Here is a 72,089-nt window from a genome sequence, read left to right on the forward strand (position 1 = left end):
CACTGCTGTAGGTTATAATGCTTAGCATACTCCTGCCATCGAGTGTGGGAATCGGTCACTTGCAAGCTGTGGGAATCGATCACTTGCAAGCTGTGGGAATCGGTCACTTGCAAGCTGTGTGAATCGGTCACTTGCACTCTGTGGGAATCAGTCACTTGCAAGCTGTGGGAAACGGTCACTTGCACTTTGTGGGAAACGGTCACTTGCAAGCTGTGGGAATCGGTCACTTGCAAGCCATGGGAATCGGTCACTTGCACTCTGTGGGAATCTGTCACTTGCACTCTGTAGGAATCGGTCACTTGCACTCTGTGGGACTCGGACACTTGCACTCTGTGGGATTCGGTCACTTGCACTCTGTGGGAATCGGTCCCTTGCAAGCTGTGGGAATCGGTCACTTGCAAGCTGTGGGAATCGGTCACTTGCACTTTGTGGGAATCGGTCACTTGCAAGCTGTGGGAATCGGTCACTTGCACCCTTTGGGAATCGGACACTTGCAAGCTGTGGGAATCGGACACTTGCAAGCTGTGGGAATCGGTCACTTGCACTCTGTGGGAATCGGTCACTTGCAAGCCGTGGGAATCGGTCACTTGCACTCTGTGGGAATCGGACACTTGCAAGCTGTGGGAAATCGGACACTTGCAAGCTGTGGGGATCGGACACTTGCAAGCTGTGGGAATCGGTCACTAGCACTCTGTGGAAATCGGTCACTTCCAAGCCGTGGTAATCGGTCACTTGCAAGCCGTGGGAATCGGTCACTTGCAAGCCGTGGGAACTGGTCACTTGCAAGCTGTGGTAATCGGACACTTGCACTCTGTGGGAATCTGTCACTTGCACTCAGTGGGAATTGGTCACTTGCACTCTGTGGGACTCTGACACTTGCACTTTGTGGGATTCGGTCACTAGCACTCTGTGGGAATCGGTCACTTGCACTCTGTGGGAATCGGTCACTTGCACTCTGTGGGACTCGGACACTTGCACTCTGTGGGATTCGGTCACTTGCACTCTGTGTGAATCGGTCACTTGCAAGCTGTGGGAATCAGACACTTGCAAGCTGTGGGAATCGGTCACTTGCACTCTGTGGGAATCGGTCACTTGCAAGCTGTGGGAATCAGACACTTGCACTCTGTGGGAATCTGTCACTTGCACTCAGTGGGAATTGGTCACTTGCACTCTGTGGGACTCGGACACTTGCACTCTGTGTGAATCGGTCACTTGCAAGCTGTGGGAATCAGTCACTTGCAAGCTGTGGAAATCGGACACTTGCATGCTGTGGGAATCAGTCACTTGCAAGCTGGGGAATCGGTCACTTGCACTCTGTGGGAATCTGTCACTTGCACTCTCTGGGAATCGGTCACTTGCAAGCCGTGGGAATCGGTCACTTGCACTCTGTGGGAATCGGTCACTTGCACTCTGTGGGAATCGGTCACTTGCAAGCTGTGGGAATCGGTCACTTGCACTCTGTGGGAATCGGTCACTTGCAAGCCGTGGTAATCGGTCACTTGCACTCTGTGGGAATCGGTCACTTGCACTTTGTGGGAATCGGTCACTTGCACTCTGTGGGAATCGATCACTTGCAAGCTGTGGGCATCGATCACTTGCAAGCTGTGGGAATTGGTCACTTGCACTCTGTGGGAATTGGTAACTTGCAGTCTGTGGGAATCGGTCACTTGCAAGCTGTGGGAATCGGTCACTTGCACCCTGTGGGAATCGGTCACTTGCAAGCTGTGGGAATCGGTCACTTGCAAGCTGTGAGAATCGGTCACTTGCCCTCTGTGGGAATCGGTCACTTGCAAGCCGTGGGAATCGGTCACTTGCAAGCGGTGGGAATCGGTCACTTGCAAGCTGTGGGAATCGGTCACTTGCAAGCTGTGGGAATCGGTCACTTGCACTCTGTGGGAATCGGTCACTTGCAAGCCGTGGGAATCGGTCACTTGCAAGCCGTGGGAATCTGTCACTTGCAAGCCGTGGGAATCGGTCACTTGCAAGCTGTGGGAATCGGTCACTTGCAAGCTGTGGGAATCGGTCACTTGCACTCTGTGGGAATCGGTCACTTGCAGGCCGTGGGAATCGGTCACTTGCAAGCCATGGGAATCCGTCACTTGCAAGCTGCGGGAATCGGTCACTGGCAAGCCGTGGGAATCCGTCACTTGCAAGCTGTGGGAATCGGTCACTTGCACTCTGTGGGAATCGGTCACTTGCAAGCTGCGGGAATCGGTCACTTGCAAGCCGTGGGAATCGGTCACTTGCACTCTGTGGGATTCGGTCACTTGCAAGCTGCGGGAATCGGTCACTTGCAAGCCGTGGGAATCGGTCACTTGCACTCTGTGGGATTCGGTCACTTGCAAGCTGTGGGAATCGGTCACTTGCAAGCCGCGGGAATCGGTCACTTGCAAGCTGTGGGAATCGGTCACTTGCACTTTGTGGGAATCGGTCACTTGCAAGCCGTGGGAATCGGTCACTTGCACTCTGTGGGATTTGGTCACTTGCAAGCTGCGGGAATCGGTCACTTGCAAGCCGTGGGAATCGGTCACTTGCACTCTGTGGGATTCGGTCACTTGCAAGCTGTGGGAATCGGTCACTTGCAAGCCGCGGGAATCTGTCACTTGCAAGCTGTGGGAATCGGTCAATTGCAAGCCGTGGCAATCGGTCACTTGCAAGCTGTGGGAATCGGTCACTTGCACTTTGTGGGAATCGGTCACTTGCAAGCTGTGGGAATCGGTCACTTGCAAGCCTCGGGAATCGGTCACTTGCAAGCCGTGGGAATCGGTCACTTGCAAGCCGTGGCAATCGGTCACTTGCAAGCTGTGGGAATCGGTCACTTGCACTTTGTGGGAATCGGTCACTTGCAAGCTGTGGGAATCGGTCACTTGCAAGCCTCGGGAATCGGTCACTTGCAAGCCGTGGGAATCGGTCACTTGCACTTTGTGGGAATCAGTCACTTGCAAGCTGTGGGAATCGGTCACTTGCAAGCCTCGGGAATCGGTCACTTGCAAGCCGTGGGAATCGGTCACTTGCAAGCCGTGGCAATCGGTCACTTGCACTCTGTGGGACTCGGACACTTGCACTCTGTGGGATTCGGTCACTTGCACTCTGTGGGAATCGGTCCCTTGCAAGCTGTGGGAATCGGTCACTTGCAAGCTGTGGGAATCGGTCACTTGCACTTTGTGGGAATCGGTCACTTGCAAGCTGTGGGAATCGGTCACTTGCACTCTTTGGGAATCGGACACTTGCAAGCTGTGGGAATCGGACACTAGCAAGCTGTGGGAATCGGACACTTGCAAGCTGTGGGAATCGGTCACTTGCACTCTGTGGGAATCGGTCACTTGCAAGCCGTGGGAATCGGTCACTTGCACTCTGTGGGAATCGGACACTTGCAAGCTGTGGGAAATCGGACACTTGCAAGCTGTGGGGATCGGACACTTGCAAGCTGTGGGAATCGGTCACTTGCACTCTGTGGAAATCGGTCACTTCCAAGCCGTGGTAATCGGTCACTTGCAAGCCGTGGGAATCGGTCACTTGCAAGCCGTGGGAACTGGTCACTTGCAAGCTGTGGTAATCAGACACTTGCACTCTGTGGGAATCTGTCACTTGCACTCAGTGGGAATTGGTCACTTGCACTCTGTGGGACTCTGACACTTGCACTTTGTGGGATTCGGTCACTAGCACTCTGTGGGAATCGGTCACTTGCACTCTGTGGGAATCGGTCACTTCCACTCTGTGGGACTCGGACACTTGCACTCTGTGGGATTCGGTCACTTGCACTCTGTGTGAATCGGTCACTTGCAAGCTGTGGGAATCAGTCACTTGCAAGCTGTGGGAATCGGACACTTGCAAGCTGTGGGAATCAGTCACTTGCAAGCTGTGGGAATCGGACACTTGCAAGCTGTGGGAATCGGTCACTTGCACTCTGTGGGAATCTGTCACTTGCACTCTCTGGGAATCGGTCACTTGCAAGCCGTGGGAATCGGTCACTTGCACTCTGTGGGAATCGGTCACTTGCACTCTGTGGGAATCGGTCACTTGCAAGCTGTGGGAATCGGTCACTTGCACTCTGTGGGAATCGGTCACTTGCAAGCCGTGGTAATCGGTCACTTGCACTCTGTGGGAATCGGTCACTTGCACTTTGTGGGAATCGGTCACTTGCACTCTGTGGGAATCGGTCACTTGCACTCTGTGGGAATCGATCACTTGCAAGCTGTGGGTATCGATCACTTGCAAGCTGTGGGAATTGGTCACTTGCACTCTGTGGGAATTGGTCACTTGCAGTCTGTGGGAATCGGTCACTTGCAAGCTGTGGGAATCGGTCACTTGCACCCTGTGGGAATCGGTCACTTGCAAGCTGTGGGAATCGATCACTTGCAAGCTGTGAGAATCGGTCACTTGCCCTCTGTGGGAATCGGTCACTTGCAAGCTGTGGGAATCGGTCACTTGCAAGCTGTGGGAATCGGTCACTTGCAAGCCGTGGGAATCGGTCACTTGCAAGCTGTGGGAATCGGTCACTTGCAAGCTGTGGGAATCGGTCACTTGCCCTCTGTGGGAATCGGTCACTTGCAAGCTGTGGGAATCGGTCACTTGCAAGCTGTGGGAATCGGTCACTTGCAAGCCGTGGGAATCGGTCACTTGCAAGCTGTGGGAATCGGTCACTTGCAAGCTGTGGGAATCGGTCACTTGCACTCAGTGGGAATCGGTCACTTGCAGGCCGTGGGAATCGGTCACTTGCAAGCCGTGGGAATCCGTCACTTGCAAGCTGCGGGAATCGGTCACTGGCAAGCCGTGGGTATCCGTCACTTGCAAGCTGTGGGAATCGGTCACTTGCACTCTGTGGGAATCGGTCACTTGCAAGCTGTGGGAATCGGTCACTTGCAAGCCATGGGAATCGGTCACTTGCACTCTGTGGGATTCGGTCACTTGCAAGCTGCGGGAATCGGTCACTTGCAAGCCGTGGGAATCGGTCACTTGCACTCTGTGGGATTCGGTCACTTGCAAGCTGTGGGAATCGGTCACTTGCAAGCCGCGGGAATCGGTCACTTGCAAGCTGTGGGAATCGGTCACTTGCAAGCCGTGGCAATCGGTCACTTGCAAGCTGTGGGAATCGGTCACTTGCACTTTGTGGGAATCGGTCACTTGCAAGCTGTGGGAATCGGTCACTTGCAAGCCTCGGGAATCGGTCACTTGCAAGCCGTGGGAATCGGTCACTTGCAAGCCGTGGCAATCGGTCACTTGCAAGCTGTGGGAATCGGTCACTTGCACTTTGTGGGAATCGGTCACTTGCAAGCTGTGGGAATCGGTCACTTGCAAGCCTCGGGAATCGGTCACTTGCAAGCCGTGGGAATCGGTCACTTGCACTTTGTGGGAATCGGTCACTTGCAAGCTGTGGGAATCGGTCACTTGCAAGCCTCGGGAATCGGTCACTTGCAAGCCGTGGGAATCGGTCACTTGCAAGCCGTGGCAATCGGTCACTTGCAAGCTGTGGGAATCGGTCACTTGCACTTTGTGGGAATCGGTCACTTGCAAGCTGTGGGAATCGGTCACTTGCAAGCCGTGGCAATCGGTCACTTGCAAGCCGTGGGAATCGGTCACTTGCACTCTGTGGGATTCGGTCACTAGCAAGCTGTGGGAATCGGTCACTTGCAAGCCGTGGGAATCGGTCATTGCAAGCCGTGGGAATCGGTCACTTGCACTCTGTGGGATTCGGTCACTAGCAAGCTGTGGGAATCGGTCACTTGCAAGCCGTGGGAATCGGTCACTTGCACTCTGTGGGATTCGGTCACTAGCAAGCTGTGGGAATCGGTCACTTGCAAGCTGCGGGAATCGGTCACTTGCAAGCTGTGGGAATCGGTCACTTGCAAGCCGTGTCAATCGGTCACTTGCAAGCTGCGGGAATCGGTCACTTGCACTTTGTGGGAATCGGTCACTTGCAAGCTGTAGGAATCGGTCACTTGCAAGCCTCGGGAATCGGTCACTTGCAAGCCGTGGGAATCGGTCACTTGCAAGCCGTGGGAATCGGTCACTTGCACTTTGTGGGAATCGGTCACTTGCAAGCTGTGGGAATCGGTCACTTGCAAGCCTCGGGAATCGGTCACTTGCAAGCCGTGGGAATCGGTCACTTGCAAGCTGCGGGAATCGGTCACTTGCAAGCTGTGGGAATCGGTCACTTGCAAGCCGTGGAAATCGGTCACTTGCAAGCTGTGGGAATCGGTCACTTGCACGTTGTGGGAATCGGTCACTTGCAAGCTGTGGGAATCGGTCACTTGCAAGCCTCGGGAATCGGTCACTTGCAAGCCGTGGGAATCGGTCACTTGCACTCTGTGGGAATCAGACACTTGCAAGCTGTGGGAATCGGTCACTTGCAAGCCGTGGGAATCGGTCACTTGCAAGCTGTGGGAATCGGTCACTTGCAAGCCGTGGGAATTGGTCACTTGCACTTTGTGGGAATCGGTCACTTGCAAGCTGTGGGAATCGGTCACTTGCAAGCCTCGGGAATCGGTCACTTGCAAGCCGTGGGAATCGGTCACTTGCACTTTGTGGGAATCGGTCACTTGCAAGCTGTGGGAATCGGTCACTTGCAAGCTGTGGGAATCGGTCACTTGCACTCTGTGGGAATCGGACACTTGCAAGCTGTGGGAATCGGTCACTTGCAAGCCATGGGAATCGGTCACTTGCACTCTGTGGGAATCGGACACTTGCAAGCTGTGGGAATCGGTCACTTGCACTCTGTGGGAATCGGTCACTTGCACTCTGTGGGAATCGATCACTTGCAAGCTGTGGGCATCGATCACTTGCAAGCTGTGGGAATTTGTCACTTGCACTCTGTGGGAATTGGTCACTTGCAGTCTGTGGGAATCGGTCACTTGCAAGCTGTGGGAATCGGTCACTTGCACCCTGTGGGAATCGGTCACTTGCAAGCTGTGGGAATCGGTCACTTGCAAGCTGTGAGAATCGGTCACTTGCCCTTTGTGGGAATCGGTCACTTGCAAGCCGTGGGAATCGGTCACTTGCAAGCTGTGGGAATCGGTCACTTGCAAGCCGTGGGAATCGGTCACTTGCAAGCTGTGGGAATCGGTCACTTGCAAGCTGTGGGAATCGGTCACTTGCACTCAGTGGGAATCGGTCACTTGCAGGCCGTGGGAATCGGTCACTTGCAAGCCGTGGGAATCCGTCACTTGCAAGCTGCAGGAATCGGTCACTGGCAAGCCGTGGGAATCCGTCACTTGCAAGCTGTGGGAATCGGTCACTTGCACTCTGTGGGAATCGGTCACTTGCAAGCTGCGGGAATCGGTCACTTGCAAGCCGCGGGAATCGGTCACTTGCAAGCTGTGGGAATCGGTCACTTGCACTCTGTGGGATTCGGTCACTTGCAAGCTGCGGGAATCGGTCACTTGCAAGCCGTGGGAATCGGTCACTTGCACTCTGTGGGATTCGGTCACTTGCAAGCTGTGGGAATCGGTCACTTGCAAGCCGCGGGAATCGGTCACTTGCAAGCTGTGGGAATCGGTCACCTGCACTTTGTGGGAATTGGTCACTTGCAAGCCGTGGGAATCGGTCACTTGCACTCTGTGGGATTCGGTCACTTGCAAGCTGCGGGAATCGGTCACTTGCAAGCCGTGGGAATCGGTCACTTGCACTCTGTGGGATTCGGTCACTTGCAAGCTGTGGGAATCGGTCACTTGCAAGCCGCGGGAATCGGTCACTTGCAAGCTGTGGGAATCGGTCACTTGCAAGCCGTGGCAATCGGTCACTTGCAAGCTGTGGGAATCGGTCACTTGCACTTTGTGGGAATCGGTCACTTGCAAGCTGTGGGAATCGGTCACTTGCAAGCCTCGGGAATCGGTCACTTGCAAGCCGTGGGAATCGGTCACTTGCAAGCCGTGGCAATCGGTCACTTGCAAGCTGTGGGAATCGGTCACTTGCACTTTGTGGGAATCGGTCACTTGCAAGCTGTGGGAATCGGTCACTTGCAAGCCTCGGGAATCGGTCACTTGCAAGCCGTGGGAATCGGTCACTTGCACTTTGTGGGAATCGGTCACTTGCAAGCTGTGGGAATCGGTCACTTGCAAGCCTCGGGAATCGGTCACTTGCAAGCCGTGGGAATCGGTCACTTGCAAGCCGTGGGAATCGGTCACTTGCAAGCCGTGGCAATCGGTCACTTGCAAGCCGTGGGAATCGGTCACTTGCACTCTGTGGGATTCGGTCACTAGCAAGCTGTGGGAATCGGTCACTTGCAAGCCGTGGGAATCGGTCACTTGCAAGCCGTGGCAATCGGTCACTTGCAAGCCGTGGGAATCGGTCACTTGCACTCTGTGGGATTCGGTCACTAGCAAGCTGTGGGAATCGGTCACTTGCAAGCCGTGGGAATCGGTCACTTGCAAGCCGTGGCAATCGGTCACTTGCAAGCCGTGGGAATCGGTCACTTGCACTCTGTGGGATTCGGTCACTAGCAAGCTGTGGGAATCGGTCACTTGCAAGCTGTGGGAATCGGTCACTTGCAAGCTGTGTGAATCGGTCACTTGCAAGCTGTGGGAATCGGTCACTTGCAAGCTGAGGGAATCGGTCACTTGCAAGCTGTGGGAATCGGTCACTTGCAAGCTGTGGGAATCGGTCACTTGCAAGCCGTGGGAATCGGTCACTTGCACTCTGTGGGAATCGGTCACTTGCAAGCTGTGGGAATCGGTCACTTGCAAGCCTCGGGAATCGGTCACTTGCAAGCCGTGGGAATCGGTCACTTGCAAGCTGTGGGAATCGGTCACTTGCACTTTGTGGGAATCGGTCACTTGCAAGCTGTGGGAATCGGTCACTTGCAAGCCTCGGGAATCGGTCACTTGCAAGCCGTGGGAATCGGTCACTTGCAAGCTGCGGGAATCGGTCACTTGCAAGCTGTGGGAATCGGTCACTTGCAAGCCGTGGCAATCGGTCACTTGCAAGCTGTGGGAATCGGTCACTTGCACTTTGTGGGAATCGGTCACTTGCAAGCTGTGGGAATCGGTCACTTGCAAGCCTCGGGAATCGGTCACTTGCAAGCCGTGGGAATCGGTCACTTGCACTCTGTGGGAATCAGACACTTGCAAGCTGTGGGAATCGGTCACTTGCAAGCCGTGGGAATCGGTCACTTGCAAGCTGTGGGAATCGGTCACTTGCAAGCCGTGGGAATCGGTCACTTGCACTTTGTGGGAATCGGTCACTTGCAAGCTGTGGGAATCGGTCACTTGCAAGCCTCGGGAATCGGTCACTTGCAAGCCGTGGGAATCGGTCACTTGCACTTTGTGGGAATCGGTCACTTGCAAGCTGTGGGAATCGGTCACTTGCAAGCTGTGGGAATCGGTCACTTGCACTCTGTGGGAATCGGACACTTGCAAGCTGTGGGAATCGGTCACTTGCAAGCCATGGGAATCGGTCACTTGCACTCTGTGGGAATCGGACACTTGCAAGCTGTGGGAATCGGTCACTTGCACTCTGTGGGAATCGGTCACTTGCAAGCCGTGGGAATCGGTCACTTGCACTCTGTGGGAATCGGTCACTTGCAAGCCGTGGGAATCGGTCACTTGCACTCTGTGGGAATCGGTCACTTGCAAGCTGTGGGAATCGGTCACTTGCAAGCTGTTCAAAGTCATCTCCGGGGTCACAAGGGGTGGTGGGACCCCTCCCTGTGTACACTGTGCATGGGCGTTGAGATAGCAGGTCTGCATACATTCAGCTTTCCACCTAGCTATGCTTGTCTTGGAGATGCGTTGAAGTCGGAGGCTTTGCAAAGGAGACAAGAGCTGATCAGGTTTATCGAAGGGCTCGGTCCCATCAATATCCATGGGAAAAAAACCATATCAACAAACAAAAGCGGGACTGACATGCAAGGGCTGATGGCTCTACGGGTCAGTAAACTATGTTTAGAACTCGAAGAAAGAATCGTGACAGGCACACATTAGGATAGTCAAATATTGAAAAACGTGCTGCCTCGGCACTTCAGGGCGCGTTGTTATCGCACTGATGAACAAAGCACCTGTAATACCTGTAAGTAGTTCCTCGACAAGGAATTAACAGAACATTTTTCAACAGCCAGACAGTTTAGGAACACACCCAAAGTCTTCCGCTGCTCCATCGCACGGCAAACATTCTAAAGCTTTGCAAAGAACGAAAAAGCCATGACTGGCGCGTTTTTTTTCCAAACATGTCTGTGGCGTCACTGCAACCGAGGACTCCATTGCTCAGCATTCTTCCAGGGACCCTCTCACTGTGCCCGGATGCGGGGCGGGTTCATAGCCTCGATAGAGGAGCCCCATCTCCCGCTGCCAGGTCTGCCTGCAGGGCCGGCTCTAGGGCGGTGCGACCGGTGCCACCGCACCGGGTGCTGACTCTTTGAGGGGGCGCCGTGTTTGGAAGGATGTTATGGTTTAAAAAGCACCTGGTGCCGCATTGCTGGCCTCCTGCAATTTTCATACAACAATAAAAATATCAGGGTAACTCCGGTGATTAATGTTCTTCCTGGAGAGAGGAGGAGTTTTGTCTTGTGGAAGTTTTAACTCATTTTATGGTAGCACAGAGTGTTAATGTGCGTGCCTGCTGCAAAGAATGTGTACCATGCCAATCACAACGTGGAGATAGTTTAAATAGGTCGGTGCTTCTGTCAGAGAGATCCTTTGGTTACTAGCAGTGTAGATGTTAAAATCCTAACATGGAACAGTGAGCTAATAGCGGTCATTCAAGAGCTGCATGCAAACAGTCAAGGTATAGATTAGAGCATTTTGATGTTTTCCTGCGTCTTTCATTATTCAAAAAGGGTTCATTTCGGTAAAAAAAAATCCTAATTATTAATTGTAACCTCCAACCCTGGGGTTATGTTTTAAATTCTGAGTCTGTGCCTCTCCAGACCAAGCACTCTTAAACTATACTGCCTACCAGTATGGATGACATGTGAGACCCCCTGTAGTCTTCTGGCTTATTTCACATTTCCTATAGACTGATTTACACACATATGATTGATTGTCTCTATGTAATGTATGTGTGTGTGTGATGTTAAGTGCCCTGACACCCTGCACTGGTATAGGTGGCACTCCAAAACTAATTAAATATATCTGAGAGAGAGTGGTTATGGAGACTTGAGGGGGCACTATTAAAGGGTGGTAGTGAGGGAAACATTGTCGCACAGGACGCCACCAGTGCTAAAGCCGGCCCTGCCTGCCTGCCTTCCGCCTGGACCATAAGAGGATGGGACGGGCCTGCTGTCCTCCTTAGCCCAGCAGTTCTGTCCAATAGGGATTGAGCAAGAAAACAAGCTTTATTCCTGGTGAACAGGAAGTGAATAACTTAAAGACGGGCATGGTTAAGGCTGGGGTGACAGCAACATCTATTGCCACATATCTCACTAGTGCCATGCGAGCTTCTCACTTTAAGGCTGAGCATGTTGAGGAGAGACTCTCAGCTTACATCAAGAACTGACACACAACCCAAAGGAAGCCAATGCAATGGCTATAACATCGGACAGCTCGGTGCCCAAAAAAAATAAACAAAAGACAGCCCGGTACCCTCAAGAAAACAGATTCTTAAGTCCAGTCACAATCAAGGGGTTCACTCAATTTTAAATCAGTGTGATCTCAATTACTCCTTAACTGTTGCGCCTGTTAATGATGCAGTTACAGTGTCAACAAATTCCCCTCTGGCAAAAGAGGGGGGAAAAGGTACAATCCAGAGTGACGACAGAAAAATGCGGAACTAGATAATATTGTTAATAACCCGGCCTTGAGATTTTCCAAGGTTTTAACAGCATGTCCACTGACAGAATGGTCCAAGAACTGAAAAGATCTGAAGAGAAACATATCTAGTTATTTTTCTAACTCTCTGTCTTAATTAGAGGGCTTGATGAGGGTTTTTGTACTTCCGTTCTTGATAAATGAAAAGGGTTTAGAACATAAATTGTTAAGATATTCCAGCATCAATAGGCACAAAAATACATAGGTCCCCCTTAATAAAAGTACAGTGTGTTTCAGCAGTGTAAATCACAATGTGGGACAGGGTGTTCAACAAAGTTTGCTCTTCGAATTTTTGGGTCCCACAAGAGCCCAGTCAAGGGGCAAAATTGGGGCAAGTGTGAAGCAAATTGCAGACAATCGCGGCATGGATCGAGTTGCTCTCAGTACCCTGCCCAGCCATTCGTCTCCTTTATGCGCAGCCCCTCAGAGGAGTACCGTAGTCGAATCATATTTGCCACCTGAGTGCACCCCATATGTTATTATTCTGGGGAATGTGCTAGTCTTAAAGGAAATACAAAGAGAAGATTGGCACAACTTAAGGAATAAAGTGGCTCATTAATCAGGAGGAATTCTGGTGCATTATTTATGTAATTATATGATTATGGTTAGAAGGATTACATGGATTGGCAATGGCCCCAAAAGCAGCCCGGGGGACTATGTGGGCATATATTTAAATAATCCCAAATTGACAGAGAAACTATTATATGGAATGCAACTTTGGGACCAACTGATAGGTGGATCACGGCCATGCCCTTAGGTTATATTTACAAATCACCGTACAATCATAGTAAGGAACAGCCAACTTTGGGAATGAGTGCCCCCGCACAGTGTGACTCCTCTGGACCTTATAGTGTTACCAGCAATAATGTATTGGGGCCCCTTCAGGGTTTAGATCGAATTGACTGGCTCTCACTAGGTGGAGTTACAAAGGTCAAGTCCCTAATACAGAAAGAATGGGTTGAGGTGTAAACAAAGAAGTCATTAAATTGTAAGGTCAACCAAGACAAGTATTCAATATATATAGAGGAGAACATAGGGAGAGTAACTCACACAATATCAACCTGCTATCTTGAAACATAGAAGGAATTTGATCCAAAAGGGAAAACCAAGATTGGATGCCTTGTAAAAATAACTTTGACATCATATGCAGTCAAGGATCGTGGGCCAGAGAGCATTTTCATATTAATGGTTAGCATAATGTGTGTAGTCCCGCTTTGCAATCGAATGAGCTAAGAGCGATGTGGGTCTGGATTCCTTGGGCCCTGTAAACCTCTCCGATCTCATCGAGCAGCCTGTAAGCAATTCCCTTGTTATCAATCAATCAATAATTATTTTTATTGATTTAGACCTCCTCAGAGATCGACAATATAAAATAATGTACATATTATCTGCAATAAATATACCAATTCATGAACTTGACTTCTTTAAAACAATGGTAAAAAAGTTTTAAAACATTTAAACAGGTTATAGCATGCAAATTGGGGAGAGGAGTTGGTCTACCGGCTAGGGGGTCAACCTCGAATCTGGGGAACCGGGTTCGAGTCTCGGCACTGACGCCGAACATTCTGTGATTGTGGGCAAATCACTTAATCTCCCCCGTGCCTAACAAAAAAAACATGAATGTGTCCTCATGTAATGCAACTGGTGCTATGTAAAGCGCTCTGACACCTGATTCGGGTCAAGTTCGCGCTATGTGAAACTGTAAAAATAAAAATAATATAAGTAGATCAAACAGATCATTAGTTCTAAGTAGATCATATCTAAAACATATAGGTTTTATAAAACGGCGTCGAGCTTTGACCAAGACTTTATTTGGGTAGAGGTATAAAATGTGCACAATGTCTTGAGCACCTCCTCTACATAGATCACAAGATCCTGACTCATCAGTTGTGTCGCCCCAATGTTTGGTATAGGCTTTTAATGGCAGGATCCCTAAGCAACGCATAACTATGCATCGTCTGACACTGTGTTCTAGTGTGAATCTCAGATATTTTTTACTAAATTTGAACTCTAGATTGATTATGAAGAACCTATAGTGTGATAGCTGAGAACAGTATGTCATACCGAGTTCAACCCTCAATCTTGGTATCGTTTTTTACAGAAAAAACTTCCAATATGCAGGTCACCAGGATTGCAAAATAAACATGGAACATTGAAAGAGCTCTTAAGCTATCTCGAGATATTAATAAAAAATGTACTGTCTTGCTCCAACCTTAAAAGTTTTGTCCTTTAAGAGAGCTCTCAAGGAGCCTTCTGTCGCATTAAGTAAGTTATATGCCCATCTGATTATATTTGCCAAAGCTCTTGTATAGGTGCTGTGAGAGGATGGTCTGGTATATGATGTCCACTAATGTAAGTGGGCACCTTGCCCCAGTCCAGACAACCCTTATGGTGATTTAAGAGGTCTCAGACAACCTTAGAAAGCTCTCTATATGGTAGCTGTGGAGAGCAGCCTTCAGGCTTAGTCCAGAAGGAGTGTAAAGCAGCTTGTTTTATAGTAATCTTATAGGATAGAATTAAGTGAAAAGAACCACACCAAGTATTTATAAAATTATGTATTTATTATATAATACTCTCTAGAATGTTCAACATCTCCAACACAGAGATAAACACAATACACACAATACTTTAGCACAGAAACACAGTAAATAGCACAAAATACACAGTGGCCCCAGGGGGGGACCAAACCATATACTAAGAAAGGGGTATAAGAACTACGACTCGACTCAAGACAGTTTCGAGAGGACGTAGAATTGGTGGGACCCCAAGGAACCACCCAAGGTCAGTTGATAGGTACCCCACTGAGAGTGTGTGCAGCGTGGGAACACGACGGCGTGCTCTGTACAAGTCTATGTGCAAGTCGCAGTTGGATTTTTAAAGATTAAGGACCCTTCCCAGTGGACCCTGAAGAAATCCAGTGGAAGACAGAAGGTTAGAGAGCCACCACATCCGTGGATACCCTATAACCCACGTTACTTACACCAGGGAAGCCGGGTACATACGTGTTAAGTGGTGTCGGAAACTGCCGTTGAACCCAATGGAGGACTTCAGGAAAGTGCCACTGCTGGAAGAGGAGAAAGTGTCCTTGGGAATCCAAAAATCGATTCCTAAAGAGGAGTACCTGAAAGCAGAGGGGACAGAGTCTATGTCACTTAGGGGTGACCGGGAGACTTGGAAGATGAATGCCCTCCAATGTCGGGTGCGTCAGGATGGATGACGAGGACTTTGACTCTGCAGCTGTGAGGACCAGGCGACACTGAGGAAGACCAGGACCTGGATACGAGCTGTTCCACAAAGGATGTCAAGTGCTGAGGGGTCGGTGTCAGTTGGGAGCACCAACAAGCCTTGGCAAAGGCAAGCCATGCAGGAATCAAAGAAGGAGCAACGGCAGGACCAGCAAGGTCCAGGGGACTCACCAAAGGCAGGGGAGTCAGGGCAGAACCCAATCAATTAGGGGGGCCCAAAAGAAACAAGTGTGACCCTTAAGTGGACCCACAGGCCAGAGGCATTGGAGTCGCAAGAGGACCTCAAGCAGCTCACCAAAAGGTGCAGGCCACGGTGCACACAATGCGGTGTGGCGGAAGACTCTGGTCACAGGAGATGCTCGAGGGTGGGGCCAATTGCAGCCCAAAGATCTTCTTGCAAAGTAGCCAACATGCCTTTGCAACTGCAATTAGGACACAGTACACAGGGGTTTGGTTATTGCAACCCCCTGAGGAATACTGGCGTCAAACTTGGTGAGAAGGTAGAGCACGCCTAGGGAGCTGTGGAAACCATCACCTGTGTTGCAGAGCCCACGGAGTCCGGAGGAGCTCGGGATCTGAAGACCGGTCGACTTAGTTGCAGTGCCTGTGAATGCAGGGGAGAGACTCCTTCACTTCAAGGAAGATTATTTCTAGTGTATTTGATACTTTACAGGCCGTGAAGGTTCCTGTATGAAACACAGGCAAAGATGATGCAGCAGACTGGAAGGGAGACGAAGTCAGTCCCAAACGAAGTCCAGTGAAGTCCAGGGTGCCCAGGCGCTAGTAGTGCAGTGGTGTCTGAACTGAATCTTATCCCACCACGAATCTAGGGACCTACACCCAAGTAAGCCCTTAAGTACCCTAGGGAAGGGGTTGGGAAGATTCAGGGGACTCTCCCAGGGGAGGATCTGGACAGAGGGGAGGTAACTCCCATGTCCTTTGTCCAGTTTCTCGCCAGAGCGGGAGCCAATGGCTCCCAGAACAGGTTTGAATTGGACTATGCACAGGGACACCAAATGTGCCCCTCATGCAGACTTTCAGGTGCTGGCAAGTGCACCCACCCGGTCCCAATACACAAAATCCTGTCTAGGAGGTGGTCACACCTCCCTGTGACAGGATGCCTATTGTTCCACCTTCCTCTGCTCGAGCTTGGCTCGGCAGGAGGAGGGCAAAAATGTGTCTGGTCGGCAACAATCATTTTGTGCTGTCCGGGACTAGAAGGTTGGCACTGGGAACACTGGATACCAAACATGATAGGATTCGTTGCAGCCATTTACGAGATGGTCATCGTGTAATTACGCGGTTCCCCTCTATATAGTACGTAGCTGCTTCACTGACAACCCAGGAGAATGGACTCCGTAAGCTGCAGGGGTGTCCTGCTCATGCAGGGGCACCCTCTCACTAAGAACCAAACACCCTGACTTTAGGATTGCAAAGGCCTGCTATAGGGGTGACTTATGGGTTTTAAGTGCAGTGACCCAAGATACAGTAAACCTATATCTTTAGTAAGTAAGTAAGTAAAGTATTTGTGAGGCATCATGGCGCTAGACGTGACGTGTCCTGAGTGACCAGGGTCAGTAATGGAGATTATTTGGGGGCGAAATAGCCAGGTCTTGACCATTTTCCTAAACTGAAGCCTATTAGGCCGTAGCTAATAGTAATCGGCAGCCTGTTTCAAAGTGTGGCTGTCCAGTGTAATAAGCTTTTACCTCTGCATCTGGCTTTTTGGATTTTGGGAACCTGAACTTGTCCTGTATTAGCTGATCTAAGATTCCGTCACGGGGAAAACCAGAGAAATAATTTCTGCATATCCATAGTTCTCCCAGCATACAGCGCCTTATGTACTAAACAAAGAGCTTTAAATTCATCACGTTGTTGGATCCTGAGCCAATGGCGCTGCCTAATGCTATGGGAGATGGAGCTGGTATGTAGTCTGCGTCACCGCCACACGGTATGGTAAAAAGTCAAAAAGATGACATGCCGACACCATTGACAATTCCAGGTTGCCAGGAAAAGGGAATAGCAACGTCCTCCGAAGTACAGCTAAGTGCCGGGGTCAATAATCACAGTTTAATGAGAGACCCTCCAGTGGGATTATAGGATTGTGAAGACTACAAAGCGGGACAAATGCAAAGACAGGGCTGTCAATAAATATATAAGGGCGGCACAGGTTCGCAACCCATGCAGGTGACCTTTGTCCCAGCTTAGAACTTCAGAGACCTCCACTCAGATGCCTCCTCCTCCTCTCTCTGGGAGTCTCAGCTTCCTCTTCTTCTCTTCAGTCACAGCCACAGGGGTCCTTCGTTGTGTAGGATAGGTTCCAGCCATTAAGGAAGTCAGGCAGCAGCAAAGATCCTGCCCTTAGAAACCAAAAGCAAGCTTGGATAACAGTTTAAAACTTCCCCAGTCCAGAAGAAATGCATCTTTGACTTTAATCTTTTTTTCACAAGTTGCCTTGCAATGTTAGGATGCCCTGGTCAGTCCAGTCCATGAGAAATAACAACAAAAGAGTGTGAAAATGAGAAAAACAAATGGACAGTAATTCTCCTAGAAAAAGGAAAAAGTGCCAAGAAGCAAATCAATCAGATATGAGAAATAGAACCCTCGCTCACCAACATAGTTGGTGACATGCTTCATCATAGGGTTCCACCAGGGGTGCCTTCTGCACCTCCGGTGTGCTTCGACGCTTTGTTAGGGCGGAGCATAAAAATCAGACTAGAGAATTTTAAGTGACTAATAAGTGCAAAAAAAGAGAAACTATTTAAAAGGTCAAGATGCGTCCACAGGTAAATTTAATAGTGACGAAACCTGAACACATTAAAAACAGTGAAGGATGATTGATACTGACATTGAATTGGTCAGATGCATCCTATATTGGTCGACATGTTTCAGCTTATAGTTGTCTCTTACAAAGCTTTCTTCAGGACCTAATGAAAAAATAAAAATGGCACCTTGGCGGTATAAGCTTACTAAAGCTTACCCTAACCTCAGGTGCAAAAAAACCGATACACTCACGGTTTCAATACAGGCCTTCCACAACTCCGAAAGGATATCTGTAAAAAAATACATATGTTGTATCAACGTATATATTAATCTAAAAATTATTGTAACCAAATTCAGATTGAATGCAATGCATGGCACAGAAAATAGTTTGACAATGTGGTCCATACAATTGTGTGACCATCACTAATGTTCAGCAGATCCCAGTTTTGATCGAGAGCAACGAGTAACATTTGTTCTATTTAATTATTTGTTTTAAATCATGCCAGAAAGTACTCAATTGAACCATTAGACCAACGAGCCGGCATGAAATACTATTACGAAATAAGTGTAAATCACGTTTAAGCTTTGGCACTATTAACAAAATCATGTTGCAAAGGCAGGAAAACAGCAGGCGCTTACGTGTACGTAGAAAGGAGTAGGCTCCCTGTCGATGCCGCTGACGCATTGCGAGATCCGGCTTGCAGGGATTGCATGAGACTTCCGGCCATCGCGTAGGCTTGCTTTATTTAAACCCGAACGCCCTACGCTTTGTTGACTCCGGGCTCGGTGGTACATTTCGGTTGAAGAACCGGGCAGAGGACTTGGATGATGTAAGTACCGCCCGATAGTTACATTTACGAACAATTGTGTTGAGCGGTACTCTTTGGTTAATGGAATAACGGGCTAAGTGTAAGCTTTCCGTTTTCTTTTTCCATTATAGCTGTTCTGTAGTCCCGCCACCCACCTACTTGCCTAAGGAGCCTACTCCTTTCTACGTACACGTAAGCGCCTGCTGTTTTCCTGCCTTTGCAACATGATTTTGTTAATAGTGCCAAAGCTTAAATGTGATTTACACTTATTTCGTAATAGTATTTCATGCTGGCTCGTTGGTCTAATGGTTCAATTGAGTACTTTCTGGCATGATTTAAAACAAATAATTAAATAGAATAAATGTTGCTCGTTGCTCTCGATCAAAACTGGGAGCTGCTGAACATTAGTGATGGTCAGACAATTGTATGGACCACATTGTCAAACTATTTTCTGTGCCATGCATTGCATTCAATCTGAATTTGGTTACAATAATTTTTAGATTAATATATACGTTGATACAAAATATGTATTTTTTTACAGATATCCTTTCGGAGTTGTGGAAGGCCTGTATTGAAACCGTGAGTGTATCGTTTTTTTTGCACCTGAGGTTAGGGTAAGCTTTAGTAAGCTTATACCGCCAAGGTGCCATTTTTATTTTTTCATTAGGTCCTGAAGAAAGCTTTGTAAGAGACAACTATAAGCTGAAACATGTCGACCAATATAGGAAGCATCTGACCAATTCAATGTCAGTATCAATCATCCTTCACTGTTTTTAATGTGTTCAGGTTTCGTCACTATTAAATTTACCTGTGGACGAATCTTGACCTTTTAAATATTTTCTCTTTTTTTGCACTTATTAGTCACTTAAAATTCTCTAGTCTGATTTTTATGCTCCGCCCTAACAAAGCGTCGAAGCACACCGGAGGTGCAGAAGGCACCCCTGGTGGAACCCTATGATGAAGCATGTCACCCACTATGTTGGTGAGTGAGGGTTCTATTTCTCATATCTGATTGATTTGCTTCTTGGCACTTTTTCCTTTTTCTAGGAGAATTACTGTCCATTTGTATTCTCATTTTCACACTCTTTTGTTGTTATTTCTGGATACAGGGGGACTAAGAGTGTGGCTTAACCCTCTCTCTCTTGTTGTTTTCAGTCAGTCCAGTCCATGGTCAGGCAGCATATTAGAGTCAGACTAGGAAAGCCACAGATCTCACTATAGTCGACAATAACACCAAAACCCAACATGACAAAATAGAACGCGGTTTGTTTCAGTGATTGGGCAAAAGTCAATTTCTCAGAATGGGAGGAAGAGGTAAACCTCCCTCAACTCACATTCTGGCACTCTGTCAGTTCCTCTGTAGGCTGCAGACTGCGGCTGCTTTCAGAGCACGATGGGCTACCATGAGCCAGCCACGCTCTCATGGCCCCATTTTAGCTGCATCCTCCCGCAGTGTGAGGCTGATTTAAACATTTTTGGCAGAGCTGGTTTTAGTTTCCAGTCCTCCCTGCCAGTAATTACAATTTTGGCCACTGTGTTTTAAGTGGTCGCCTTACATGGATGCAAACCCAAAACAAGGTAGAGCAGCAGCTGCATGCTGCTAGCTAGGGATTTACATTATTTATTTTTTTTAAGGCTAGACAATGGCATTTTTGTTGTGTATCGGAAGCACTGCGCTGGTAAAAGCCTTTTTGCCTGGAGCACTGAGTATCCTTACACTGTTTTTAGGTCGAGCATGGGCATCGCATGCGCGTCTCTGCGAGGCATGCTGTATTCGAGTATAGACTTGAAGCCCCGCCCACTCACTGCCCACATTTGTCTTTGGCTTCTGTCCTTTGTAAATGCTGGCTTCTGATTCATTAATAGGCTTGTCTTCATTTGCCTTGTCTTCACCGCCTTGTCTTCATTTGTAACCTTCCCATGAGGACTGGCTCAAAGTCGGCCGAAAACCAGCCCTGGCAAAGAGCTTGTGGCACCCCCAAGCCCCGGGGGTGGGGGCGGCCGAGCACTTTTCCAGGGCCGGTTTTGGTTCCCAGTCCGGCCCTGATGAGGACTGGCTCCTTTACTTTGGTTGTTACACAGTATATCTTTTTTAGTCTGTAAGCACTGTTTTCTTTAATGAGTTTCTACTAATGCAGGCGCCACAAGCTGTCCTGCAACATTGAGCGCTTTCACTTTCCAAGCAATAGGTCTCGTATTTACAAGAGTTTGAGCTATTGCCACTGTTAATGACAATGCCTTTTATTTATGTGTTAATTATCAAAACAAATGATTAAAAGGCATTGTCATTTATAATGCCAATAGCTTAAACTCTTGCAAATGCAAGACCTATTGCATTGCAAATGCTTGTTTTACTTGACTTAACTCTAGCAAAGTATTTTCGCAGAAAAAGGTGCTTTATCTTGTTTCGAAACTTGCCTGCGCACTAGCGCGATGGTGTATTGTAAACTACGCTGAGAAGATGTTACAGGTGACTTCTGCATCGGAGAAAAAAGGGATGGATGGTAGACACTCTCTGGATCGAACTAAAAAATGGCATCCCCCCAACGTGAAGAGACAGTGGAGCACAATGAGTTCACACACGTTCCAGGTGAGGCTTAGAGAATGGAGATTGCAACATGATTCATTCACACCAACTCTTCTGAAAAGGTAAAGATAGGGGTCCAGGGTGCACCATGCGCAATTGGATGTTTTCCAATTGAGCAACAACAATAACACAAGCGGCGTCACTATGGAGGTGCGGGGGGGTGCTGACCGCACCGGGTGACACCCTCACACGGAGTGACACCAAAGGGCCGGTGTGTGCAGTCCTGAGCAACGCAACCTAACCTTTCAGGAGGAGGAGATGCCTGTGCGCAGTGCGCACTGTCTCCTCCTCCGCCGCGTCTGCGCGCCAGTGGCGTTGTCACTTCAGACTCTAGGCCCGGGTGCAGGCGGCTGATCCCGCATGCGCATTGGGCCCGAAATGTGCGTGTGACTGGCATCACGAGTGACAAGGAGGTCGGAGGAGAGGTTGACCACCCATTTCTGGGCCGCCATAATTTAATTTTATTCCAAGCCTCAAGGCTAGCCGCCGACCGACGTAGCCCTCCCCGTCTGCCACCAACACAGCAGGTGAGTTTCTCCGGCCGACCGGCACCAATTGATTAGGTCATGGGTCAGGTGGCGGTGGGTGGTGGTCAAGCGGTTATGCTGCCTGCATGGGTGGGGGGTGCGTGGTGGTCAAGCCCAAGCGTTTATGCTGCCTGTGCGCTGTGCGATGCAATTAATGGTCATCATGGGTCAGGTGGTCAAGCGGACGCTGCGGCTGCGGACCAGTTATGCTTATGCTGCCTGTGCTGTGTGTTGTTGGGAGTGTCGACTTTTCACTTTTGTGACTTCTTGAGCAGGCCGCAGCGAGCAGGGGGAGGCAGTGCGTAGCGAGGTGGCCTGCCTGCCTCTCTGATCACTGCCTCTCTGATCACTGATCGTCGTCTTCGAGAGTTGTGGGCCCATCTTTTGAGCTGTCGGGACTCGGAGGCCTGCAGTGCGAAGAGACAACTTTCAGGCACAGCAGCTCTGTGTACATGCTGAGGCCTCAGTCTCACCTGCTAGCGCGGCAGTTCTTCTCTGAGTCTGACTCTTACTGAAAACAGTGGCTGCCTGCAAGACGGGGTTCTCACTCTCTTTCCTCTCCTTTCTTTTATTTGCACCCCTGTGAAATGGATCCAAAAGAGAAAATCACTTTTGCTGGAAATCAATGGCGTATTTTTCTGACATTTAATTCCAAAGTGCAGCATCGGGAATAAAAGTTTAAAAATATGAAAAATAAATCACTAAATAAAGTAAGACAGAGTGGTAGCAAACTGGCCAGATTTATTTTATTCACACCCAAACACATTAGCGCCACTTTTACAGAGTTTGCCAGTGAAGCGCTATTTTTGTTGTCTTGGCTTTGTTTTCCCTGGGCTTGGAACTAGTGCACCAATCCGGGAGGTACTGCAATGTGAGGATTGAAAAACAAAATTTGTACTGCTGCTCTGCATCTAGGGATGTTGTCTTTTTTTACCATACTGCTTACGTTTTGTAAGGATATAAGCAATGGCCATTGAAATGGGTCCATTCAGGGCCCTGTAGTCATGTCCTTAACTTTTCAGGCAAAAACACTCACTGATTTCTGAACAGTGAGTGTAAAAGCGTTAAGGTAACCATGTTGTTCCGGCTTACATTTCACATGGTTTGTAAAATTTTGCATCCCCTATGATTGTTTGCTTTCTCCAGGATGCTGTCACTTTTTTTTTGTAAATGTAGGCCACATATTGCTCTTGCCCAGTGTGTAATTTAAATTGAGCCGCATCCAGGTGTTTATAGCTGGCAACAATGGGGTTGTAGTTGAAGGCAGTGTGAGTTTTTCTCAGTGGGACAGTATGGTGTTCAGTGGGGGAGAGGATGTGGCACTATGGCCAGAGCTGCTGAATTTGGAACTGGGGAACCAGGTTCAGCCTTAATAACCAGTCCGCCAGACCACTCTCCTGAGAGAGCACTATCTCATGCTAGACCTTAGAAGGCTTCGCAAGACATTAGAAGCCCCAGTGTCGTAGGTGTAGGTTAACCTTTAAGGCTTGTCCACCACTATTCATACTGAAGTTCACCTCCAGTCTTGAGGGCAGGCCTATGAAGCAGCACACCCTAGAACAGCAGTGACCCTGTCACTGAGATCACAGGACCCTTGAGAAGGGCCAGCTTTAGGGCAGTGCAACCGGTGTGACTGCACCAGGTGCTGACTTTAGGTGGAGGCATCATTTTTGCAAGTCTATTATGGTTTTAAAAGCGCTTGCTGCCTTCTTCCTGGCCTCCAGCAATTTTCGTTAACAATAAAAATGTCATGATGACTCTGGTGATCAGTGGCGCAACTAGAGCCACATTTTGGGGGGGGGGGGGCTAAGAAAAAATTTCGGGGGGGCCTGAATCTTTTAAGCCATAGGCAGAGTGGAGCTGCAGGGGCTCTTACAAGGGGTGAAACACCAGCGAGGCCTCATTAACATGCAAATGGTCTTTTAAAGACCTGTGAAGTGCTCGGGTGCGGCTGTGTCTGCGCTGGGAAGCTGTCTCATCCCGGGCTGCCACACGACAGAGGGGGGGGAGGGGGGGGGGGGTATTGGGGGCCGAAGCCCAGTGAGTCCAATGGGTGTTGCACGCCTGCTGGTGATTAATGTTCATCCTAGAGAGAGATCGGAATTTTGTCTAATGGAAGATTTGACTCATGGAAAGGTAGCTCAGAGGGTTAATCTACCTGCTGCAAAGAACATGTACCATGCAGATCACAAAGTGCACATAATGTAAATAGGCCAATGGGTTACTGCTTTTGTAAGAGAGATCCTTTTGTTACTTGCAAGTCGTGAGGGGGTGACACCATGAGTTACCCGCACCGGGTGACGCCAACCCTAGTGACGCCACTGAATAACAGTACGCAAGTGACGCGCGTGACGTGCGCACACTACGCACAGTGCTAACGTGCCACCTGATGGTTTCACCCGCGGGACTGAGCCAGAGACCATCGATGCACTATCATTCCATGCACAAAAGGCGTTTGCAAATTAAACACGAAGCCAATGGCATTTTGCGACCGAAAGCAATGCCAGTGCTAAGAGCTGGGGCCACATTTGTCACGAAGGTCCGGCGCCGCCGCCGAACCATAGGATTGCTGAATAGAAAGTCTCTAAAATCTTAATTTCACCCCCTGCCTCTTTCTGCCACCAACACACTCTTCCCCGCCCGGTTGTGTCACTCTTCTTTGTTCTTGTTCTTTTGCGTTGTTTCTGTTTGTGATTTCCAACTAATTACTTGACCTTCCCTTAGTGGCTGTATCTTCTCGGAAATCTGTATTTTACGGAGAGTCTCACCTGGGCAATGTTCACCTGTCCCTGTACTGAGGCTCCGCGCTGACTCGTATTCAGTTGTTGCGCAAACATAGTATTTCCTCGGGTGTCACCCAACCGCACGAGGATGGGATGTTTATTTTACACGGATTATTAGGATGTTCCCGGAGCTGTTGGCCAGGCTCCAAGACTTCCTCGAAACCAACGGACCCCAACCCCGCCCTAAACGGAGTAGGCCTTTCTTCCTTTGATGTTAGATGACTCAAAGAAACATCACCACATGTCAAACACCTTGTTTCCCCCCTTCCCCCTGTGTTGAGTATTTAAGCGCGCGCGCCGGCGTCTCTGCTATCAGCGGCCTCTGCAGTGACAGAAGAACTCACAGACAGCTGAAGATGAGCCTCTCCGGTGCGCTGCTGTGTCTGCCCCTGCTGGCGCTCTGCTCAGGTAAGACGGACACCGGTCAATGCACATCTGTATGTAGTTGTTGTCTTGTACAGCGCTAACGCCACCCAGCCTGGCTTCGGAGCGCCTGAACGGTGAGAAAGTACAAGCCATAAAGGTTGGTCAAACATTGATTGCGCTGGCATGACAGACAGATTTTAGCATAGTGCCAACGTGGTCTTAATGGGTGTAAAGGGAAGTGAAAGTGCAGAGCACAGAGCATAAACATACTTTGGCGAGAGATACAGGTCATCCTCAGAGCAGAGCAGACCAGCACACTGGCCGTACCACGAAAAGAGACCAGAAAACAACACATTCAAAATACTTCGTTCCCATTTCACGACTTTCTTCACTGCCTAGAGTGTGACCATCTCGCAAAAGCTCTCCTCGGCTTCTCTCTCTCGTCTCAGCTCTCCTGAAACTTGCCTTCCCTTCTATGCGTCTAAGCTCTTGTAATGCCTGTCTCACTGAGACTGTGTTAGTCTCTCTCCTCACCCACACTGCTGTCTATCTCGCTAAGAGCAGCGTGCCTGCCTTTCACAAAGAACCTCTCTTCTTGCCTTTATCTTGACTAGCAAGTCCCACACGCACATTTTCCCCATACACTCAAAATGTTGCCTTCTTTCTCAACTAAGCGTTTCATGGGCCTATTTCCCTCCTTGTACTTCTGTCGGAACCCCCTTCCTGAACGCCCACCAACCCCCATCTCCCTCTTCCCTTATCTAATGTTGGTCTCCCCCAAGTACTCTTGGATGCCCCTCTGTCTCAAACCCCCCTATATGTCCACTTCACGAGAGCCTTCTTGCCTTTTTGTCTGTCCTCAGCACTTCCATTCCTCACCAGCCCCGTAGCCTCCTGCGTTCTATCTATCGCAATCTTGTATACCTGTCTCCTTAGCTCCAAGAAGTTGTGCTTCCTCAAAGTCCTCCCATGTATACGCCCACCTTGTATTCACCCACCTTGTATTCACCTCTGCCAGATCCTCCAATATGTATTCATAACCGGCCCCCACCCTTCCGGCCTACCGGGGAAATGCCCGGTGCCTGCCAGGGCCAGTCTGGCCCTGTGACAAGTTATCAATATCTAACCGCTTAACATTTTGTGTGCGTGTGTGTTTGCCAGACCTCCAGCCTCACTCACCACGAGTGAGCCTTACACATCGAGGGGATCTGGCAGCACACTCACTCACACACGAGTGACTGATACCTGTTGGGGACTATAGCCAGAACTCCAAATATGGCTTTCATTAGACCCAGGTTTATGCAGAGCAGCTCCTGACAGATGGAAAGGAGGCAGAAATACCTCCCTACACAGAGGAAGGTCTCCAGCAACAGCCGCTACTCTGCACATAACAGCACGAAAGCTAGCACATGCATGCTCCACGATTTGTGATGATAGAATGTCCATCTGGAAACGTGTACACATTACCCATTCAGGGCAATGTTCTTTATGTATCTACTTGATGTATCTACCTGAGTACTGTGTGTTAGTTAGTTCCCACACCTGAGAATTTGGATAACCATGGAACTGTGCTATCCTAAAACATCTTGTGTGAGAATCTAGGTCGGTCTTCCCTGAGCCCCATCATGCATCTAGTCCCCAGCGCCCCTGAGAGTGTCTGCCTCTGTTGAGACCCCTTGACTGTGTGCAGAGCCCCCAGTGTTTCAGGCTCCTGTAGGCCCTCTTTTGTGTCTATCTTCTCTTGGCTCATTGTGTGTCTACCATTTATAAATTCTCCAGTATATCTAGAGAGCTCATTTAGGTTTGAGCACAGCAGGAAAACCACCCGCCCGGTTCTCCCACCCAGTCAAATCCATGGTTTCCCCACCATATTTGCATGTGAGAGCGGTGCCAGGTATGCATCTGTGCAGCTGTGGCATCCTCCAGAGCAAATATTTCCCCTAGTGTCCAGCCAACAACTAGATCGTCAGATCATAGAGACGGTCATATATTACCACCGAGAGGGATCAGTGCAGCTGTAATTCCTATATAGTATAGAATATTCCATAAAAGAAGTCTGTACCCAATTTAGACTGCTTACTATTTATTCCACTATCAAGATAGGGTTTCTAATTTCATACACTCCTGTATGTCGACATAGCGTCTGCCTATCATAATACATAAAAACAAACATTGGCAATTCCAATAGGTCTCGCATTTGCGAGAGATAGAACTATTGGTGTTGTAAATGACAATGTCAATTCAATTCAATTCATGAAGCTTTATTCGGTTCATAACATATAATGACCATAAAAGCGCACAGCAAAACACAAAAATACAAAGATACATACTAATAAAGGAGCACATTTTTAAAAAATCATGCTTTTCCTATAATAAATAGCTTTACAAATAAAACTTGCAGTATAAAAACATATATCAGGGGAATTCATATTAAAAAGCAACCTCATTGCATCTTCCGTATTAAAAATACCATATTTTAAAAACATGGGTTTTAAAAACGTAATCCTTACATTCAAGAACAGAGTGCAAATAAGCATAAAGTGCATACTGCTTTGTTTGGAGTGTCCGTCGCACGGGCAAGGGCCAACAGGGTATCTTTTTTGTTGGGGGAAGGCCACCAAGACATGCGCCATTCCTAGCCTTAATCTAGTTAGGACAAATCTATGGGCTGGGTGGGTTACCATGTTCAGGTACTGCTGAAAACCCTCATTTTCAGTGTATTTATTATACAGTTGAACAGTAATAGAGGGACCAGACTCAGCTAGACGTTTTTGAGTTCTAGACAATAGAAAGGATTTTTTCATGCCATGTTTAACTAGAACTCGTGTGGAATAACAATCTAATAACAAGTTCAACCCAAAAATAGCCTGATAGCTCTCGACCACATACTTAAGCCATGGGATTTTCATACAGTTATCTAATTTAAAACAGTTCTTAATAACAAGTTGGTTGAACTCAGTCTCTTCCTTATGCCAGATTGCTTTGTAAAGCGACAAAGGGTCTAAGGGAAACAAGGTCACTCAAATAGGCAGCCCCGACCTCTTTATGAATTAACACTGTTGAGGCAGAAGCAGGAAGACACATAAGTTTCTTGAGGAAGGTGTTTTCTTCCTTCTGAAGACAGCCAACGTTAGAATAACCCCACAGCCCTGCCCCATATAGGGCAATGGAGACACTTTTGGCCTTGTATATCTCCATCATGTCTCTTATTCGTCTATCCCCTATTTTTGCGGCAAATTTGAATATGCCATAGGAACTTTTGGCCATTTTAGTTCTTACATATATTAAATCCTGGGCCCAGCTACCATCGCCCGAGAAAGTGACACCCAAATAGCAGAAATTTCTGACTTGCTTCACTTTCACTCCTTCTATAAAAAAGGCGTGGTTCTTACGGGGCTTAGGCCCGCAAATCATAATGTGAGTTTTACTTTTATTAATCAATAGCTTCGTCTCCCCTATAAATTCGGAAAACCGATCCAATTTGCAAATGGTGTAACCTGATCCCCAGAAATGCAGGAGTAAGTCAACAGGAAGTAACTCACCACAGAAGAATATGTGTGATGAACTGGGCTCCAAAACATCAGTAATAAAGCACTTAGTTATGCACCAGCAATGTTTCCCTGGCTGGGGAAAGAGATGGCAAAATCATAACAACCTGGAGGGTTAAAAGGAAGGCCTTTTAGTGCAGCTGGATGCTTGTGAAACGCTTTGTAGGTATAAGCGAGAGACTGTCTAATACAATGCTGCTGCGCAAGAGGCCACCAGTTACCCATGCACGGAAGTTAGGAGGCATTGTGTGAAAAAGAGCCAGTCAAATCAGAAATAACCCACCAGAACCTTGCCTGATGTCGTCGCAACAGTAAAGAGCAAGCAATGCCAAACAGCACATGAGATTAGGGTCAAGAGACCTCCAGCCGCACAATGCAGGCTTCTTTGTACACAAATCACTGCCATGCAGTGGAGGCTGGTGGATTTTGTAAGTGGTGAGGCATAATTTATTGTACCCTAGTATAATAAGCGAGCTAAGCGAGCGAGCCCGAAGTGTAAAAGGAGGGTGCGGGAGGGTTCTCAACCCGCAAGAAATTAAAAAAAAAATTTGATTGAAATTGTGGCTTTTATGCCACATAGTTACTGCAAATTGTTTAAAAAAGGGATCCAAATGTAGCATTTTAAAGCACAAGTGTGAAGAAAACATTAGAAACAAATAAAAATGTGTCCAATCCTCAGACTGGTCTGCTTGCAAAATGACCCCCAAGCCAAGCACACCCAACCCCATGTTGTAGAGGAAAAATAGGTGATATGCAGACAGTGCAGTATGTGGCTGGGGACTGCTGACATAGTGTGGAAGATCAGCTATCTAGGCAGGAGGAGCTGTCCTGGACCAAAACTCCACTAAGGCCTCTCACAGAAGATGCGCCTCTGTTGGAAGGGCCGATCGTACGGCATGGCTCCGGTTCTGGGCTCTCAGGCTAGGCTCGACACTCTTGTGCTGACGTCAAACAAACATTTCTTAAAGGGGAGAAGAATCAAATCATCCTATAAAGGGGAGTACATGCATACATCCTCCAAAAAGGGGAGGAGAACTAACTCTCCTTAAAGGGAAAGAGATCTACAACACAAGATAAATGTATATTTTTATAGTTTTATGCTATGCATGCAATAGTCTGGCCCTACGCCAGACGCATCCACCACACTTACACTCGCAGGTGTGTACCAGGTTTCCCCCATGCACTGCGTACATATGGTGTTGCCTAACTTCCAGCAGCACTACATCTGCTGCCTCGTTTTATTCACCAGCAGCAGTCAGCGATGTTGCCAACATTTCTTCTCAGCCAACTTTCTTTCTGAGTAAAGGAGGTCTCTGCGTGTAAGAGTAAAATGAACTACTGCATGTCAGTGGAGTCAGGCGGTAGAGAGAGAAATAGATGGGCACTACCCAGAGACACTACAAAACTGACTCCTGGCTGCGCAGACCCTATTTTATCCACACTGGCTTCCCTGACCAAACCATAATGGCCTCCTTGCAAACTGGGGTAAGTTACCATAAACAAAAGACCACCTCTCCCTGGAGCCAATGGGGTCACACCACTGGGCGAACTGGCAGTGGTGGACTTAGAGTTGTCATCCTTGAACTTTCCATGAACATTAAACTGAATCAATGATCCTTCACAAAAAAGAACATTAATAAATGACTTACACAGATGTTCCAATAAAATCACCAGCATTAACCTGGTCTAAAACTTATGTCTCTTGAACTGTCACTTCTAGGTCAGACTGTTCAACTGAACTGTGAGCAGGTGCCCGGAGCTCTCAAACAAATCGATGCCGGCAACGGGCAGGTGTTCGGAGTGAATGCAAACGACAACATTTACACCCTCTACAGTAGCGGCTGGACAAAGATCAACGGTGCTCTCAAGCACGTGACAGTGGGGGCTGCTGGAGTCTGGGGCGTGAACAAAAACAACAACATCTACAAACTAGTGGGCGGAGACTGGGTCCAGACTGATGGTAGGTGTAAGTCAAGGTTACTGCTATTGAATGAATTTGTAAATTAAGATGGGTGGCTGTCTCGCGAATCCCCATAACCTGCAATGACTCAACGCGCTTTCTCACACGAAGGGTAGCAGAGCAGTCCGATAAGGTAAGGTCTCAACCTTTTATGCAAAAAAAGGTAAGGTCCTAAACTTTTATGCAAAGTGCTTCTCGAGCGATAATATGGAAGGCATTGAGAACTGACAAGAAATAAGAGAATATGGCCAGCACAGTGTGTAGTTCTTGATACAAGCCCCTTCTATGAGCAACAATACATTTTAATTCTTTTCTATAACCCCTTCCCAGGACTAAGATATGCAGTGCTACCTACCCCTTTTACTTTCTCGGATTGAAATCCCTACAGTAGTGACAATGCGTGCACCACTCACTTACTGTCTTGTCTGGCGTGAGTAGTCTCTGCACTCTACTGAACCCCACTCCATCACTAGCCTTGATTGATTGGCAGAGACAGACATGAAACAGACTAGCCATGTGGAATCACCCTGCAGTGGTTGGAGTCAGATTAATGTAGACCCATCCAGCCTTTGGGTCCAGCAGGGTTCTTCCCTTCGCACTGTGACTTTAAAAGGCTGCTTTCTGTTATCTTCAGCCCTCCTTCAAGTGTGGCACAGGATCTCCAATCTGTGCATTACACCGTCTCCATTGGTCCTGACGTTCTCAAAACCTCTGAAACTACAACAACTTTCCCACTTCAAGCACGATCCAATGATTCTTCTGCCGGCACCACCAATCAACCAGACCATGTATGAACTGTGGAGTCTCCCCCTGTTCCTCCTTTTTCTGGCACACCTGCTCTTTGCTGGCAGAGTACTTGGCATTGAAACATATTGAAAGTTCTTGCTGTAAGGAAGAGGTCCTCACACCCAGATTTTTCTGACATTGTTAAAGCACCCTCCTACTGCCACTCAAGGCCCGTGGGGCTTAGCGTGACACCAGGAAATCCACCAGGTGTCTGCACCTGAATGTTTGATTGGCTCAGTGCACTCAGCCCTTCAATTTCTTAAAGTGTCCAATCTAGAAGCAGCCGCAACCCACTGGCTGAAAGGCCCCAAGCCTTCCTGACTGACAGCTGACTGCTTCCACTCACTAGTACGATTTGCGGATATTTCACTGCGTTGAAAACACCAACAAGCTCTTGATACTGGTGTTTGCCCCACCCTGATAGCCTCTTGCTTTCACTGCATGATGTATATTTCACTCTCCAAAGAAATAGAGGAAAAAGCCTTCAGGCACACAGATACCTATAAGCCAAAGTAAACGAGTTGGAATAACAACAGCCCAACAACAAGTGTAAAATGATGTCCATTGGACTTATTTCCCAGTACAACCAATCAATTTTTTTTTTTAAACAAGAAGCAGGAAATATTTTCCAGTGAACATGAAGATAAGATCACTTTTGCAATAGAATTGCAGTTTATTCCTCGGACAACCGACATCCAATAGAATGGATCGCAGTTTCCAGCAGTCAGAGCGCGTGATACACTTGATCCATACTCTAGAGCAATCATCCAATGAAAAAGCACATCCGCGCACTCTACACAGGACGTAGTACACCTGAACCGGTCCCTCCGTGCTCACGAGCATGAGTAAGGTGACACACTTATAAATGCTCCACTAGCCAATTAAACAGTGCACTCAAGCCGGTGACTCTGTGTCCACGAGTGATCCCAAAATGGGCAAAGGTGAAAATGAAAGGTAAGCGAGTCTCCAGTAGTTGTACTAGTTCATCGACTGTTATCACAAAAAGGTTCCTTGAAAGAATACACGGGCAACCATACTCACACGTGGAAATTGAAGTTGAGTCCATAAATAGAGATCGTATTGTTCATGTGCCGCTATGATGGCAAATACATCTCTACAACTCGTCGCCAATTGTTGCAAAGTAATAAAATTCAGGAGGAAGTTGACAGCTCTTCATCAGGGCAGACAGCATCTGCTTTCAGCCAGGCAGTCAAAAGAGGTATTAATCTAAACATTCTACATTTTAATAGGAAACCATGGAGCCAGTTTCTCAGCTAAACATAAACAATACACGGAGCACAATAGCCAATTTAATGTAAGATCAATACATCATCTCCATTCTAAATACATTCCAGAGATTCTGATGAGGAATGTTTCTAGGTTCTTAGCCACTCCCTTTTCATTGAAAAAACTGACAAGACTGCTACGTTAACAGTGTAAAGAAAAGGTCTGCTTTCTTTAAGTGTCTGGAAATGTCATATGTAAATAGATTTAAGATAAATGGGCTGAGAATTGATCCCTCCCTCAGGCACTCAAGCAAGAATAGGACGTACTGTTGAACACTCCTCTCGTACCATAACATGAAAGGCGCATTATGCCGGGTAGCCAGCAGGTTTACTGGGTCGCTGGCATACGATCTTAATGAGCTTGTAGACCTGTGTGCCATACCCTGTAAAATGCTTTGGCTATAATCAGAAACACTACTCCAGTCTATGCGTTGATATTAAATCCAGGACTTGTAATGATCTCAGCAAGATGATTCATTGTGTATTTGGGAGCATCTAGATTGCCTGGTTAGTTATTCCATGTCTTTCTGGTGCCCTGCATTTTTTCAGTTTCTTTACAAAACTTAGCACGTCATCTCTTGAGCAAATCTCAATGCTGACAGCTACTTGGTTTGAATCAGTGTTATTTCTGATGGAAACTCTGGTGTAAATCCACGGTGCCATCTCATCAGTAAAAATAGACACTCCAGAGCACTGATGGGCATTTTGTGGCATCTCATGTTAAATGACTGATTCCTTCCTTGCGCAGTGATTAATCAGCCACTCGCCTCCCTTTTCTACACAATGCCTACTGTTCCAATAAACTTTGTAGGAGTACCATTACACCCTTAATTAACCTGCTTGTTCTTCAGGCCACTGTAAATGACGTGGCTTTAGGATCAGGGCTACCGACTTTGGACCTGGAACCAGGTAAAGGTTATGGTGTGGGCTCAACATTCTTTGGTCCTGGGCACATCTCTTAATCTACCCTTCTCTAAGAAATGAGTGTGATCTTGTGTAATGTAACTGGTGCTCACATAAAGTGCTCAAATTCCCATGGACAGAATTTGTGCGTTATATTTAAAAAAAACTGTGGCACACGGGCAAGACAGTGGAGCATGGAGGCTGCACAGAAGCATACTGTGCTTGAGAACTTTGAATGCTCCGGATCTAGTCTGGCACATCGGATAACTCTACAGGTGATGAATTTGCAAGGAGATAGAGTATCCACCCGGATTATCATTACCCCTGGTAAGTAACTTTTTCTTTTCATGGATATTTCTATCTGCAGATTTCTCACCTGTAGATTAGATTACAACGATATAACCTACTTTAGGAGGAGCTGGTGGATGGTTATACAAGGCAGTCCTGTAAGACAGACCTGGTGAAGTGGCAGTCCTTGCGCACCTCCCAATCCAGGCAGTAATATTTGGAGAAAGTGTGTAGATGTCCACGTAGCTGTCTTACATATCTCTGCAATTAGCACTCCTCTTGCAAGAGTGTAAGTGGTAGATTTGGCTCTGGTGGATTGGTCCATAAGCCCTTCTAGAGATTTCTGTCTGGCCAGAGGGGAGCAAATCTTAATGCAGAGGATGATCCACTGGGATAGGGCCGTATTCTGCACCACTTTGCACTTATTGCCACAAAAGTATTCTATGAAGAGCTGATCGTCCAGTTGTACTTTCTTGCTGCTGACTAGGTAGAAGCTCACGGCTCACCTACAATCCAAGTGGGCAAATGCTCCTCCTCAGTGGGATGGAGAGGTGGATAACCAGTCGGGAGGGTGATGGACTGGTTCAAATGGAAAGGAATAACTACTTGTGGCAGGAAAGCAGACTGGTTCGCAACACCAACTTGTCCGGATGTAAGGAGGTGAATGTTGGACGGGAACTAAGAGCTTCTAGTGCACTCACCTGTCGGGCCAAAATAATAATTACCAAACACACAGTTTTTAGAGTCAACATCCTTAAGGGAAACCGTGCAAGGGCTCAAGTGGAGTCTCCATGAGAACTTACCAAGTTAAGTTTCCATTAAGTCACACCAAAGGAGGTTGGAGGATACAGGTTTGTCAACCCCTTTAAAAAACATATCACAATTGGAGACCTGAACAACTAAGGGTTGTCTCATGTCAGGGGAACGCCGACAACACAGTCAAATTCCTCTTGACAATGTCTGCTGCTCATCCCCACTATAAAGCGACAAGTGGTTCCGTTGGGTAAGTACCACGAGGTACTGGTTCAGAACCTGATTATTTCTTTCACAATCAATAGTGATTTTGTACTAAACCTTTATAAATGTACCACACCTCATTACGTTTTTATCAAAAAAAAATATATATAATATATATTTATTAAATAATTGTATTTTGTTTCTCTATTTTTCTTGCCAATTGTTTAAACAATTTTATACAAACAGATAATATCAATGGGGCTGTCTGACAAAGAAAACACAATAACAATTACACAGACAATTCAATGGGTGACTGTGATGACATATAGTGCAAATGGGTGACCTTTCAAATTCAAACAATAAACAAGACAATAACATAAATTCTCCATCCTTTTCTTCTAACAGCCAATTTCGTTTCCGAACCTTTTCAAAAACTCGAATCGTGAGCTCCTGGCGTGTCTCTTCCTTCCTTTGCGTTTCCACCCTTTTGGAAACTCAAAGGGTGCGTTCCAAAGGCAAAGGAAGGAAGAGACACGCCAGGAGCTCACGATTCGAGTTTTTGAAAACGTACTGAAACGGAATTGGCTATTAGAAGAAACCGTTGAACAGAAACCAATGGTCTCTCCAATTTAGAGGTTCTTTAGAAATAATTCAGCGGTTACAAGGGAACTAGACCACTTCCAAGACCCTATGGACTAAATAGAGGTCTTTTGTGAATGGACTTAAGAGAGATTGGCAGATCTCAGTAAATGTACGAAGCCTGTTGGTCCTGATGAGAACCCCATGAATTGGAGCGGGGTTTGAAATGCGTCGACCTTAGGTTCAGCCAAACATGTGTTTTCTAAAAAACTGCCCGTGTGCATTGTGATTCAAGATCTGAGATTATTAGAATAATATCGTGGTTAGCACAGAGGCTGTTTAACAAGAATTTTCTAACAGTTTGGCTCCCCCATTATAACTTGAGAACAAAGCTGAATAATATTTCTCATCTGCAAACGGGGTGTTTTGTGTTGCGTCTTTTGAAGTCATTTGTCTATGTGATGTCTATGTCTTTAAATGTATCTTTATGTTCTCCGTCGTCTGGGCGTGAAGAGTATTGTAAATATGTATTTCAAAATGTGTTGTTGATATTGCATTTTCATGTTGTTCCTAATTATTTGAAATCATTGTTTCATAAGATAATGAACTAGTAATAAAAAATCTCTAAATAAGAAATGGAATTTATTTCCTCGAGGCTACAGTGATTATTTTTCATTTTGAAGTAAGAAGGGGGAAAGTGGGTCCCAATGCCTTAGTGACCGTATTATTGAGTATAATATGAGTTGGGTATTTGTCCTCAACAGTGGGCGAGCCCCCGCCCCACTGATAGAAATAATGTTTCAAGTGGGTGTTAGGACAAATCTTGATTATGTGTTGATATTTGCGGTGAAAATTCCAGAGAAAGCAGTTGCATTTTTACGTAAATGTGTTTTAATTGCGATTGCATAAAGTATTGTGACTTTCTTGTGGGTGAGCAACAAGAGAAATACAGCCAACACGTGTTTCACCCCATTTAGTTGGCCATCCGGCCTGGGGCTTCCTCAGGGCGGAAGCAAATCCGTATGTACTCCTGGGTCCTGTCAATGTATTAATAAGCAATACGTCCTTGTATCTATTAATCTTGAAAAGGAAGGCGTGTCGCCTTGTGCAGTCTGTCCGGGCGGTCGGCAATAGCAAATGCTTGAACAATATGACCTTATGCAATCGCAATTAAAACACATTTACGTAAAATCGCAAGTGATTATTTTTCATGTAGCGCATTCTGAATAGTATTTCAAAATTCGATCAGTACTGGCATCTGTTTTGGTTTATTTTACACTCTTTAATGATCTTAGGGTGCAGCTTCTACAGGATTCACAGGAGCACAAGTCGTGATCTGACCCAAGGCACCAGGGTCAATTTGAGGGGGGGTTCAGTAATTGATATCTGCACCCTCCCAGTCTCTGCAGGGCTTACAACTCGAGTGCTTGGACATTGTACTGCAATTATTTTTCTCTGTGAAGAAAACTTGCAGCTCTGATTAGTGATCTCCTGATCCGCGTTGAAGGCGCAGAAAAAAGGGAACTGATGTAAATCTGAGGCAGCGCCAAAAGCTTCCGCCTCCCCAGGGGAGGCGTAAGGGAGGCGCAACGGGGAGAAATATCTTTATTTCTCCTCGTTTTTCCTTTTTCTATGTGTGCTGCATTCTGCAGCACCCATACAAAGAGGAAAAACCTCTTGTGATTATTTTTGTACAGAAAGGTTTCCCTTCCTGTACAAAAATATTCATCTCCGCAACGCAGACACCCTTGCACCATGGTGCAGAGGTGCCTGCATTGGCGCAGGCAGCCCATTGTGTGCCGGCGCAGGGGAAAAGGACAGGAATGCGCCGCATTTTATAGATACGGCGCATCCCTGCCCTTTTCTTTTGCCGTAGGGAAGCGCAGCAGGAAGGCCTGCTGCGCTTCCCTACGGCAACACCTCATAAATCTGCCCCTAGGTTTCTAATTTAGGTCCGAGAAGACTTTGCTACAGACACAACTACTGAATAGAATTACACCAAATTCGACGTAAAGTTAGAAAGTTACATAGCATAGGCCCTTTCCGTGGTTTTCATGTAAATCAGTAGCGGAGTTTTAGAAATATTTGCCGTACAGAACGTTGCTGGGGTCATTTTATGTATATCTTGATAGCTAAGTTCCAAATTATTTACAGACCCAGATGCAAGAGAGTAAAATCTAAAAAAAACAACTCTGATTGGACAAGGGAGCTTTTCCTCTTCAGCAACTGCACATTTGCTATAAAAAGATCTGTGGACAATCATGGATCTTGTGTCAAAGTAATACAATTCGGACAGAAAATAAGGGTTCAGGGGGGGCATTATTTGACTCCAGAAACAAGGTGGAGATTCCAAAGTCAGATGCTGCCTTTAATTATTTTATCATGGTATCAGCGGACTTAATCAAAGCAGTAGAAAAAATGCTGAAAGGAAAAAGATAGAGCCAAAGTGAAGTCAAGAAAATGAAGAGCCTACATTTAAAAAATAAAATACAATTATGGTGGGCGCACTAGGTCCAAATATGTGGCCCTGTGGAATCCATATAACCATGAAACACTGAGGACTCTCTGGACCATGCCATATTTGCAGATCCAACATTAGAGGCAATCATTAAAACATCTAAGCAGGGACTTTTAAGGATTTGGCGGGCCATGGCCAAATGTATTTTGGGGGCCCCTGTTCGGACCAGCGTTGATTTTATGATCCTGTCTCAGCTCTTTCATGCCCTCTTTGGCCAAATTCTAAATATGTGTACATCTGATATTCAGGGATAGTGTTGTGTGTTTTCAGTATGTAACACAGCAGCTGCTCACTAACATTACTGCAAATGATCTCTGTCGCATCCTCTCATTTCTCATATGTGAGGTCCTGTATCGATCCAAAATAGACTTTTTATATAGATGTTACATGAAACAAAAACACATTTTGTCTGCAAAATGTCTCTAAAAGACTCTTACACATTAAAAATTAATGATAGAAAAACACCATTTACAACAATCTGTTTACAAATTATTCAAGGTCATGAGGGCAAGACCCTCTGCAAAACAGAGCAGGCTCTTTCAGGGGCCCCCTGAAAGGCTGGGGCCCTGGGCCAGAGCCTTCTTTGCCCATGCCTTTGTGGAAATATGGATTTTTCTGGTCAGTTATGTCCCCTATCTTGGACCCCAACGGTTCTATGTGCATGTTACAAGTACATGTATGTTCCCTCCAGTTCCAGTTATGAAGACGCAAATACATGTGCGTCCACCGTTAACATGTCCTCTTTCAGATCCGCCATGAATGGGCCGGATATTCCATTCCTAAGTACAAAAGGCCACCGCCTTTATATGGTTCACTTATGCTATTTTACAGTCCAGGCAAGTAGGCCCTGATTCTGTCATCAAGCTTTTCTTGCTTTCTGCCTCTGAAGCTCCAGTCTGAGCCTGCATCTGTGACCATGAACTTTGTCTCATTCCCTGCGCGGCTCACGAAGCCTGACATCAGCTTGCTGCCTGCCAAGAACTGTATTTCACCTTCGAAATTATCTGCTCCGATCCCTGCCCAATGCATTCCTGTCTAGTAGTTTAAGTAAACATTCTGCCAGCTACCGAGCAAAGGCCCGGCTTCTCTGTCTTCATGCAAGTAATTCATAGCCCTGTTACTATGGAAGATTCCTGCCCTCGCATCTAGTGTAGACACTTAGACGCTTGTACACGCACTAACAGTCAGTATAGTCAGTATAGAATAAGATTCTACTCTAAGAGACCTCTCTTCTGGATAACATAGTTCTTTAAACATAGGATGTTAGATATGATTTGGGATTAGGTTGACTTGACCCTCCAGACTTCTGTCGCCACATGTAGAGCTAAATGTCAAGTCCCCTTCACCCCCTAGTTGCACGTCAATCACACGTCATGCTGCTGTGTGCGCATCTCTGCCAAGTATTTCTGCTGACATTGCGAAATTATTTCATAGGTCCACCCATATGTGACATCATAACTAATGACGTTTTTTTGTTACTCCCAGTTCCACCTACTTTTGCTACGTATGTATGTCTTATCTACACTATCAATTGTTACGCCTCTCGCATTTACTTCACTGTAATGCCTATTGTATAAAAGTGAATAATTATCAATAATGTATGTACTTCACTTCCTGAACCTCCGTGGTGATGGAACTTGGAGGCCACGATTTCGAAATCGTCCATTAGAATAAAGCCCATTCCGAACCTCTAATACCACGGATTCTGCCTCTTATTTACTGAGCTATTTTTATTATGTTCTGTATCAAATTAAGTCCCGGTAATTAAATTATTTACCACATAAATGGCGCCCGAACAGGGACACTTTCTAATCTCACGCGCCGGTGGTGCGTTGCAGGCCCGGTCTCCTGCCACAGCTGGACGGACAACAACGCGTACCAGCAGGATTTCCTGTATCTCCCTCCGGTCAAGCGGGGGCGACTGAGGCTGCGATCAACACCCAGACGAGGCGGTGAGAAGTGCGAAGTATCCCGACCAGAGCCTAGCTGAGAGAGCAAGATCCGAGGTATACAGAGGCCCACCAGTTTCCGAAGTCCTGAGTCGAGTCCAGTTTCCGAAGTGTTCGAGTCGAGTCCAGTCCGGTTCAAGTTCAGTTCAGATCCGTTCCGAGGCCTTCCGTTCCGAGCTACCCGGTGAGTACCATTACTGGGGAGGCGTTCTGGCGTGCACATAAGTTGTGCCGGTCCAGACGGGTTTGGGTACACAAATCCGGTCTGCACTGTTTTAGCAGTGTATCTGTACTGTTTAGCAGTACATCTAGTATATCTAGTATATAAATTCAGAATAATTCAGTTAATGCCGAGTATTATGTTCAGTAATTAAGTTTCCTTAGATCGTATCATCATTGTTGCTCAGGAATGTTAAATGTTAAATGTTTTTAGTACGTTCTGCATATTGTGGTATGAATGACTGTTCATTATTGTGATTACTGTATTAAGTTTGTTCAAGATCAAGTATCAGATCAGTTCTCAATATGCCGCTCTTTTCGAAATTAAGACAGATCACAACTAGAAAAGGGGTACTCGAAGAAGCTGTTCCTATTCCTCCTAGGGACACTCCAGGGTACTTCATGTATCATAAACACGGCTTAGACGCTATATTATTTCTTGATTTATGGGTAGACTACACTAAGGAATTACCAGAAAGTCAGAGGTGGCCCGCAGCTGGGACCTGGGATGCAGAGTGCATCGTGAAAGTAGAGGAAGAATTATGGAAAAAGAAAGCTAGACAATCACAGAAAGACGCCATTGAGTTATGGCGTAAAGAATCGTATAGACGTACAGAAAAAGCACGTAGACAGGAAGAGAAGAGTAAAGAGAATTCAAATGAAGTCCGAGAAAATCTATTAATTGAAGAAGGTACACGAGTGAAATCAGAACAAGTAGACAGACAAAGACATGCCCTTATGAAGGGTATGTATCCCCTTCGGGCCGAGGGATTACCTAAGGCTACTGCGGGGATACCAAAAGATTTGCCACCCCCATTATTTCCAATAAAGGCACATCCTAAAGGGCATCCTAGAACCGCAGAAGATGTTTTTCTTTCCTCATATTTAGATGACACAGCTCCCGAGTATGCTAACCCCGCCCCACACAGACCGTCGGCCGGGGAGGTTCAACGCCAAGATCCCGTATCTATACCTTTACAACCACAAAACCTGACACAAGTTCCGGCAAGCACGTCCGTCTCTACATCTGTTCCTACAGCTACTTCTATGGCTGTGTCCACACCTATTGTTGCTGTATCGCGTTCAACGAATCCTTTCACGCCCGATACCCCAGACGGGGCTACCGGAGGTGCTACCAATATTTTTTCTACGCCACCCAGAATAAATAAACTTACCTTTCAAGAGTCAGCACATCCACGTACCCCCAAACTCATAAATTCCCGCACGCTTAAGGAACTTCTTGTAGATTGTAGATATGACCCTGTGCCCGGCAAAGAGGACGAAATGATCCTGGCGTCATTGCGTATCAGACGAGCCGCGGTGTATTTAGGGAAGTTACCAGGAATGACTATGCATCTAGATAATATATATCATTTTGTCCAAACAGGGCGAGATTCTGAAAGTATTAACAGAGCTATGGAATACCAGAAAGTGGAGATACAGGGGGAACTGTTACGTTTCCTCATAAATTGTGTGATCAGAAATCAAGACCGACCGGGGGTAGACCCGGAAGCAATGCAAATTCTTACCAGATGGAGCCAGAATATATCAGAAGGGAGACATGATAAGCAAAATTGTATAATAGCCATGTGCCGAAAGATCCGTAAAGAAATAGAACGCCTACACGAAGAGAGATTAGCGGTAGACCAGTTTGAACAAAACGAGGAGGAGGAAGGATTAGGACTGTCCACAGGACAGTCAGAAACCATAGCCTATGTAGGTAGAGGAAGATCTTGTAATAGTACTAGATACTTTACTGACCCGGTACGTCCGATACGTCCAGATAATAACAGGAATTTCCAAACACCTATAATAAATATGAGGTCCCCCGAGCATTCGTTCCAAGCCGCTGACAAATTACTGCGAGAACGAAGGGGTTATCATTTTCTTGATTCTATGGATGAACAAGAATTAGCCAGGTCAGCCGTTCATTGGATTGACAGTCCCGGAAAGTATGATGATGATACAGTAGCACACACATTTTTGAATCTCACCCCAGATGAACAGCGTTTAGCTGGGATTTATATGATTCAACAACTTCTTATACTATATAAAAGCCAACATTCAGATCCTGGTCCCTTATCTGACATATTGACTGAATTACTCACGAATAGATGGAAAGGTTCAGGTACTAAGTTAATTAAGGAAATACTAGAATCCAGAAAGCAGTACATTCTTTTTGTATGTCCAGAACATGATTCACTGGCCATCAAGGAAAGACCGATGTATTATATGGACAGACAGAATCCCTTACGAGAAGTGCACCCAATAAAGGGCGAGGACAATCAGTTTAAACGCGTATATGTATATACGCCCATATCGAAAATAGAATTGTTAGAAATGAAGAAAGTGGTACCCAGTCATGACAAAGACCCAGCGGGTTTTCACCGAGAAATTAAAGACATGTTACTCATGGGAGAGTATACCTATCCCGACATTATGACAATATTAAAGGTATTAATGCCTGCTGGCATTTATGAAAAACTCAAGGAAAAGGAGTGGGAAGTGGGAGACCAAAAGATAGATTGGACAGCATTAGAAAATGAAGAAAAGGCCCGAGGTCCAGGTTCGGGGCTTGGGGACAAAACTAAAGCACTGCCAGGTTTACTAGTACAGGTACTGCCACGTTTATTAACCACGAAAAAGGAAGACTGGGGTGCAATCTCAGCCTGTAAACAAAAGCAAGATGAAGACACTAGTGATTTCTATGCCCGATTCGAAAAATGTTTTGGTATAAATAGTGGTATAAAAGCAAGTAGCGAGTCATACCCACATCTGTTTGTGACAAAATTAGTGGAAAATTCCTTGCCCCAAGTGAAGAATAGAGTATTAAAATTCGAGAGTACCTGGCAAGGTAATACCCCATCACAAATGTTACAAATGTTACAGTACCATTACAATAGAATTAGAGAAGAACAAGAACATGAACAAAGACGCATGAAAGACACAAAAATGAAAATGCTAGTCTCCCAGACAGTTCCAGCTGAAGGACATAAAAAGGGTACGACACATTCCGGTGATTCAGCAGGACCTGTAAAATGGACATGCAACTATTGTAAACAGCCAGGACATTACATACACGATTGCCCAGTCCTGAAGCGTAATATCGCCACAGGTATTACAAAAGAAAGACCACGGCCACCTAGACAGGATCCGAATGAACAAGGAGCACCGCAGCATGCACAGTCCATGCCAGCTCCACAACAGTCTATACAGTTTGTGCCGGCCGCACCAGCGTTGCCTGCTGCTGCCACACAAACCACGACACGACAGCTGTACCAGACCGCACAGTATGACTATCCTGATTACCAACGATATGCATGAACCAGCCTAGAGAGGGAAGTTGACTTACCCCTTATCGAGGTCCCTGTAGACCAAGAAGGACCTTATGTACATAGTGAATTATTAGGCCAAGATAGAAAATTTTTACTAGATACAGGGGCAAGTCGAACAACTATAAAACGTAGTGAAGTTCCAGGGGCACCCCTCTCAGGCTCACAGAATATTTCCCTTGGTTTTTCAGGAAAACCTATTGTTAATGAAGTATCACAGCCTCTTCCACTTACGATAGGACCTTTGACCAGAACTACAGATTTATTGCTTACTAAATCATGTCCAGAAAACTTGTTAGGTATAAAAACACTGAAAGCTCTAGGAGCTATAATATGTTGTTCTCCGGAAGGAGTAAGATTGTTTTTACGTGATTTCAAAGGTCACTATGTGTCTCGAGACATGGATCCCCGACTGCAGACTTTACCTACACATCTATGGGCACAAGGCCCTACTGATGTTGGTTGCATGAATATTACACCATATCGAGTTACACTGAAGGCAGGAGTGGTACTACCACGAATGCGACAATACAAGTTACCACCAGATGCTGTAGTGGCTTTACTACAAATCATTGACGAGCTTATTGCCCAAGGAGTGGTTGTAGAAACAGACTCCAATGTATGTAATTCACCGATAATTCCGATTCTTAAACGAACAGATCCGAAGGCCCCGCCAGTATATCGATTGGTTATTGATTTGCGCGAATTGAACAAATGCATTGTGCCACAATTCCCTGTGGTCCCAGATATCTCGTCATTATTGACAGCTATTGATTCCGAAGCAACATTCTTTACTGTAATTGATCTCAAAAATGCCTTTTTCAGCGTCCCAATAGATCCGGAAAGCCAATATTTGTTCGGATTTAGTTTAAATGGGCGTAGCTTCAAATTCTCACGCGCACCTCAAGGATTTACAGAAAGCCCCAGCATCTATAGCCAAGCACTGAAACGAGAACTTGACAGTATACACATGCCAGTCAACACTGCTCTGCTTCAATATGTCGATGATCTGCTGATCACCGCCCGAAGCGAACCTGAATGTGAAAAAGCATCACTGACGGTTTTACACTTTCTAGCCAAAAAGGGGCACAAGGTGTCCCCTTCTAAGCTGCAATTCTGTGTCCAGCGAGTTATTTACCTTGGTCACTCGCTGTCCAAGGAGGGAAGGCAGCTTACACCCGACCGCATTCAGGTAATAGCTAACATGCCAATACCCAAGACACAAAAGGAGGTGCGGGCTTTCATAGGCCTCACTTCATATTGTAGACAGTGGATCCCTCAGTATGCATTTCTAGCAAAACCACTCATTCAGTTGACAACACAGGAGGCAGCCACATCGACTGTTCTCCCTTGGACTCAGGAACATACACAAGCTTTTGAAAGCTTAAAGAAAGCTTTATGTCAAGCACCGGTTTTAGCAACACCATGTTACAGAAAACATTTTACACTCTTTGTCACAGAACGAGAAGGTACTGCCTTGTCAGTACTCACACAGGAACAAGCAGGATCACACAAACCGTGTGCTTATTTTTCTAGTACATTAGATCCCGTAGCTCAGGCTCTGCCTGCGTGCCTGAAATCAGTGGCAGCGACAGCTTTAGCAATCAGACAAAGCGATGCTATAGTGTTAGGACATCCATTGACAGTTCAAGTACCACATGCAGTAGAGGTTCTTGTGAATCGAACGCAAACACAACACTTGACTATAGCACGACTTACAGGGTATGAACTAACATTGTTTCAGCCACATATAGAAATCAGACGTTGTAACACATTGAATCCTGCCACACTTTTACCTGTAATCGGAACAGACCCACTAGCCCATGACTGTATTGATGTTATTACAATCACAACGAAACCCAGTCAAGACTTGACAGATGTCCCATTGTCAGACCCAGACCTGACGTTGTATGTAGATGGCTCATGTATGAGAACAAGTACAGGAGAGTTAGTAGCCGCTTACGCAGTCACAACAGACACTGAAATTATTGAAACAAATTGCATAAATACCTTGTCCGCTCAAGCAGCAGAGCTCGCCGCTCTGACACAAGCCTGTATTCAAGCCACAAATAAAAAAGTCAACATATACACTGATTCACGTTATGCATTCGGAGTTGTACATGACTTCGGCGTGCTGTGGCGAGAGAGAGGTTATTTGACTTCTCACGGTGCCCACATTCAGCACGGACCCCTCATTCATGCCTTATTAGATGCAATACATCTACCAATTGCAATATCAATCATGAAATGCAAAGCTCATACGAAAATTACTGATATCATTTCTCAAGGCAATGATCTAGCTGACAGAACAGCTAAACAGACTGCTCAAACTCAAACATCCGACATGACAAAGACAATAGTCCCGACGCCAACACATTGTATGACGGTTAAAGATCCTACTCTTGACGTAATTGATATACAGACACATGCTACACCAGACGAAATAAAGAAATGGATTGAATTAGGAGGGATCCAAACGGATCAAGGATGGTTGATGAAGGAAAAGTCTGTGTGGTTCCTTCCTGATTCAATGGTCCAGGTTATAATTAACACTGTACATAGTCCAGCACATCTAGGAGAAAAAGCTATGCTAGATAGCATTCAATACATTTGGTTTAATAAACATTTACGAGCAGCAGCGAAACAAAAAGTTCGTACCTGTATGATCTGTTGTCAGTTCAACCCAGGAAAAAGCATCCCCGTAGAGCAGGGTGGATTTCAGCCTCCTGATCACCCTTTTGAAGCCCTCCAGATGGATTATATCCAGATGGAACGATGTCGAGGATTCAAATATGTTCTCGTAGTTGTTTGTGCTCTTTCCCGTTGGACAGAGGCGTACCCAGTATCAGATTACACTGCCCCGACTACTGCCAAACAGTTAGTTCGAGAATTCTTCCCACGGTACGGTTTACCACGTGCTGTCTACTCAGATAACGGCCAGCCGTTCTCATCCGAACTAATGAAACACGTTTCACTTTTGTTAGGATATCAGTGGAAGTTTCATTGTGTCCGACACCCCGAGGCAGCAGGTCTCGTGGAACGACATAATCAAACTTTGAAAATCAGATTGTCCAAAATATGCAGGGAGAAAGGTGTCGACTGGGTAGTAGCATTACCAGTTGCACTCTTTTACATGAGAATGGTAGCACACTCTCGAACAGGGCTATCCCCGTATGAGGTGATCTTTGGCAGACCACCAAATATGTGGGGGACGCCTATACCACGCAAAATAACTGATATTGACTGTAATATGCTGACAGATTACTTGGCTTCCTTGATGTCTGCACTACAATCTTGTCGTTCACAGGTAGCTGCAGCTTTTCCTGACAACACTGAAGTGAAACCCCATGACGTAATTCCGGGGGATCTCGTTTTAGTGAGGAACTTTGATCGAAAGACTCAGCTGGATCCTAGGTGGAGGTCGCCACAGCTGGTCTTGCTCACCACAAGGACGGCCGTGAAGATCGAGGGCAGGAAAGGCTGGATTCATTCAAGTCATATCAAGAAATTTCATGGACTACCATCGGATATAAAAACTACACCTCGTGTGTCTTCACCCATTGACTCAAAACTTCCTTTGGTTGACTCAAGTAGTCACGAACATTATAAACTAAAACTCAGATCTAATCCGTCGGGCAATTCGATTGTTTAAGTCCTCTCCAAGGTGAAGCGGTTGAATTTGTCTCCGACATGTATCCCTTAGATCTGAATAGAGGAAAAACCCGAAAAATGTTGAAACGACATGCATACTGTAAATCACTGCGTAGTCATTGCACAGTGACGTTATTAATTTTGTTTTTCTTAAGTCTTTTTATAATTATTGCGAGTATATTGTTGCACGTATATTATCCTATTTCTAGACATGCTTATAATATTACTGCTGAACATTCTTTTAGTGAATTACCTCCGCATGAATTGTCATACAGATTTGCGCTTCGCAATAACACTTTTATTAGTATGTTACATCATTCCCATCAGGTTAGCAATGCTACAAATTGTTGGATATGTGGCCGACTCCCTCCCTATCAGAACTATAAAGGAATTCTACCTCTTTTTCCATACCCGTTCACACACAACGGCTCCTGTGGAGCATGGTTTAGCTTAATTAATTCCTTAGATTCAAATTCTGCAGTTTATCAAGACAACTGGGTATGGGGAAATCTGAACTTAGTTTTACTTAAAGTCTGCCACCCCAACAAGGAGGGACTTCCCAAAAGAACAGGAACTGATCTAGAAAATGAAGTATATGGATTAGGTAATTTCACGCTTAATCTTATGATCCTAAATGTCGAATCCGAAGCTACTCCAATTTTGCCCGCTATGTCAATATTTCCAGTAAAAGGTGAATTATGTGTAAGAAAGAGTGGTTCCATACATATGGGCCATAGTAGATGCACCACTGTAATAGAATTTAGTGATCAAGGCAAGTCGACATTTAGAGCTTCCCGCCATTCCTATTTTATATGTGGTCAGACGGCATATGTACGTTTGCCTCTAGATTGGGATGGTACCTGCTACATTGGATTCCTTTTGCCACCTGTTTTTCTAGCTCCTCCTGATTATCACAGAAATACTCATTTAGTACACAATAGAGAAAGGAGAGATCTCCCAATAGTCGATTACACTGAAACAGCATGGGAAAAATACACAGATTTCAATAAAGGTCTCTTTCCCTATATAGGTACAGTTACTAATAGTAAGCTGATACGTAGATTAACCAGAACCCTTGAAGCAGTAGTGAACGAAACTATTTCCGCCTTAGGCAACTTAACAGAAGAGCAATCTGCTATGCGGATTGTTGTGCTTCAAAATCGTCTTGTCCTTGACGTCATCCTGGCCGATAGGGGCGGAGCTTGTAGGGTCATCGGATCAAGCTGCTGCGTATTCATACCAGAAAATTCGCCATCTGTATATAAAGCTATAACCCGCCTTCATAAGATTGTGAGCCAGATACACCAGAATCCAGGCACTTGGACTTGGTCCGGGTGGTTTTGGAGCGTGTTATCAGCCTGGGGATGGAGAGTTCTATCCTTCCTAGGTATTGGCCTTCTCATACTATTCAGTTGCTGCTTATGCCTGCAATGTGGACCAGCGATTTGTGGTATGTGTGCCACATCGTGCATTCCACATCAAGATTTTCGTTCAAAATCCCGGAAGAAGAAAGAAGAACAAATGATGCTATATGAACAGATCAATGGATTGATGAAGATTGATATTTCTTGACGGGCAAGTAGGGGACAAGGAGGGAATGTGGAAATATGGATTTTTCTGGTCAGTTATGTCCCCTATCTTGGACCCCAACGGTTCTATGTGCATGTTACAAGTACATGTATGTTCCCTCCAGTTCCAGTTATGAAGACGCAAATACATGTGCGTCCACCGTTAACATGTCCTCTTTCAGATCTGCCATGAATGGGCCGGATATTCCATTCCTAAGTACAAAAGGCCACCGCCTTTATATGGTTCACTTATGCTATTTTACAGTCCAGGCAAGTAGGCCCTGATTCTGTCATCAAGCTTTTCTTGCTTTCTGCCTCTGAAGCTCCAGTCTGAGCCTGCATCTGTGACCATGAACTTTGTCTCATTCCCTGCGCGGCTCACGAAGCCTGACATCAGCTTGCTGCCTGCCAAGAACTGTATTTCACCTTCGAAATTATCTGCTCCGATCCCTGCCCAATGCATTCCTGTCTAGTAGTTTAAGTAAACATTCTGCCAGCTACCGAGCAAAGGCCCGGCTTCTCTGTCTTCATGCAAGTAATTCATAGCCCTGTTACTATGGAAGATTCCTGCCCTCGCATCTAGTGTAGACACTTAGACGCTTGTACACGCACTAACAGTCAGTATAGTCAGTATAGAATAAGATTCTACTCTAAGAGACCTCTCTTCTGGATAACATAGTTCTTTAAACATAGGATGTTAGATATGATTTGGGATTAGGTTGACTTGACCCTCCAGACTTCTGTCGCCACATGTAGAGCTAAATGTCAAGTCCCCTTCACCCCCTAGTTGCACGTCAATCACACGTCATGCTGCTGTGTGCGCATCTCTGCCAAGTATTTCTGCTGACATTGCGAAATTATTTCATAGGTCCACCCATATGTGACATCATAACTAATGACGTTTTTTTGTTACTCCCAGTTCCACCTACTTTTGCTACGTATGTATGTCTTATCTACACTATCAATTGTTACGCCTCTCGCATTTACTTCACTGTAATGCCTATTGTATAAAAGTGAATAATTATCAATAATGTATGTACTTCACTTCCTGAACCTCCGTGGTGATGGAACTTGAAGGCCACGATTTCGAAATCGTCCATTAGAATAAAGCCCATTCTGAACCTCTAATATCACGGATTTTGCCTCTTATTTACTGAGCTATTTTTATTATGTTCTGTATCAAATTAAGTCCCGGTAATTAAATTATTTACCACACCTTAACCCCAGCCATGCTCAGGACGGCTCCCGGCCGTCATGAGTCACGGTAGTCGTGTGCTCATGACGGCCGGGAGCCGTCCGACTGTTGCCGCTCCGCCCACACGCAGCAAATTCCCCGCCTGTGCGGGCGAAATAATTAGTGGGCGGAGTTCGGACGACTCCCGGCCGTCATAAGCACACGCCCACCGTGATTTATGACGGCCGATAGCCGTCCTGAGGACCTGGGCGCCACGTCCAGCCCCGCCCCCCTCGCACCGCGGTGGAATTTGCTACGCGTGGAAGAGGTTAAATTGTCTCTGTGTATGAATCTGGGTCCTTCTTTTCAGGATGTACATTTGCAATTACGCATGCTCGCCAGTGGGGGTGAGGTGGGAAAGTTTGCGTGAAGTTTTGGTTTCTATTTTTATTTCTTTATATACAAATTGTACCCAATGATATTGTCTTATTTGGTAAGTTGGCACTGTTGTGTTTCATAATGGTATATGTTGGGCGCTTGCCCAGGTGGTACTACATCCCAATCAAATATGTTTTTTAAAAAAAGTCTCTGCATTTAAGTTCGCAGTGAAATTGCACACTGCCCAAGGACCACTTGGCGCATCCAGTGAACAAACCTTACAGCCAAATGATCAAATATATTTTTATGAATCCCCAAAATTTCACGGAAAAAACTTTGTTTAGTAAAGTGTATGGTAAAGTAATTAGAAGACAAATAGCATTGGTTAAAAAAGTCAAAATGTATCTAAAAAAATCTTCAGTTCAAGGGACAGTATTGTTAGAAAAACACTGAAATGCACCAGAAAGGGAACTATAACTCATCCTCTCCTCTCACCCAATTCACTGATCATGACCTGACATATGACAGATAATGCTGGCCACGGCTGAACGCCATGCCAACTCATTCCAGGAGGGTGGAGTACAGGATCATGCCCTTCATGCAAACGTGCAAAAGTGGCTGCAATTGCCCTGGGGGGTGGGGGAGGGGGGGAGTTGATCTCTTTTAATTAACTGTCCAAGCCACTGGGTGCATATACACCAAATTTGACATGAACAGAGGGGATATAGCCGGCCTTTAGGTCCCTCATATGAGGGGCCCCGGAAACGGCCTATTTTTCCCCTACCTTCGAAATGAACATTATCTGCATTAAGTGGCCATTTGTGGTAAAGGCATGTGTGGCTTGCTGTAACTCTTTCAGAATCTTTGGAAATATGCAGTCTCGGCCAGCATTAATGGCGGGTTGGGGGTTTCACGTGGAGCGGGTAGATTTAATAATTAATAAAAAAAACATACCTGTCCGCCGGCCCGGTCCCTCATGGCAGCCTGCATGGAAAAGGGCAGAGTGCGCGTGACTGGTTTGGGTGGACCCAGAAAGTCAACCAAACCAGTCATGCTCACTCAGGAGTAGGCAGGGCCGGACTGGGAACCAAAACCGGCCCTGGCAAAGTGCTCGGCAGGCCCCCCGGAGTTTGGGGGTGCCGCCGAGCTCTTTGTCAGGGCCAGCTTTTGGACGATTTTGTTTCAGGGCTGATTTTGCAGCTATGCTGCAAAGACGACCGTGTAACAAAAACGTCCCCCAGGGGCCCAAAACCGGCCCCCACCCGTGCAGCGCACCAGGGGATTGCCCAGTGCCCGCTACGGCCAGTCCGGCCCTGGGAGTAGGCACACCACTCCTCCTCTGCCCAGCACTGCTCACTTCAATGCATTCCAATTGATGCGGTCAATGTTTAGTTGGAAGGGAGGGGTTCCGTCCACCTAATCTTCAGTTGTCCTCACATATTTTGTTCTTCATTTTACTTCCAGGGCTTCTAAAGCAGATTGATGCAGGTGGAGCCCAGTTTATCTCTGGTGCTAACATGAATGATGACATTTTTTGCCTTCACGACCAAGCAACAGTGTCAACCAAAGATGGGTCGACTCTTCCCTGGTCCCATATTGAAGGGAAGCTGAAGTACTACAGCTGTGGCCATCTGGGCTGCTGGGGAGTCAACTCTGTTGATGACATCTATTACCGATCTTCCGTAACACCAAGTTCCTGCAGTGGTTCCAGTTGGCAGCAAGTGGAAGGCAAGCTCTCCATGATTGAAGTGGGCAGTGATGGCTCTGTGTACGGTGTGAACAGCGTGGGGGATGCATATCGCAGGTATGACAAGAAACATCTTCCAAGATTTGTTATGGCGATAGTTTTTCACCCCAAAAAGCGTTAACTTCAAGTGTTTACTCTTAAGTTTGTGCCTTTAAAAGCTGTAAGTCTAGTGCACTGCTTTAGGGCTCACTGCATACGTACTCAGGCCTCACTTCTGTGTGTATTCTGCAGTGCAAAACCATGCTCAGTCCCAGTGCAGACACTGCAAGAAAGGTGGCAGGTGCTTGTCATTTAGTAGAGCATTAAGTGGCAGTGCTGATTTGAGTAAATGCCCAATAAAGTAGTTTAGCAGCACAAAAACATCATGGAAACCTCACATCTCCTGAGACTTTCATGGCTACCACACTTCTCCATGAGACTTCCCAGGGTCCTTGTGGGTGCTCTGCAGGGACTCAGCATCCTGTTCCTGTGTCACACACCTTTCTACACATTTTCAAATTCTCATAAATGAATGTAACAAGAGAAGTGTGGTCAATAAATACATTAAGTTGGAGGCTCAGATGAGAGATATTCTTTGGTCGTTTCTGTTCCGTGCTATCAAAATGCGCCTCTCAAAGTAAAAACTTCTTGCTAAAAAACAGTACCTGGTTTTTCCACTCTTTCTCTGCGACAGCGTTGCTCTCAGACTTACATATTAAGTATCAGTTTGTAAAATGCATTTCTGTGAGCAGACCGGACAGACCGGGACATTGTCTAAACATATTACAGTTTCCAAGTCTTGCAATAATGATTCCGCCTCACTAGTCTACACTGTAGATTTAGAGGTGATTATTTGAGTACATTTATGGCCCTCCTTGTGAAACATAGTATGAAAGTCCATTATTTACTAGCCTAGCCCTAGAAAGAGTGCCTCTCCTTCCTTTGTAGATGACACTGAACGCTTCAAAATGGTTTCCACTTTTTCCACCTGTTGTCAGACATAGTGTTTTACAGGGTGTTTGTCAGTCACACTTAGGAGTGTTGGCTACTAGGTTTTCCCCAATGTCTGGATGACAATTCTTCCACAGCAGATGACTGGGTTCCACTCTGAAATAACAGCCAACTACGTCATACAAATAGGCTGCAGTTTAATCATTACGCATTATCACTGCTTACTTTGGGATACTAGGTTGGCTTCAAAACAGAATCTTATATTATTAAGTTTTATAAAGTAAAATTCTCTATTGTTTGATTAATTAAAATCATTAGAAATAAAACAGTGATGCCATGTGTAGAACCCAGTTCATTAATGATATGGAATTAAAATATGTCAGTTAATTAGTGCCATTAGAATTTCCATTACCGTTACTCACTATGCAACTAGACACAAAATGCTTCATTAGTTACATGCCATACTGGGACATTAATAACACATATGCACACCTTTATCACAGAGGTAGACCCTTGACCACAATAAGCATGCCATTTGGTGATTGGATTGTACCAAAAGAGAGTTTAACTAAACTGTACTCAGTATGTACTATTGTGCAAATGAGAAGTTAAGTGTCTCAGTTGCTACACATAATTATAAAACCTGTTCTTAGAATAAGTAAATGACTGCCCATAGAACCATGGTATGTATTATTACTTTGCAAAAAAAATGTTTAAACATTTTTACTACACTCCATGTCAATTTATATAGATTTGAAATCAGAATTCAGCATGTAAACAGCTAGAAGGATAAACTTAGTAGATTGGCCAGTCAAACAAATTGATCTTCCAGATAGACAGAGAATTATGGCTTGACGACATGTTCTCACTCCATGTTCTATAAATAATGGTTTCATCAAAGTTTGCCGTATATGGAGTAATCAAAGGCAGGCGCACACTGTATACAGTAAAGATGCTTTAGAGAAACTGAAAGTCTGCAACTGTTTACTGACCATTGTTGAATCCATTTAGGGGTGCCGTCCTATGTTGGAAATCTGCCAAATCTTAACTCAAGGAATAAGTTCCTTTTATACGGTTGCAGATGAGCCCGTAGAAAGGGTTGGAGCTCAAGTTTCTCAAATGTATTAATAATGTTTCAGGCATGCTTTTTTTCTGCTAAGGCCTCTTTGTCCTGCATAAAAGATAATACATTTGTTGATCTGTTTTAGGCGATGCCTAATTAGGGCTTTATTTACATCCAGTTATTCAAAAGGCTGAAGATTAAAAGTATGTAAGTTCTCTGTCAAATAAATTCTCCAAACATTTGTATAACATATTTTGTAAGTTCTTGCCAACACAGATTGCATAGGTGCCATGGTCAGATAAAAACATAGAATACAAACATATTAAAAATGCAGATTGTCTTACCACATTTCGCCACATGTTGGCTGGTCAGGCCAAATTCCATTCGGGTTTCTGCATGACCAATGTTTCTCTGAACCTTAAAAGTAGATTTAAAAGCTTTAATTTGTAATTCATCCAAGAGTTGTGAGTCCTTGACTCGAAAGCTTACTGATCCATAGGCCAAAGAAGGAATCAGTTTTGCCTTCATAATCTTTACTAAATGTTCATAGCTGGGGAATAGAAGCTTATCACGCAGAGTTCTAAAAGCGAATGTAAGTGTACTCATTTTGCCTCTAAATTATTAAAATTATGTTTAAAAGACACTCTATCATCAAATGTAATACCTAGATACTTATAAGACTTCACCGTTTCAATCCCTGTTCCACTAACTTTCCACTCTCGTGTTCGTGATTTAGATCCGCCTATTGACATGATTTTTGGTTTTCTTTATATTCATTTGTAATTGGTTTAAAATGATATAGTTATTAAATCATGTTATAAGCCTTTGTAAAACTATTGGCGCATGGCTTAGTAGTATTGTTAGCATATTGTAAGTATTTTCTGTTACAGCCTGAAAGATTAGGGGAATGAGCATTAATATTTTGCAGATGGTGAGGTAGATTAGTCTTAATAGATCAAAAAAGACATGGTTCTAGTACACACACTTGATTTAAACCGATTGATGTTTCAAAACGTCTTGTCAAACGGCTGCCGTCTCCCAATTCTACCTGGACCCAAGTGTTTGTATATAGGAGTATTATCATATCTAGTAATTTCTGCGGTACTCCCCATGCTACCAACTTTCACCATATCAATTTACGAGGGACAGTATCAAAAGCAGCTTTCAGATCGACAAAGCAGATGTATAACTTCTGCTTTTTATATATTGTCCTCTCCGCCATCATAGTAGATTTGTTATTGTTGACTGTCCACTCCAGAATCCTGATTGATGTACTGGGATGATTATAATATTTGATTATGTTGCCCATTCTTTGAGGTCTTAAGCAGACAATATGCAAAGGCCTTCTTCTCCACATCTGCTATAAGACTATTGTTAGCTGGATTATCTGGAGTGTCGTTTTTATATATAGGATGTAAATTACTCCCTTGCCATGATTCTAGAGCCACTTTTGTTGCTACTACCTCTCCCAATAACAGAGTCAATATTCTTGCCCACAGTTCAGGGTCTGCTTTAAAAACTGCATTGGCTGTGTGATTACCTTAAATGCCAATAAAAACAAGTTTAAAAAAAACAACAAAAAAACTGCATTGGGGATGCCGTTAGGGCTGGGTGCTCCATATGATCTAATTCCTTCTATAGTTGTTATCATTTCCTCATTTATTATGCCTATTAGTTTATAGCTTTTCTTTATAGGGACTTTCACTCCCCATAGGGTGATAGTTTATGTCGCTTGAGGTGGTTATCATGCTCTACTGGAAGGATTGTTCTGTGCGATTTTCAGAGCAGGCCCCATACAGACCAGAGATTAAAATGTCCCAGCTTGATTCTGAAATATGTGCACTATTTGCTCTCCTGCAACTGTTCTGCAATCGTTAATGGTTCTCCAAAAGGCTTGAATATTGTTTGTTTTTCAAGCACAATGTAGTCTTGGCCTTATTTCCTAATGGTAAGCCTTTTTGGCCTTCCAGTTCTCCTGTTTGTATGTTTTCCTCAAAATTTCAAAGAATACTTTCTGTCAGGACTGGAGTTTTGATTTGTTTGCTTATATACAGCCCTTACTACTTTGTAAATTGAGCTTATGCGAGTATCGCCTGTTATAGGTGGATTTAATGGGGTTTCCCCTAGCTGAGGCTGTTGCTGGAAATTTTCTTATTAAGGCTAAACATAAATAAGACCAAGTATCTGTCATTGATTTTGCATTTTGAAATTCATAATGGGCGTATTCTATTTGATTCTCCAAAAAAATTCAGTTTTTCCAGTTGTTTTGTTGATTGCCATATCAGCCTTTTCAAATTAAAAGTAGTCAGCATTTGTTTTAAATCAGTCAATCATTTGTTTGATGCATCCTCCCACTAGACCTATGCCTAGCCACAATTATACTAATACACAAAGAAGGTAAACCAAAAGACAGATGCGAAAACTATCTCCCCATCTCCCTCCTCAATATTGAAGTGAAAATACCTGCGAACCTTCTTTCCACAAGACTTTGCCGTGTTATAACAACATTAGTCCACTGTGATCAATCCGGATTTCTGCCCGGCCAAACGACTAGATGGAACATCTGTAGAACCCATAAATGGATGATGGCAGGGGATCGAGACACACCACAGATACTTCTGTCCCTAGACGCAGAGAAAGTGTTTGATGCTGTGCACTCGCCTTTCTAGAGGCCAGTTTGACCAAGTTTGGCCTTGGACCAAAGTTGAGGAAATGGGTGGCACTATTATATAACTCCCCCAGGGCGACAGTGAGTGTGAATGAACAAACTTCACAAGATTTTCCCATTGCACGTGGGACAAGTCAGGGCAGCCCCCATCCCCACTACTATTTGCACCGACAGTGGAGATCCTGGCCTGCTACATCAGACAATGCTTGGAGATACAGGGATTTAGGGGGACCCCGGGTGATACCGTAGAAGAGAAAATCTCCCTCTACGCGGATTGAAATTCTCTTATTCATAACACGTCCAGACACCACAATTTCCACCCCCTCTTCCAGACAATAGACACATATGGACAACACACAGGATATAAGGTCAATTGGCACAAATCATAGATATATAGCCCACGCCCAATGACAGAATGGCCACCGCTTCCGAGAGATCTACAGATGGCGACCTCTGGGTTTACATATCTGGGCATATTTCTCACCACTGAGAGCAGCATATGTCGCCAACACAATATTCAACGAATGTTGACTAAATTCAAAGAGGATGCCCAGAGATGGAAGAACCTGCCGCTCATGATAATGGGCCGGGCGATGATGTTTAAAATGAAAAACCCTACCACAATTCCTCTACACACTACTGAACGCCTGCCACCCACCCCCCTCCCACGCATGATATTTCAAGGGATAGATGCTGAACTGCGCCTGTTTTTGTGGCTGGGGAAACACCCACGGATTGCACTACGAACACTGCAGCGCAACCAATACAATGGAGGACTGGCATTGCCAGATGTGGCAGCCTACTACTGGGCTGAGCATCCCACTCCTATTAATGATTGGATACATGCAGCAGGCAATGAACCAACATGTAGGTTGCAACGAGGAACAATGACCCCACTCACATTCCTCCTCTATCTCTATGGAGGGAAGGGAGTCAGGGGGAGGATCCCAGCCACACAAACGACTCTGGAGGCATGGGGGAGAGCATGCAAAACAATGGGTTCGGCTCACAAGCTTACTAAGGCAACGCCACTATGGAAAGGAAACTGGCTAAAGGAGATGGGTAAAATAATGGGATTCAGGGAATGGGACAACATAGGGATCTCAACATTAGAGGATATTATAGGCCAAGATACCCTTAAAACCTTCCCCTCTCTAGGCAACAAATTCACACTTCAACACCCCAATTCCTCAAATATGCCAAACTAAGACACGCATGGCTAGTGGAGGGTATAAATGGGGCAAACCTACCGGAATGTGCACCACTGGAGGGAAGGCAACTACAAGAATAAGTCATACTTAAAGCAGTCTCAGTTGCATACAAAACCCTAAATAACAACATGCACGACAATGTAGGCAACATTAGGAACTCATGGGAAGAGGATCTGGGGGACATGGCATATGTGGATTGGGAGGCCCTTTGATGCACCCAGGGAGGTGGCAATCAAGACACGACTACGCCTTATCCAATATAAAATTCTTCACAGAGCCTACTACGACCGGGTCAGACTAAACAGGATTGGGAGGGCTGACAACCGGAACTGCCTTAGATGTGGACAAGATCGGGGAAACTATTAACACACAATATGGGACTGGCCAGTCATACAGATCTACTGGAATGAGATCGTAGGAGAACTCAGAAAAGTAATACAGGCGACCATTACTATGGATCCGAAACTTATACCGTTAGGGATTCCTAGCGACGTGGACATTGACAGACTGAAGCTCATACCCAGAAGATTAGGAATAGTGCTAGCGAAAAGAGATATAGCAAGCCATTTGGGCACCCGACCCACTGACAATACACGATTGAAAGGCAGGAATGGGCATATACATGGCAGCAGAAAGGGTCACATATGAGGGTAGAGGCTGCCCAAGAAGGTTCGACAGGTTATGGGACAGATGGAGGAAATATTATGGGCTCGACCTATTGGATAAAGACACACAGACGATATACACCTAGGGGGCAGGAATGATGTGATACCCAAAACAATAATAAAATAATGAAAAAATGAAACCGTAGGTATGGGACATGGATGAGATAATACAGAGATACTGCAGATGTGCTGTACAGAATATGTATTAAGCTTGTATACACTCCAAGGACCACATGGAGTTGGGGGGGGCGCCTATTACTATGTGCGACGACAGTTATGTTTTAGACTGTTTGTTACTTTTATTCCTACTATGGAGTTGAAAATCAATTAAAAAAGAAAAATTAAAAAGAATACTTTCTAAGTATCCATAGAAATTAATTTCTGATTCTGGGATAGGGCAAACTCTCAGTATTCTGGCTCACATGCCAGTATGGGATGAATTTTAATGTGTGACACCCTGACCAACCAAGGATGCTTGTCTCTGACAGCACCCACCTTCCGCTGGATTTTAAGGGCACTGAAGTCCAAGTCACTTCAGATGTTTCAGCACTCAGGTGCACCATGAAAATGTTATTTAGTGTGTCATTTCTCTTTACTGGACTAAAGCAGCAATTTCAATGTTGGGTAACAACCCTCTACAAAAAGTGAAATATTAAAGATGCTTATCTCGCAGCTTTCACTGTTTTTAAATCGGAATCTGTGTCAGCTGTAAATCTTCAATAAAATTCCTCTCAAATGTTTTTTAGGAATGGGATAAGTCCAAGCAGCCCGACTGGAACATCTTGGTCCCAGCTTCAGTACAAAACCCATACGTTCATGCACGTGTCACAGGACCTGGGCTTGCTGTGGGCACTCACCAAGGACCAGATGATCCTGAGATGCAAGCTGTAAAGCAGAAGAGCGCCCACCAGCTCAACCACAGCAGATCGGATTCAGGCACAAAATGGATCAGTGCCCTCTCCTGATCATCTCTTTAATTGAGCATCTTCTACTGTGTCACTGCTGTTCATTGGCCTCTCCATATTTCTTTGATTCTATTGTACTATAAAAGGCTGTTTCTCACATAGAAGCTCACTTTTTTCCTATCTCCTTTTTACACCTATTTTTCTTTACTATAGACTTTGATCTACCAAAATGCCAGGGGTGGAGAATGTGACATCACACACTATTTGACCACTATTAAAATCAAAAGAGTGTACCATTCTACCACAATTACGCTTCACAAAGGTTTAAGTCAATTTAAATGGCTAATCTAGGACCTGTAGTCCACCACCAAGCCTGGTGGAGAAAGACTGCCAGGGGAAGTAAACATGGTGTCCATGAGCCACTAGCACCCACCCACGCCTTTTAGGAAGAGCTAACATGTGAGTAATGAACCCATGTTTTGAGGGTCAATTTCAGGGCTAGCGTTTGGTGGTGGAACTTCTGCAAGCAGCAACCACCATTGGTTAATTGTCTCCTAGATGTTCTCGCCATTAAGTGGCTTCTCCCACGGCAAAAGCAGGCACTTTGGTGAAGAATGTTTATTGCCAAGGTGAAAAACTCAAAATGTGGTAGATATACCACTATTGCTTTGGCAGCGGAGAAAAAATCAGTTGTAGCGGGCAAAAAAGATTTTGAAAAAAAATTGATAAACTTCAAAGCAGCTCATCTTTCACTTTCACCCATCTCACTTGCTATTCCCCTCTTAGTCAGTCTCTCCCGCTCTGGCAAAAGCTCTCCTGCTCTCCTTTCATTACACCCATAGACCTCTATGTTCGCCATGCGTTGTAAATGAACAGTTTCATTAAAAGTAATCAATTAAAATCTTCATTTAATCATATGTGGAATGTTTTTGGCCTTTTTTTGTGAATAAATCCAGTATTTGTAAAGCGCACAGCTACCCGAAGGCATTCCGGCGCTGGGGGCCATCGGGAAGATTAAGCGAGCTATTGCCCAGAGTCGCATGGTGCTGGGCTGACCTGCCACCGGAGCCGGGCATCGAACTGTGAGCCCCAGCGTCTGACGTCAGTCGTCCTGGCCGCGGTACCACACCTCTTCCACATTTTATTGAGTTTCCTCCAGAATTTATAACATAGACAAAATACAGTTCTCATCCTAATCAGAATACAATCTGCGGCCACACATCTGTCAACACTTTCCCCATGTCTTTCCCACCCCTCTGCATACATGATAGCCATTAACTGTTGGCCGAAAAAGATTGCATTTCCTTGTCCAAATTCCATGGTGAGTGCCTGCAGGGTTCATTCAGAATCCCTCTAAATCAGGCCCAGTCTATACATATCCTCAAATATGTGTGTGGGCAACCCTTTGCAGTATATATTGGGCATTCCATCTTCATGCAGTGACCCATACCCTTCCTCCAACCCTCCAACGAGGAGTATGATTGACCTTTCTCATTTTGAGAAATATCCCTGTTTGCAGCCACGAGAGCAATCCTGTCATCTGCTACTATCTAGACCCACCTGTGTGTCTAAAATGCCCATCCTTGGGCCCTGCCGAATATGCCGTCAGCCCAAGACGTCACTTATTGTTGAAAGAACCCACTCCCAGGAGGGGGCCAAGACCCTACTACTTGACACTATAGGTAGCAGGACCCCTCAGTCCTCTAAACAATGCAGGCAGCATGAAGAGGCCACAGCCCCTCTCGCCATAACTGTATCTCATATAGTATGTGCAGTGAAGATAGTGCAACTGAATACGTTGGAATTGTTCTTCCACCCCTACCTCTCTTCAGTCATGATCTGTGAGAGGCCCCAGGTCAGCCTCCCATGCATCCCATACCTAGGGGAAAGAATCAGGTGTGTTAATCACCAGTGACCTAATAATTTGAGAGATTTTATGCTCTCAGAGATCATCCACCTGTATTTTAGCCTTCACTTGATTGAAATCTAGCAGCCCAAAAAGTACTCCACATAAGGTATCAGGGCGTGACGCTACTGGAGGTACATAAAAATGAGCTATGGTAGAGGTCAAACTCCACCTGCAACATGGCAAAGGACTTCAAGGTCGCTCCCTGCATGACACCCCCTAGCTTGGTTATCCCGATCATATTCCATTGTAGGTGTCCCTTGAGTTGAGTCACCTGGAGCAGTAGGGCTGTCATCCCCGAAAGTCTCTTCCACAAACCCAGCAACTTCATCGTATCATGCCAAGTCTTTATTACCACCTTCATGGCTGGGGGAAGAGTAAACATAGTCTTCCCTTCATAGAGGAGGTGTAATAATTGAACTCTCTGCATCGACCCCCGATTTGGAGCGAAAGTCGGGTTCGTTATCCACCATTTTTTAAGAATCACCAGGTAGGCAACTTTGCAATAAGAACCTATATCGGTTGTTGCTATGTCCCCATTATCAGTGGATTTGCAGAATTTGTGTAAGGCAAATCTGACTACTCCCTCCTGCCAAAGAAAGCCCCTCAGGGCTCTGATGATTTTAATGAAGAAACTCTTAGGGAGTATGTAAGGATAATTCTGTAGCTCCTAGAGCACTCTGAGTAGAGAGACCATCTTAAAAATCGCTGAGCTGCCCAGGAGAGATAGGGGAAGCACCAGAACATACTGATCACCAGCAGTCTAAGTAGAGGATGGATATTGTGCTGCCATGCTCTTTGGGGTCTTGTGTCAAGTAAGGACACGCAGGTGGTGAACCCCCCTGCCAGCTGGGTGCTCTGAGCCCACGTCATCTCTGAAGGTTGATCACTGAGGAGTAACAAGGGGGACTTAGTCTCATTTAGATGCAGGCTGGAAAAAGGCACCAAACATGCTGAAAACTCTGCATCAGGCTGAGACCAGACCATTGCATGTTACTCAGAAACACAAGAACATCGTCAGCATATAATGTGGTTTTGTCCTCAACACTAGCGCCCACTCAAATCCTCTAATCTGGGTATCAACCCTGTTCTAGTCTGCCAGAGTCTCTGTCGCTAGCATGAAGAGAAATGGACAAAGCATACTCCTCTGTCTGGTGCCCCCCAACTCTGGGAAAATCCCCAACATAGGCCTCCAAATCCTAACCTGTCTCATCAAATCTGTGTACAGAAGCCTTACGCAGTGGCGAAACCGTGAAACAAAGTTGAGCCGCTCCAGTAGGAGGCCAAGGTAAACCCATCCCACTGAGTCAGAAGCTTTTCCAAAATATACCAGAAAGAGCTCAGATGGGCCTGAAGCTTGTCCCCCAGTACAAGTGTGTTTGAGACCCAACTAATGTTGGTTGTGGTTGCCCATTTCAGCATAAAGCTTTATTGATCTCTTGCCACCAATTAATCAATGACTGAAGTCAGGTGGTTCACCAGTGCCTTAGCATGAACCTTCACCTCCACATTCAAAAGTGAAATCGGACAATAGGACAAGCACCACCCCATTGGCCGTCCATGTTGATGTATGACCATGATCTCGGCTAAACAGATGTCTGTGGGCAGCACTCCCTGCTCCACCGTCTCCATCAGTATTGAAGTCATGGGTGTAAACAGTTCAAATGCGGGTAACTTAAAGGATCCCATCAATGAGCTGGCTGATGGCCTCGAAGAGCTCATCTGCTGTAATGAGTCCTTCCAGAAATTCTCTTACCAAGGGATCCAGAATCATGCCAAGAGTGTCCCCATCGTTTCAAGAAAAGTCATCGTCAGGGGTGAAGGGCACATACGCAAAGTTCTGAAAGCAGCGCTCTGTAGTTGAGACCTATTATGCTTATAATGTTATACATCTACCAAGCGAGTAATGCCACACCTGGTGAGCCTCGAGAGGCAAGCCAATGTGAAGTGAAGGAGAATGGTGACCCCCCGGGAATCGCGGGTGAACCCAGCATGGTAGACCTGCGGGAAGTCCATTCTCGCCAAAAATTGGCACTTGTTGCCCACAAGGTGGATTTCTTGTAGAAAAAGTATGCCTGGGTTCTGGCATTTTGCCGCTTTCAGAATTGCCCCGTCTCACTTAATGTATCCAAGAATATCATTCCCATTCCAGGAAAGGACCGTCACTAGCCCCACAACAACTTCAAGATTTATAGCCAACCATTGGGCGCCAAGGCTAAGATGCAAGATGGATCCGCACACCGGTGGCGACCTGGACTACTGTACAAATAAAAACCATTAGCAGGTGCGGTTTCCAATTCCCTTCCCCACCTAGCAAGGACACAACCCTCCCCCCGAGTGGGTTGTCTCCTGGATTGGATTATAAGATCCAAGAATAAACAGGGAGACCCAGCACCAGCAACAGATAATTCAGGCAGGGGGCAAGAGCAGTGGGCCACATTCACCACTGCGTCTGGACTGCCATCTGCTGAACCTCCTTCCGCCCAAAACAGAGCACGTCACTTCTGGCACATCAGCCTCCAGACAGCCCTTCAGTCCATGCCTCTCAGAGTCGCAGCTTGCTGCGGCTCTCAGGACCACGTTTCCTGAGTCAACAGTTTCGCAGATCAAAAGGCCCAGAGTATGTCTGCCTCGCACGCTTCGAACGAGGGTCTGGGAGCTCTGCTCCAGCCAGGGTCGGATTGGCAGGGCGGGCAATCGGCCAATGCCAGAGGGGCCTGGGGAAGAGGCCAGCTTGTGGGATAATATTTTTTTCATCTGTGGATCAAGCAACTCCATATACCTGGGCTGATTGTCAATCAATCAATAAAGACTTTATTTCGGTTTTGATTCAAACCATAAAAGTATACTTGTAAACATCACAGTTAAAAAGAAAAAGAAAAACAGATATAAAATTCCGTACAATAAATTCATAGTTAATAAAGTGCAAGTGGCGCAAGGCATAGTATAGTCCATATAGGTTCCTGAGATAAATGAGGCAAAAAAACAGCCTCATTGGTCCATACAGTTTCTCAGTTTAACAGACAATTTTAAAAATTCAATTACATGGAGAACACTGTCACTGTGCAAAAGTTGTAAATACATAAGTGCTGGTCTGATCTGGTTAAAATTAAGTTCCTTTAAAAGAGCTAGCAGATAGCGTTTGCGCGGGTATTCATAAAATTTACATAAAAATATAAAATGCAGCGTATCCTGTGGAGACTTTCCGTCGCAGCCACAGGGAGCTGCAGCCTTGTTAAAAATATCTTTTTTAGGTCTAATTAACAGATGATGAAAAATATTTAACCTAAACCTTGTCAGCAAGAACTTCTCATGGGAACTAAATGAGCCCATCAAATATGGCTCCATTGTCTCGCAAGTTTTTAACATGACATATTTCCTGATACTTGGTTTCAGGAGCTCCTCTCCCTCTCGTTGAGCCCTTCTCCCCATATAAAAGGCACGCTTAATTGCCTCCACATCCCCTTTTACAATCCCGCTTGGATTTTCAAACAACTCCAGACAACCAAGTCGAAAAAAACAGGATTTCAGATACTTTAACCAGGGGGTACACATTGCCTTATCATGGGACAAAAGGTCCTTCACAATCAAGTGGGTTAGTGGAATATCCTTATTCAACCACAGTTTTGCCCAACAAGTCAAAGGGCGTAGAGAAAAGATGTCACATAAATATTGTGCCTCCAATTCTTCATGTACAGCGAAGTTAGATGTGCCAATTGGAACACATAGAAGACGCTTCATAAAAGCATTTTCAGCCACCTGTAGCTGTTTACCAGCCACATAGCCCCATAATTCACTGCCGTAAACAGCAGTTGCCACTGATTTTGCATTATAAAGTTTCATCATGGCATTATTGGGCTTCTTCCCCAATTTCGTTGCAAAGTTAAAAATAGTAGCATTAACCCTTGCCAGTTCCCCTTTCTTTTTAGCCAAATGGGGGCCCCAACTTAATTTAGTATCAAATAGGACCCCAAGATACGAGAACGATTTCGAAATGGGGATGGATACATCGTCTAGTTTAAATACAAAGTTCCTTTTTGGCTGTAGGCCTACTTGCATAATAAATGATTTAGAATTGTTGACCATTAGGTCTCTGTCTGTCATAAACAATTTAAAAGAATTTAATAAGGCTTGGAGACCCTTCTCGGTTCTAGAGATTAAAACCGCATCATCTGCATATAAAAGAACAGGAATACGCCGCCTACCAACTCTTGGACAGTCAGCCTGTACCTTTTGTAAAACGGTATCTAACTCGTTAATATAAAAATTAAAAAGAAAGGGGGCAAGAATACAACCTTGTCGCACACCCTTCTTAATGTCAAAATTACCAGTGGTACACAGATCCGAAGAGTACCTAACATTAGCACTAGTGTTACTATGTAGGTCTACCAAAAATTAACAATCCCACTATCCACACCCTTCTCCCTCATGGACTGCCACAGCCTTCCCCTGTTAACACAGTCGAAGGCGGATGACAGATCCATGAAGGCGAGATGGACAGTGCCCTTCTGAACGACAGTGTATTTACTTAATATTAAGAAAAGATTAAGGCACTGGGTTGTAGTGGAACGACCACTGCAGAAGCCATACTGGGAAATAGACATGATGTTGTTTTCTAACGCCCAGTTTGACAATCTCTGCAGCAGAATTCTCCCCACAATTTTGACCATAGTGTCAATTAATGAAATTGGCCTATAACAAAAGGGGCTACCCCTATCCCCCTTCTTGAAGACAGGGACAATCGTTGAAACTCCCCATGAGGGGGGACAGCCAATTTCAGCAGCAGCGTTAAAAACAGACTCTAAAATGGGAGCCCAGAAACTTTTTGTTCAGACTTATATAAGTCTGGTGGGATCCCATCAGGGCCAGGAGCTTTCCTGGCTGTTAGTCCCACTATGCCCTCCATAACCTCGCCTCTATCAAATGTAATAATTCCACCATCATTACCAGGGAGCAGATTTACAATTTCAGTCACCACACAACTATACAATTGTTTGAAGTGTGATTCCCATTCTTCCTTTTTTATGCAGCATTCTAGACCATCACCCGGGTCTTGGACCAGAAATGTTTTTTTTACTACCGTCCAGAATCTAGAGCTACATTTTAAAGTAGAGGGATCAAGAATCTCATCCCAGGCCTCCACTCTTAACAACTCCTTGCGTAAAGCAATGGCAGATTTATATTCTTTACGACACAACTTAACCTTCGTTTTTATTCTAGGATTAGCTGCCAAGGTTATCCTTAGATTACGTGCTGCCTTGGAGCAAGCATGATTAAACCATCTCGGGCCCTCATCCTCTATGGTCTTTATTGGGACCGTCATCAACTCAGACACCTTCTCCGTCAAGCTTTGAAAAGCACGAAGAACCTGATTCGGGTCTGCCCCTTCTTCAATACAGTTCTTAATGTCCTGCGTGCAATTGTCCCTAATATTTTTATATAATAGGTCAGGAGTAATCATTGCGCATCTGAGGCGCCGTCTCCCATTGATTGCGCTCAACCTGCCATTGAAGCATTTCCGATCTTCTTTAATTATCCAGGGACCCTTCAGGTGAACAGTGAGTGGATTATGATCACTGAATTCACTTTGTTCGATAGTAAAAGAGTCCACAAATGACTGCATAGGCAAAGAGAGTAACACATAATCAATAAAAGTACCCCTCCCATGGCCTTTAAAGGTTGGGGTATCAAAACACTTTGTGGGATCCCTCAAAGCCATAGCCAAAGAAAGATCTAAACAGCTCAGTAAGTCATTAAAGAATTCCCCTTCTATCGTATGTTCCAAATGCAAACCGCCGAGGCATTCACACTGCAAATCCATTAAACATTTCGACAGGGGATCACCGCAAGGATGAACATTAAAATCTCCCATAATTATAAGGTTATGGAGGCATTCCCTCAATGAAGAGTTAATAAATTCATTTAGTGCAAATAATTGGTTAGAACCCATGTTGACATTGGCAGCGTTATAAAAATTGACCAAACCAGCCAGACAATACTAATACTAAGCCTATAAATCCAGTATTTGCTGTTAAAATTCTACGAATTTTGCAAGATAGTGTAACGGAAATAAAAATCACCAGTCCCCCCTTAGGCCTACCTCTACTTGATGCTATTGCAGGAACATAAAAGACCTTATACCCTTCAAGGAAAAAATCACATTCCACTGACCATGTCTCCTGCAGGCAGATGACCATAAATTGCTTAATATACATAATCCAATTGTCATCCATCATCTTTGATGCCAAGCCTGCAATGTTCCAGGAAATAACATTATTACAACTAGCTTTGACCTGTGTGGTCTTAATGGGTGATATCTCAGCTGGTGTTACATTACCCAGACTCACAGACACCTCACGTCAGTCGCATGCCTCCAGGCCAGACAGAGCACCATATCTATTCTGTATGTCCACGATAAACCCATTATTGCAATGGCCAGCAACATTAAGTCTATTCTGTGTTTCTGCAGAGAGCCCATACCCACCTTGATTAATATTGTATACATATGGTGCATCCAGGGCAGGGCTCTGAATTGAATTTGCTGGCCTAATTCTCTTTTGAAGACGCGGATCTTTATTCAAATGTGCATAGAAATAGCCCAGTGGACGAACACATATACTATTCATGTTGCACAATAATGAGGATGCTCTTAATAAAATTGTTGCCACATGTTGGGGATGCTTAAAGTTAACAACAGTACAGTCCCCACTGCTTGATTTTCTGGACGGGCCAACCCAATTCACCCTTCTTACTGCTATTATTTGGTCCGAATATGCAACAGGAAAACCACAGTTTTTGCTGAGCCATGCAACTGTTTTGTTTTTTAATGAGGTGTGGGATTCCCCATATGGTAAAGCTAGATGGTCATCACAAGGTGGAACATTAGACAGCACCACCACATATGGTGCGCATTCAGGAGGGAGATTAAGATAGCGGCTTTTCCTCTTATGCCTAGGATCATGTCTACCCTCCAGGGCTATTGTGGGACATATAGACAGGGGAGGTATGGCTAGTGTCACAGGAGGAAGTTACTGCTGCAGCGACTTGCTGAGAAAGCCGCTGTGCATTCCCTATGGTAATTTCCTGCCCCTTATCCACAACCTTAGCACCAGCCATAATAGCAGACCACCAAGTCTATCTACTTCCAATGCCAAAATGTCAAGCTTAGTTGTCAAAGGTCTTAACATCTCCTCTAGTTTAGCCTCTAACTTTACTTCCAAGATGTTAATCAGTAAAGTAAATTGCTCTAGATTTATATTAGCATCGCCCTCACGCCCTCACTATTTCTACTGAGAGTAGAGGATTTTGAGCCATTACAAACTGGCTGAATTTAATCTGATTTTTTTTTATTATGCTTCCCAGCCCGTTTTATTTGTGCTTTCCTACAAGATCGCACCGGCCTTGGGACTGACGGTACCTCCTCTATTTCCTCAATCGAGGTGTCCATCGGATCTACATGTGGATCTGCAAGCACCTGGGCAACAACCGGTATTTCAGCCCTCTCTCTAGTGTCCAGGTTAATGCCCCCATCCATGTCAGCGACCGGCAAGGGCATATCTTCCTCTGCCACTAGAGTGGTCCCCAATCCCAAAGAGGTTCTCCGATCGTTATTTATACGATTTAATTTTTGCACCAGGTAATTATCCAAGGTCCCCAACACGGGAGCGGTTTTAACTGATTTCAATTTAGACATTATATCGGATAAATCACGTGTAACTTAATACATACAACAAATGACACTATACATTGAAAAACAGATGAAACAGGTAAAGTCTCTCTTTACGAGTGAAGTCCGGCACTACAAACCCAGAGTCTCCGGCCCAGTCCAGTCTCCTCAGGCCTCTGAGGGCCACAGAGGGCCCGCCCTTTGCCCGGGCTTAGCCCGGTGCGTCCCACGCGCGTCCTCGCGGGACGAGGGACCGAGCCCGCCTTTAAGCACCTCCTGGCACAGGATTGTGAGGCGTCCTGCCCCTGGGAATGCTGGGGATTGTGGTCCGGCGGAGCCAAGCCCGGCCGACCGAGTCAAGCAGCCTGTAAAGCCCCGGCAAGGAGAAGACAACGGGTGTAGAGGGCGGAGCAAAGCCCGGCCCCGGTAGAGCAGGAAACACCAAACAGCCAGCAGAGGACAAACAGCACGCCGAGGGACTCAGCACCGAGCCCGCCTTTAAGCGCCTCCTGGCGCAGGATTGGGAGGCGTCCTGCCCCTGGGAATGCTGGGGATTGTGGTCCGGCGGAGCCAAGCCCGGCCGACCGAGTCAAGCAGCCTGTAAAGCCCCGGCAAGGAGAAGACAACGGGTGTAGAGGGCGGAGCAAAGCCCGGCCCCGGTAGAGCAGGAAACACCAAACAGCCAGCAGAGGACAAACAGCACGCCGAGGGACTCAGCACTGAGCCCGCCTTTAAGCGCCTCCTGGCGCAGGATTGTGAGGCGTCCTGCCCCTGGGAATGCTGGGGATTGTGGTCCGGCGGAGCCAAGCCCGGCCGACCGAGTCAAGCAGCCTGTAAAGCCCCGGCAAGGAGAAGACAACGGGTGTAGAGGGCGGAGCAAAGCCTGGCCCCGGTAGAGCAGGAAACACCAAACATCCTTCTCCGCCCGGCTGGGGCTGAGTTGCGCGAGCCGTGCAGCTGCTGCTCTCGTAACTCCACCTCTACTTCACACCCGCCTCCAAAAGACTGATTGTTTTCCAATGGAGCTGCAGCTTCAGGTGAGAGGTAGTCTGAGCAAGCCACATATTACGCCCATTAATTGTTATTTGTAGAGTAACAATAAAGCGGCCAGAGGACACTCCTCATCTGGTGCACCTCTTTCCATCCAATGCCTTGGAAGGTGCTAGTGAGCCTTCGTGGGCGACAGCCCTACAGTGTCCTGTAGGAGAAAAAGGATTATTATCACGAAAATTCCAGCATTTTTACCAATTTTCAATACCGGCCAAACATGCCGGTGATACAAATGTAACAAACTGCAGAACGTTTTTAATCTCAAGACACGACTACAGAACATATTTTTATAGGGATCCGGTGACAGACCATACGGGCAAGGCCAATTAGGGAGCATTCAGGGATATGGGGCACCATTTAGGGGTCCGTGGGTGGCAGAGGAAGAAGCTCGATTCCTCGATATGACGCCCATCTAGGTCATATTTTCTGATGTTTTGCAGGGCAACCACATGCTATAAATACTGCAATCTCTGCCCCCATACATCTATCAAGTTCTGTCTTTCATTTGTTCAGGGTCGGGGAAGATGTCGACTTCCATAATTGTGCAATGTCCCTCTTGGAGATAGTGAGAGCTAAAAACAATAAATGCTGCTTGTACTTATTACCCCCAATGTCATCAGTGCTGTGTACGAGGAAGAGGCACAGTTCAAGCGAAAGCTCCCATAAAAGCACCTCGCTAAGACAAGACCTATTTCTACTCCAAAAGGGTTGCAATTCCGTGCAACTCCAGACTGTGTGCAAGAATGTCCCCTCCACCCGGTCACAGCACAAACATGTAGGGGACTGGATAACTCCCATTCGCCAGAATCTAGTCCATGTATAATAAGCCCGGTGTAAGTATTTAAACTGTATCAGGCAGTATCGTGTGGAGACCGCCGCACCCCGCGGGCTTGCGATAGCTTCTGCCCAGTCGTCACACGTCAGGTTTGGGATAAAGGCCTGCCACGCCGTGTCGTTGGTGTGTGTGTTGTCAGGGTCCCGTATATTTGCCTGATCTTATGGAGGCCAAGGTCACCCATTAGCAGACGGCCTTCCAAAGGGTGGAATTCTGGGAGAGTCTCAAGTGTGGAGATCAGAGGAGTGAGTGCATGTCGAAGTTGGAGAAACTTGTAAAATTGTGATGTGTGTAGGTCAAACCCCGCCTGTAGTTGTTGGAAGGATTTCAGTGTAGTACTCCGCATCACATCACCCAGGGTCGAAATCCCCACTAAGTCCCATCCCCGGAACCCTCTCAGAACGGCCACAGGGCAGAGGTACATGCCCCGCCAGAGTGGGGTAGTCTGGGTAAGCTTCCCATTCCAACCCATCTGTCGGACTTTAGCCCGCCACAGCTGGATCACGACTTTACAGGCGGTAGGCATAAAATCTAGGTATGTGGCACTATAAAGGAGGTGGAGGAGAGGAGTTTGTTCCATTGTCGCATGTTCAGTCGCATATGCCGGATTTGTGGGGGAGTTATACCACCCTTCATTCACCACAAGTATATGGGATGCCACATAATAAGAGTAGATGTCCACTGCCACGATCCCCCCGCAATATGTGGATTGCACACGTGTGGAGAGCAACCCTCACAGCGCCACCGTTCCAGAGGAATTTATTTTGTATGGCGTCCACCTGTGCGAACCAAGAGCGCGGAATAGGATAAGGGACGTTTTGGAGGCGATACAGGATCCGGGTTAGCGACACCATCTTAAAGATGACCGAGCACCCATTTAAGGACAAGGGGAGGGAGGACCATATTGCTGTTTCACTATTGAGGCTAGCCAACAATGGAGTGATATTATCTGCCCAGGAGACTTTGGGGCATGGGGATATGAAAATACTGAGATATTTAAAGCCTTCCGTCGCCCGGGACAGCTGCGAAACCCAAGCATCAGGACCCTGATGACCGTACACTGGAAACAGAACAGATTTTGTGGGGTTCGTGTGTAATCCTGTAGTTTCCCCAAACACCCTGAGAATTTGCAATATACCGGGCCCAGAGAACCAGGGATCTGTCATGAAAAAGAGGACGTCGTCCGCGTATAGAGCGATATGGTTCGATCGCGACTGAGACCAGTCAAAGCCATGGAGCACCGGGTCCCCTCTAACCCACGCCACTAGGGGCTCAACCGCAAGAGCGAATAATAGCGGGGACAATAGGCAGCCCTGTCTAGCGCCTCTATGGATAGGGAAGGGGTGGGAGCGGTGCCCAGAAATGCGCACTGACGCCGTGAGGTCGGTGTGAAGCAGGCGCACATAGGCAATAAAGCGCAGCCCAAAATTGCCTGCCTCTAGCAATTGGAAAAGGTACACTCAACTCAATGAATCAAAAGCTTTGTCAATGTCAGCCAATAGCATGGCGACTAGGTACGTGGTAATCGC

General features: G+C 45.9%; 1 protein-coding gene across 1 annotated transcript; it reads left to right on the plus strand.

The window, feature by feature from the left end:
• Positions 1-24,509: 24,509 nt before the first annotated feature.
• LOC146869779 (fish-egg lectin-like) lies at positions 24,510-60,020 on the plus strand. Its single transcript, XM_085615038.1, has 4 exons — positions 24,510-24,860; positions 30,087-30,326; positions 51,379-51,718; positions 58,945-60,020. Exons 1-4 carry the CDS (start codon positions 24,671-24,673, stop codon positions 59,087-59,089), a joined length of 915 nt encoding a protein of 304 aa, XP_085471164.1. The 5' UTR covers positions 24,510-24,670; the 3' UTR covers positions 59,090-60,020.
• Positions 60,021-72,089: the final 12,069 nt, after the last annotated feature.

Source organism: Triturus cristatus, chromosome 1_1 (genome assembly GCF_964204655.1).
Source record: "Triturus cristatus chromosome 1_1, aTriCri1.1, whole genome shotgun sequence".
In the NCBI taxonomy this organism is placed as follows: Eukaryota; Metazoa; Chordata; class Amphibia; order Caudata; family Salamandridae; genus Triturus; species Triturus cristatus.

What these genes read in the sequence shown, in the direction of transcription:
- LOC146869779 (XM_085615038.1), top strand. Translation starts at nt 24,671, where the DNA reads ATGACTCAAAGAAACATCACCACATGTCAAACACCTTGTTTCCCCCCT. An exon ending in AGACTGGGTCCAGACTGATG is followed by an intron (nt 30,327 to 51,378) that starts GTAGGTGTAAGT and finishes TTTTACTTCCAG; the next exon opens with GGCTTCTAAAGCAGATTGAT. An exon ending in GTGGGGGATGCATATCGCAG is followed by an intron (nt 51,719 to 58,944) that starts GTATGACAAGAA and finishes AATGTTTTTTAG; the next exon opens with GAATGGGATAAGTCCAAGCA.